General features: G+C 32.6%; 7 protein-coding genes and 1 long non-coding RNA gene across 13 annotated transcripts in view; 3 read left to right on the plus strand and 5 right to left on the minus strand.

The window, feature by feature from the left end:
- Positions 1–8,148: 8,148 nt before the first annotated feature.
- On the minus strand, positions 8,149–9,329 carry LOC129284510 (uncharacterized). The gene is made up of 3 exons (XM_054920014.1): positions 9,190–9,329; positions 8,905–9,042; positions 8,149–8,645 (listed from the first exon to the last, which is right to left on the minus strand). Exons 1-3 carry the CDS (start codon positions 9,213–9,215, stop codon positions 8,492–8,494), a joined length of 318 nt encoding a protein of 105 aa, XP_054775989.1. The 5' UTR covers positions 9,216–9,329; the 3' UTR covers positions 8,149–8,491.
- A 7,771-nt stretch (positions 9,330–17,100) lies between these two features.
- LOC129284493 (uncharacterized) lies at positions 17,101–18,107 on the minus strand. 3 transcript variants are annotated; one of them, XM_054919996.1, is made up of 3 exons: positions 17,861–18,107; positions 17,542–17,712; positions 17,101–17,401 (listed from the first exon to the last, which is right to left on the minus strand). In XM_054919996.1, exons 1-3 carry the CDS (start codon positions 17,884–17,886, stop codon positions 17,302–17,304), a joined length of 297 nt encoding a protein of 98 aa, XP_054775971.1. In that variant the 5' UTR covers positions 17,887–18,107; the 3' UTR covers positions 17,101–17,301. The 3 variants fall into 3 exon arrangements, with proteins under 3 accessions (XP_054775971.1, XP_054775972.1, XP_054775973.1); XM_054919997.1 differs by having other exon boundaries at positions 17,542–17,676; positions 17,794–18,106; XM_054919998.1 differs by having other exon boundaries at positions 17,542–17,676; positions 17,861–18,097.
- Positions 18,108–20,886: 2,779 nt separating this feature from the next.
- On the minus strand, positions 20,887–21,748 carry LOC129323078 (uncharacterized). Of its 2 annotated transcripts, none has more exons than XM_054969629.1 (3): positions 21,593–21,748; positions 21,366–21,506; positions 20,887–21,264 (listed from the first exon to the last, which is right to left on the minus strand). In XM_054969629.1, exons 1-3 carry the CDS (start codon positions 21,616–21,618, stop codon positions 21,096–21,098), a joined length of 336 nt encoding a protein of 111 aa, XP_054825604.1. In that variant the 5' UTR covers positions 21,619–21,748; the 3' UTR covers positions 20,887–21,095. The 2 variants fall into 2 exon arrangements, with proteins under 2 accessions (XP_054825604.1, XP_054825605.1); XM_054969630.1 differs by having other exon boundaries at positions 21,366–21,503; positions 21,593–21,744.
- Positions 21,749–28,055: 6,307 nt separating this feature from the next.
- Positions 28,056–28,559, plus strand: LOC129322080 (glycine-rich cell wall structural protein 1.0-like). Its single transcript, XM_054968117.1, has one exon. It carries the CDS (start codon positions 28,056–28,058, stop codon positions 28,557–28,559), a length of 504 nt encoding a protein of 167 aa, XP_054824092.1.
- Positions 28,560–32,845: 4,286 nt separating this feature from the next.
- On the plus strand, positions 32,846–34,026 carry LOC129322082 (glycine-rich cell wall structural protein 1.8-like; the record flags this gene model as incomplete). Its single annotated transcript, XM_054968118.1, has 1 exon — positions 32,846–34,026. A coding segment is annotated over one exon (945 nt), but the record flags the coding sequence as incomplete, so codon positions are not given.
- Positions 34,027–39,173: 5,147 nt separating this feature from the next.
- LOC129284619 (uncharacterized) lies at positions 39,174–44,973 on the plus strand. 3 transcript variants are annotated; one of them, XR_008586893.1, is made up of 8 exons: positions 39,174–39,639; positions 39,943–40,071; positions 40,206–40,267; positions 40,384–40,612; positions 40,723–40,907; positions 41,320–41,511; positions 41,877–43,403; positions 44,199–44,973. It is a non-coding gene; the product is annotated as an uncharacterized LOC129284619 (long non-coding RNA). The 3 variants fall into 3 exon arrangements; XR_008586894.1 differs by lacking the exon at positions 44,199–44,973 and having other exon boundaries at positions 40,384–40,453; positions 40,565–40,612; positions 41,877–42,200; XR_008586895.1 differs by lacking the exon at positions 44,199–44,973 and having other exon boundaries at positions 41,320–41,396; positions 41,877–42,200.
- A 13,523-nt stretch (positions 44,974–58,496) lies between these two features.
- Positions 58,497–62,613, minus strand: LOC129321801 (ubiquitin carboxyl-terminal hydrolase 21-like). The gene is made up of 8 exons (XM_054967710.1): positions 61,632–62,613; positions 61,428–61,548; positions 61,221–61,331; positions 60,692–60,861; positions 60,231–60,560; positions 60,011–60,133; positions 59,098–59,620; positions 58,497–59,008 (listed from the first exon to the last, which is right to left on the minus strand). Exons 1-8 carry the CDS (start codon positions 62,259–62,261, stop codon positions 58,713–58,715), a joined length of 2,304 nt encoding a protein of 767 aa, XP_054823685.1. The 5' UTR covers positions 62,262–62,613; the 3' UTR covers positions 58,497–58,712.
- A 4,742-nt stretch (positions 62,614–67,355) lies between these two features.
- LOC129321802 (probable ADP-ribosylation factor GTPase-activating protein AGD8) overlaps positions 67,356–71,940 on the minus strand; it is a 6,345-nt gene continuing 1,760 nt past the window's right edge. The window contains exons 3-7 of the mRNA XM_054967711.1: positions 71,491–71,923; positions 71,098–71,358; positions 68,923–69,048; positions 67,860–67,958; positions 67,356–67,767 (exon numbers count right to left, since the gene is read on the minus strand). Of these exons, the coding sequence (XP_054823686.1) occupies positions 67,660–67,767; positions 67,860–67,958; positions 68,923–69,048; positions 71,098–71,358; positions 71,491–71,923 (1,027 nt within the window). The 3' untranslated portion in view covers positions 67,356–67,659. The remainder of the gene's footprint in view (positions 67,768–67,859; positions 67,959–68,922; positions 69,049–71,097; positions 71,359–71,490; positions 71,924–71,940) is intronic.

The raw sequence follows: 71,940 nt of genomic DNA on the forward strand, positions 1-71,940 counted from the left end.
GGTTTAAGCAGAATGTGGGAGAGGCAACAAAGTGATTGAGTATATAAAAGGTTAGTATGAGTTAAGCATGCGTCCGCAAAATTAATTTTGTTAATACCAACTCATAGTTCTTATATGTGTTTTACTATTTTTAAAATGACAAGGGACTATAAACAATGAATTGAAACTATAGAAACTACAAATGAAACACAATCAAAGTTCAGGACCTACTATTGTATTTTTCCTTTTTATTGTTGCTGTTAACCCATCAATTGTGGCTTGGCCAAAAAAAAAAAAAAATCAATTGTGGCGTACAAAAATTAAACTCATGTAAACCGCAAACTAGGACAGAAACAAACGTATTTTATTGTGATTCCCATGTTCCACAGGCATCTTTTTCGGTCCCGCCCCTGGTTATATATTTGGCCTTTTTTCCGTGTATGTTCTTGCTGTTGCATGCCTTGTACCGGACCTGTCTAGAGAGTTCAGCTGCTGGATACACATGGTGACGCTATTGTAAAATTGATTAAATTGAGAAAGGATTTATAAAGAATAGGAGCCACCGACACAAATTGAAGATAAAAAAATTTATTATCCCTGAAATTAAAACTTTAATATTTATTAGGTGAAAATATATATATAATATTTAGCCATTAGCGTCTCATGCATGACCTGAGTTGTGATACCAATATAATATTATAAATCTTAATTAAATTCCTAATTTTTTATTGTAAGTGTAGGTGGACTTTGTAAATTTTTAATTATAAAATTACACATTTGTTTCAAGATTTTTTTTAGCATTGAATATTGATAGTATCAATAATAATCGCTATCAGTCGAATAAGTTTTAAATTTTAAAATTGTCTAAATTCTATCAAAGATAAACTATAGTACATTATAAATTGAATGACTTTAAGTCTATTTCTTATTAAAAATAAAGGCTAAATTATATATAACTTCTCTAAACTTTAAATCATGTATAAATAATCTCTTTAACCTTTAAAATTTAATAGTAAATCTCATTGAGCTTCTAAGTTTATATAAATAACCCCTAGCCATTAATTATATATTCCTTTAAACTTTATTTTTATATGCACTTAAGTTCCTAAACTTTGATTGATATATGGATAACTCTGCTAAATTTTAAATTATGTGTAAATAATTAATGTATAAAATTAATTATGTAGAATTATCTACATAAATATAAGAATTGAGGAGGGTTCATTGTAAAGTTTTAAATGTTAAGAAAGTTATATATGTGTATATGATTCAAAGTACAGGATAGTAATTTATAATCTAGTCAAAAGTAAAATATTGGAATTGTTTTATCATAAAACATTGATAAATATTATTTGCTATATAATAGGGCCCAGAGTTGTAAATCTTTCTAACATACAGCTTAGTTTACATGTTTTCCGTCAATGGCATGAGGTGACTGTCAAATAACGTCAAAATTAATAAAAATTAAATTTTATAGTAAAGTGTAATTTAAATTATTTTTTAAGAGTTAATAGATTAATTACTCGAATTAAGATTATGAAAAGTTGAATAATGGAAAGATTTTTTGGCAAAATTAATTAAAAACTAAATTACAATTAAATAATTAAAATAATTTTAATTGAAAAAATCATCAAGCACAGACAACCCAATCAATCATAATTCAATCACCTAAATTTAATTTTTCTCATTCACAAAATAAGTTAAATTTGTTTAAATTTATTATTCTAGCTTTATTATATGGTTTTCCAAATTATCATTTAAGGATTAAATACAAAATTAAGTTATGGAATAATTAAAATCTCTCTTAAACCACAACCTGATAATTATTTTTATATTACCCACATAAAAAATAAAGCATAAATAATCACCTGAGTTAGGCTAAATTACTTTTATGATACTATATTAATTAATTATAGCAAGAAAAACATCATATAAAATATGTAACTCAAAAATTATACAACAAAGCTATTTTAATTAGCAATAGCAATTAAAGCATAAAATTTAAAGATAGAAAGAAAAAATAAATTAAAATAATTTTTTTTTTAAATTTTAAAGACTCTGATTACAAATTGAAAGGGGCGGAAAAAAAAAAAAAACGAAGCTTGATCGCCTCTGCTCCTCTCCAACTCAATTCTCAGCGTTGCGTGCGTTTCTCTCAATTCAATTCAAAGTGATTTCTGCCGCTCAACACGTGCGTCCAGCGCTATAAAAAAATAAATAAAAAAATTAATAATTTAATAAAAAGATAAAACTATTCTTAACAACCCTAATTAAAATTTATAATAAAAACAACCAGAATAAACATATATAAAGTTTATAAAATTTGATTCTTGAATTGATCTTTAAGTATGCACACATTTTTCTATTCAAAATAATTTTTATCAATATCTTTCAAGTTAAATTCAAAAATTTTGTATAAATAAAATAAAATCAAATTACAAGTATACAAAAATATCAAAGAGATTATTTATACTTTAAAATTCAAGATTAAATAGTTAAAATTCAAAAGTTAAAGATTGTCTAGTAAAATCAAATAACATTTAATTAAACTCAATTAATCTCAAATAAATATTAAAAGGACTAAATTAAAAGAATAAAATTATAATCTAATTTATCACACCCAATGACTCTTATATGACAATGGTACCTCCAACTCCTTACGTTCTTCGATGCGGGACTTGGTTGAGCGTAGTGACGGGCATGTAAGGCAAAACATAAGCTGCTTTTTTTTACTCTTAATTCTCATTAATATTTATTAATTCATTTTTCTTAATCCTTAAAATATTTTTATAATCTAAGCACAAATATTTAATTTTTAATACTTCTAATTATTTATCTATACTTTTATATGAATTTTTAAATTTAATTTTAATAAGTCTCATGAAAATACTTTATAGTTTGTTATGTTTTATGCAATTGATATTTATTAATGAACATTGAATCAGTTTTCCCTCTAAGCTTTCAATTTCATTTATCTTACAATAATTTTTTAATCATTATCAATAGATAATAATTATTTTTAAATATTTATTATCAATAATATACACTAATAAAATGGTATTTCATTAAAAAAGAGTAAACATTCATAAAATCTCATTTTATAAATTTAATCTTATAAAATAATATTTTCAAGATATTACTTAAAATATAATATTTAATATATAAAAATTTTAATATAATAATTTAATCATAAATGATCTGACCATGCTTGAACCCCACTTGAACTATGAACTGCTGCCTCAAACTGATCCAGAATGTGGCTGACCCGCTTTGTTTTGCACTGCTTTTGCTGCCTACCCACTTCATCCATACCATACATTCCGCAAATATCAACGAGTAGCGCGGATAATGATTTGTGTCCACTGTGATCTCGAAATGATTACCAGACAAGTGTGTGAAATAAATTTAACTATTTGTCCTCATCTAATTCCAATCCCACTACTACCAGTATTGCACACAGATGTTATTATTATGGTCTCCCTAATAACAAACCCTTTAGTAGCGGTTATATAGCTATAGTGCTGTAGGATCCAGGATTACTTATGGGCAAGTGATGGATTAGGCTCTGTTTAGTTTTATGTAGGAGGCCTTCAAACATTAATTGCAGAAAGCAACCAGACAAGAGCTTTTCCGTTATCTGCTTTAGAATATGAGCTAACTGAATCAAACACGGTCATTTGAGTCGTATGTCCAAAATTAATTACGATCATCTTTTCAGGAAATAGATCGGCAAATTTAGATGTGCACAAGAACCCATTTGTTAATCAAACCAAATGCTTCAAGATCATCACGCTCATAGACATTACACTAGCATCTTCAGGGAGTGGAGACCGGAGGGTAAGTACGAATGACACTAAGCTACTAGCATTCAGAGCAGATACCTCCAACTTTGTTGAATCGCGCCATCTTACTGTTTCATAATCAATCAAATATATTCACATATTTTACCATCACTTTAGCATTGAGGTTACTGAGTTTGAGTTTTTACCAGCGGATGGGGAACAGAGACAACACAGCAACAGCACAATCATGCATCAATTATCCTACGTCGATTTGTATTGCAAAACTCCCTTGGTGTATAAACTCAGGATATGAATATAAACTAGCACAAAGCCTCAAGCTATACATCTTCGCCTGTATTTAGTGACAAGATTTCACAAAAGGAAGGCAAATTTTAACCAGAACTTGGCAAGAGCTCTGCTTCCAAAAGACAGGAGTTACCCCCGCAAGAACCCACGGAGCGTTATCTTGAAGCACACATGACAGAACCATGATTTGACTTCTTACGGTCACCAGGAGGTATGGATTTCTTACATGGTTGAGAACCCAATTTCTTCCTCTTTTTGATAGAATAACTTTCCTGGGAGGGCCCAGCCATGGCACCCAGGAGTTTTCATCTCCTCGAACCATGCACGTTCTTGCTAAGATATCTCACAGCTTCTTTCCTCTCAGAATCGTCCAGTCTTATTAAATAGTCTTTTACATCTCTCATGATTCTCCATCTTCAAATGATCCCGCGGAATGTGGCAAGTAATAACTAAAAGTCCGACTCAAAGATAGCCACTGTTTAAGCATGAAAGTATTGATGATAGCCGCTGTTTAAGCATGAATGGTTGCATTAGAGGTGTCCCTTTCTTCAAAAATTCTCTCATTTCGCCTTCTCTAAATAAACTTGCAAGCAAATGACATAGAATGATAGATAATATATGCAAAAATATGAAGGCAGATAGAGGTAGATAATATATATATATATATATATATATTTCGATGATAGTGATACCATGCACAACTAGACTCATGAGAACTAGACTAGAAATAACAGAGTGATGAATGGATCATCATATGGAGAGGATAGCACAAGAACAAGGCCTGAGCAGTGGAAGCTGCTTTGAGGATCAAGTGGCTGAATCCTAAAAATCACATTTGCTGTATGCTTTGCCTCCGAATCTAATGTCTCCCACCTCTTTCTACTATATAGAAATCGTCGACTCAATTGAATGGTTGCCGGAGATGTTGACACAAGATATGGAGAGAAGACTAGATCAAAACTCTACTTTTTCTTATGCCCTATACTTTAATCCAATGATTGTGTAGAGAAATGATTGAAATGCATTCTGATCACATAGATCATTCTACACCTTAACTCACTATTTCATTTATTTTTGGTCAAGAGCATAAATTTTTAAGCTTTGATAAAATCCTATAACTATAATGTGAACACTCACTTGATAACAAAATTTGGGACACTTGTGGAATTCAAGTATGATTTGTCCATTCTCATTTGGAAATTATCTTAGCTTCATCAATGTTATAGGTAATTTTGTCATTTCCATCAAACTTGTCCATGTATGGCCACCAACACAAATATTGATGACTGGGATTTAATTTCGATCTCTCCATTGTGCGTACTCAAATTAAAGTCATCTTATCAACAACTATTGCCCTCTCCTTCGGCCCCAAGTTTTTTTTTCGCCCATGGCTATACATTGCATGTTTTTCCCCTTTTTTTTTACATACACTATTATTATGATCAAATTAATCAAGTTAATCAGTTTACTTGGGTAAGCATACCATGTACCAGTGTTAAGTAACCTCATATTACATATTTATTGATGATTTAAATGAAATAAAATTCAAAAGTAATGAATTAGGGCTCGTTTGTTTTTTTTTCAAAATTATTTTTTTCTCTTTAAAAATAGAAAAATTTAAAATCTTGTTCGGATAAATGTTTTTCATTTAATTGTTTTCAATTTTTTTCATTTTTTGTTTTTAAAATTAAAAAAATAGAAACAATTTTAAGTTGTTTTTGATTTATTTTTCTTATTTTTAAAATATAATACATTTAATTATTAAAAATTATAGTTATTTTGACCAGTTTTTATTATTAATCACCATCATTAACTGTTCATAACCATCATTATCAATCCATTTTTTGATTGATATATCCAAATGGTATTTCATTTTATTTTGTTTTGAAAAAAAAATTTTAAAATTGCATTTCAAAACAATTTTTTTTAAAAAAATGAAAATAAAAACCAAACAACCTCTTATTCTATCTACCTCAATTTATATGACATTTTTATAGAAGATTCAACGTTTTAAAATATAGGACATTTCAATAAAAATAATGTTTCATTTATGATACTTTTTTTAATATTAACCTTTTTATGTATTATATCTCTTAAATATTTTTTCGTAAATGGAGTACTAAATGAAGGGTATTTTTAAAGGTTTATATTTTTTTTCAAAACGTAATGTTATAAAATGTATTTAATGATTTTTATTACTATACGTATTTTGTTTAAAAATGTCTTATATATTAATACAAATATAGTACTATTCAATAATTTTAAAGAGAATATTAATGAAGGACTCCTAAAAGAATTTAATATTTGACAAGGATTTTTATCAAGCTAAGTAAACATTAACAAATCAACAAGTGATATTATTGTTTTAATAGATATCAAATCTTTATATGATCCTTATCAGATATTAATTTTTTTAGGACACCATTAATATTCTTTCTAATTTTTTATTATCAATGAATACTTGATGATCTAAGACGTGAAGATCACACCCTCCATTTTTATATATAAAAAGTTTTCTAAAACTTTTTTTTATTTCTAAATATAAAAGATTGTTAGTATATTTTTTAATAAATGAACCATTATACCCTTATTAAATTGGAAAGAGAAAAAGATAAGTACTCTCATTAATTTATTTTAAAAAAAGATTCATTTTTTATGTATAATAACTACAGCAAAATTAAATTGTTACTGTGCTTTTAATTAAATAATGAATTTTTCTTGATTTCCATAATTTAATTAAAAACATTTTGTATTTAGGGATGGAGGAAGTAATTGTTGGCAGTTTTTTATTTTAAATTTAATTTATACTAAAAATATCTATGCTTGTCATGGAACACGTCACTTGCCAATGAATGCCGGGGCATTCATCCATATTTGTGCCCACTAAAAATGAACTAATCTTTAAGCTGATTATATGGTGAAACCATTAACGTTACCCGTTGGTCTTCATTTTCTGCCTCCATAGAAGTGTTTTTCTTTAGTTCTTGTTTTGTAGTGTTGTAAGTTTTTCTTTTTGGTTTTTCCCTATTTATCAAAATTTTTTTACCAATCTTTATCTTTGTTATAAATATTATATTGTGTGAGTATTCTTAATCTCTCCTAACTCTTGGCCTTTTATATCCCATATTCTATAATCTCTTTAATGAATGACTTTAGAAGTTTTTTTCATGTTTAATACCCATAATTTTAAAGATTATATATTGTATATTGATATAAATTAATTTTGTCATTTAATTTATTATAACTCTTAAATAAGGTTGGAATTTATAAATAGAGGTCATGCACCATGTACTTGTGATGCCCAAACTCTCATCTTGAATCTTTCTTTTGTTTTTTTCTAGTTTCTTATATAATAACAAATAACTGGGACGACAATAAAACACGCAGCAATTATTGGCATCGTTAATTCCCTTGGACCCCATGGTGCTTTTCCTCCCCCTGTTTGCCGTCTTCCAATTGAAGACATTTGTCATTCTTTTTTTAATAGAGCAAAATTTACGTACTTAAAGTTATGTCTTGAATATACTTTCCTTCAAAAAATTATTGCTATCTGGATGATTTTTTTAGCTCACCAATTAATTCTTCTTAAAAGAGTTTTCCATCGTTAGCTTTCCAAAATGAAAAGAAAATAAACAAACCTAATATAGAAAATGTTACATCAAGTCTATTTATTCATTAAAATGCTATCATCTCCAGTTTTTACACTGGTTCTTTCTTAAACGATGTGAAAAGTGTTTTTTATAGTATTGTGGTGAGTTGGAAAAATTAGCCAGGTGGTAATAATTTATTGAAAGAAAGTATATTACGAATATAATCTTAAGTACGTAAGTTTTGGCCATCTTAATTTGTCCCCCTCTTTTTTTTTTGAGCAGAGTGGCCACAGTCAGAACCATGCAAGGTAGATTGAAATAATTAATAAAATTAAGTCAAATCATAGTATGCTTGGTGTGATGCATTTACATGTATAACTGATGCGACGAGTTTTACTATACAATCATCCTTTATTTGCAACCATCCACAGATCACAGACGGGCGCAGATGATAATATAATTAATATATTAAATCCCCACACATCCACAAATTTCGTTGATGAAATAATTTATTTGATTAAGCATACATATACATATACATATACATATACACATACACATATACATATACATATAATATATATATATGTGTGTGTGTGTGCGCGCGCGCGCGCAAGTCCATACATGTATATAACCGAAGTAACAGGTTCTTACGTACATGCATACATAAAATTCTTGATTTGCTAGCAAAGGACATACATGGGGATATATACATATAAAACTGAAGTGACAGAGTTTTAACAGACTACACTTCTTTATTTTTGCAACCATTATTTAAACCAGAGACTCAGACATATATAATTAAGATCATATAATTAGTGATATGGAATATATTTAGGCCACCACATCACAGGTGCATGGGCCAGAGCACTCGAAGCCCTTCTGGGCATCAAACGGATCAACCCTGGAAACCACGCAGCTCCATCCTTCTCCACACTCGCACTTCGCTCTGCTTCCACCCTCACCTACTATCTCCTTTACCCCCTCGCTGCACGCATGCAACATATAACCTCAGGAATATTAAAACTAAATGATATTTAAAATCTTATTAGGATGTCTAACTTTGAATAGACTTGAGTCGACGTGAAAAGTTTTACATCAAATAAAACTTGTCTTAATAATTAATATATAAAATAAAGGGATAATGACTCATAAATTTGAGTATCCAAAGTGTTAGTTCATTTATTCTCTCCCTAATTTCTTGGCAGTCGCTCCCAATTTCTAAAAGATCTATTGAAGTGACGTACATAGAGCAGTTGCAATTTTCACCACATTTAAAGTTCGGTTTGCCGGCATCGGGGGCTGAGGTCTTAGTGATCTCGCATGTCCAACCCTCTCCGCATTTACACGAGACGTTGCCCAACTTGCCTTCCATCGGCACTTCCCTGAAAGTTCATGAATCAGATGAGCATGTAGTGCTTCATATAAAAGAAGCTCAAGTTTTCAAGTTTGACAAAAACAACAAAATTTCATAAGGCAAACGTTAGAATACGAGTCAGAAGAAGCGATCCCACTTAGAACTAGAAAATCACCTGATCTGGCTTTGAGACGACGCCATGTTCCTTTAATTTTCTTTGATATTCGGTTGGGTTCAAGGACTCCGACTCCCCCTATTTATAGGCTCATTATACTTGTCCATTCCCACTTGATTGCAAACACAATGAGATTTGAGTCATCATGAAGTATTTTGGGCAATTAATTTGCTCAGGATAATATTATTATTGGCATATCAATTAACCCATCCACTTGTTGCGTACTAGAATTAAACTAGGATGATAAAAACAAAACAATAACCAGCTGACTTTTGTCTTTGCGGTTCTTTATTGGAAAAATAACAATTAAGGACCATCTAAAGACATTAATCTCAATTAAGGATCATAACATTTTGAAATCTCAATTAAGGACTATAGCATAAAAAACATATCTAACTTTATAAAATTGTCTCTTCCCTAAACAATAAAAGGTAATAGTAAAACAACTTATATTGTGTTATCTGTTCTTATTTTGGGCACGAAAAATTTTCTCTCATGTGCTCTCATGTGTGAAAAATCTGAGCGAAAAATTAGTGGAGTTGATCATCATCTGGGTCATCATCTTCTCCTCTCTTTATAATAAGTAATTACATACATTGTTTCTTTTACATCTTCTCTTTTGCCATACACATAAGAAAAGTCTACAATTTTCTCTTCTCTATATATCTTTTACATCTTCTCTGTCACACATCGAAGAAATTTTTTTTATATCTTTGTAAATGCTGTCTTACACCATTTCTCTTTTATAGCTAAGAAAAAAAGTAATCTTCTTGATGATTAATAGATTATATATATAGTCACACATAATAAATAAATTTTGAGAACAATAGTGTTAAAAAAATTGAGTGAAAAATAAAAAAGATATAATATGGATGCTAGATTTTTTTTGTTCTATGATTAAAAGTGCATTAATGTTGAAAAATGCAACATGGATGTTGAATTGTTGTAATCATAGTTGGGGTTACAGGAAGGATAGTTATAAAGTAATAAATTTGTGTGTTGCTTCTAGTTGTTGCATGTTTCTTTCTCATATGGCAAGTACTTCAACAAAAGAAGTATTTTGTTATTTTCATGTTAAAGGACATTTTGTAAAAGATTCACAAGGAAAATGACGTATGAAGGTGGGAGATTAATTTTTAAATTGATTAGAGAAGGCATAAATCATGAAGAGCTGGATCCTAATTCAGGTTAGTGAATTCTTAAATAATGTTACTGGATCCCAATTTGGACAAGTTACTTTGTCTTAAATAATCTATTTTCAAGTAGTGTTTCATACTTTCATAATATACGTTAGCTGTAAGGTCTACCTTATTAAATCTTGTTAACTCTAATATTAAAGTAATCAAGGGACTAAACTATTAAAAGATTATCAAGTTTATAAAATTTACATAAATAAAGAATTCTTAAATCATTTATAACAGGATCCCAAAATTCAACATTTTGAATTTCTAACAAACACTTAATATGCATAAATCAAAGTTTTAAAATAATGCGGAAGCTTTCAAAACTCAAAGCTATGTTTAGAAAATGTGACATATACTATGGCTAAGAACATATGCGCTGTGACTCATCATTCTCTATGCCATGCGTCGTGGCATGAGGCGCCATGTGCTATGGCACATTGCACAAATATGACAACAATAGCTGTTGGCATTTGACAATAGTGTAAGCAAATTTCTAACACATCCTAAATCACCGTTTGACGTTCGATTGAGGTGGTTTTGGTGTCTATATAGAGTTTTCTCCTAGCTTTAGCTAATGGCATAAGTTTCACACTCAAATTCATTTTCTATAAAAAAAAATTAGACACCAGAAACCATTTTACTACTTTTTTTCTAAAAATTCACACAACAATGATGTTCTAACTTAATCACAAGTGTTAAAAGCCTACACCAACCTTTCGACCACACTTAATAGACTCTACCGGACCTGTGTAATGCACCATATGTAATTAAAAACACATAAACCTCAATTTAATCACTCAAACCTAAATTTCTCAAAACACAAGGGGGAGGAAATTCATGCACAAAACTATCATTTTCATTTTAAATCATTCAAAATATACATGTTCCTATTTGCACAAGTATTTTGGCCTTATTCAAGAGTTACAACCAAAACTCACTAACCCAAAGCACAAAATATACAAGTTATATGCTATAATAATGTAAGTAGTATAAAAAATATCATAAGATTCATAGTTGGTAATCAAATCAACATTTTTACACATTAAACCACATAAAGGCATACAACAGAACTACTCTGGAACCCTATGCCTCAACACGTTTCCCCCGATCTATATCTGATGAGCTAGGCCTTAAAAATATTAAAAATTAAGTAGTGAGTACAATCACTTAATAACTAAGTTTTACTTAATCTATAAAATTGCATATCAATTAAAAGCATATGCAAATAGGCCAAAACACATAAGCACAACACATGTGATGAACTTAGTTACGGTTCACAATACTAACAACTGTGTGACTGAGCCCAAAGGCAGATATATCCATATTAAATGACTAAGCACAACATGGGGTCGCAATAATACCAACCATGTACCTCTAACACATGTCGGACCATAATAATAACAATCATGTAGCTGGATTCTAAATGCATGATCAAATACCAACTTTATACTCTCCTGTTACCTCTGACATAAAATCAATGGCTATCACGTGGCTATGTCCTTTACGGACTAATCTAATCTTTCACTTGTAAGGAATTATTAGTTTAAAATTAACTCACTCACCTATGTAATCCAGTTTTTTCAAATACTAATAACCATGGGGTGTCATGCCCTTAATCTAGCCTTCTCATGAACCGATGGAGACTAGTTAGGTTTAAGTTCCTCATAAAACAAGTGGAATAGTTCTAAATCAACAATAGGATAAGGGCCACCTCCCGATTTTATAGTTGATACCAAGGCAAATTCTCGATTCTAATGATTACTACCAATACCACGTAAATGTAACCATCTACTCCTCTCCTTAGGTGATCTCCTACCAATAGTTTGCCATGCACATTTCACATATACTATACAAATGTGACCCAATTCACAATCCCATCACAAATTCACATCAATATCTTACTCCTAATAAACCAAAACCAACATACCACATATAGTGCATTTTCAAAATATCACTTTTTATCAATTACACCACAACATGCCATCAATTAAAATCACGAATCACAAACACATAGCATGCAAGAAGTTACCACTTCTAAAGCCATTTCACAAGTTCATCACATTGTCGAATTGCATTAATAGTTCAAAATATTAACCATGACTCAAATCAACCCATTTTTAACAAATAGTCAATTAATATTCAATTATATAAATTAGGTTTTCCTTGATTATCTTAAACCTTTAACAAGTCAAAAGTTTACCCTCACACTAATCACTTCTAAAGCTTCTTTCAAGCTTGAATGGTGCCAAAAATGAATTTTCTACAATTATATAACAATGATATCATCATTGTCCCATTTGTAGCAAATTCCAACACCATAACTCCACATTCCCTACTTAGTCAATCTTAAAATTTACTACCCATTCATACTTAATGGGTTTACTAGATTCCATTGATGTTTATTGACCTCAAAGAATTAATAAACTACCATCAATAAGCTATCAACACTCACAACAACCATATTAATTGCAAAATTCACATGAAAATGACCCTTTCCAACTACCTCAAACAACTCTCATTATATCCATTTCAACTAATGAGTTCATATCCATAGCTCTTATAGAAAAAAAAATCAATCTCCTAACTCAAATCTTTATAAATGTGGGAGAGAAAGGAAGATGAGGGTATAATCTACTTACCTTGGGCGTTGGAAAGTTTCAAACTATCCTCAAAGGTCCTAATGTACGTGCCTTAGCAGAGCCCAATTGTGCCTCACATTTTCCTTCTCTTTTATCTTTTGATTTTTCCAACAAACACGAATCAGATTTATCTAATTTTTAGCCATGCGTCATAATGTACGCTACTCTCTACCATAATGTGTGGCACAAAGAAGCCCAAAACATGCCTGATTGCCTTTGTGTATCACGATGGATTGTCCACACATCGCATTATGGACACAGAGGGCTTTCTTTCACTTTTATTCCTCTTTCCATGCCCATATAGTGTAACTTCAATTCGGACCCATATCTTGGGCCGAAATCAAAACCAAATTCACTAATTAGGCCCCTTTGACAAAACACCTCGTCAATTCATTAATCATACTAATTAAGCTACTTAATCTTGATTAAATTTCTCGGCTATTACATTAGCCATTTTTTAAAGTTATGTTAGTGAATTCCTAAGTGATGTTAGTGGATCCCATTTTGACAAGCTAGGTTAGTGAAATTTGACAAGTCACGTTAGTATTAATATTCTTTACTAAAGTTAGTGTCTTCTTTAGTGAAGTTTGTATTTTCATAAGCAGCCTTGGAATATTTCAAAAGTGAGTTTTATGTTATAACAGCATTTAAACTTCAAAGTTTGAATTACTGTGAAAAAATTTATTCTCAAATAAGGTTTTATGTTTTCATTGGTTATAGTAGCAATATTCTCATGCTACATTAGTGATTTCAGCAGCCTTATGTGATGATAACATTTACACTTTCACATATTTAAACCTGAAATGGATATCATCATTAAATTACATTGATTTCAAAACATGTATACCATATTTACATCCCTTTTTACACATAAAATATTTCATCTACCTAAATGGTACTTCTACAGTCTTCTTCCTAAAAAACAATGTAAACTGAAAATTTATTTACATAACTTATCATCTTTACAAGTTCAAAAAATATGGTGTGGGTGTCTATACAAAAAGTCATTTAATAGCAAAATTTTACTATAAATTTCAAGTCGGCTGCAATACTTTCAACTCCTTTCATTAATGACACCATCTTCAATAACTCTTTATGATTTATGCCTTCTTTAATCAATTTAGAAATTAATCTACCACCTTCATAGGTTATCTTTCCTTGTAAATCTTTTACAAAATATTCTTCAACGTGAAAATAACAAAATACTTTTTTTGCCAAAGTACTTGCCATATGAAAAATAAACATGCAACAACTAGAAGTAACACACAAATTTATTATTTCATAACTATCCTTCTTGTAATCCCAACCATGATTATAACAATTCAGCATTCATATTATATTTTTCAATATTAATGCACTTTTCATCACAGAACAGAAAATTTCAGCATTCATATTATATCTTTCTTGTTTTTCACTCAATTTTTTAACACTATCGTTCTCAGAATTCATTTATTATGTGTGACTATATATATAATCTATTAATCATCAAAAAGATTATTTTTTTTCTTAGCTATAAAAGAGAAATGATATAAGACAGCATTTACAAAGATATAAAAAATTTTGTTGCATGCATGACTGAGAAGATGTAAAAGATATATAGAGAAGATAAAATTGCAGATTTTTCTTGTGTGCAAGACAGAGGAAAAAATATAAAAGAAGCAATGCATGTAATTATTTATTACTAAGAAAGGAGAAGATGATGACCCAGATGATGATCCACTCTACTAATTTTTTGCCCATATTTTCATACATGGGAGAAGATTTTTTGTGCCCAAAAACAAGAATAAAAAACACGACATAAGCTGTTTTGTTGTTACCTTTTAGTGCTTAGAGAAAATTTTTTTTTATAAAGTTGGATATATTTTTTACCTCATAATTCTTAATTAAAATTTTAAAATATTATAATCTTTAATTAAAATTTATATCCTTAGAGTAATTGTCATTTTTTCTTCTTTATTTGCCTGACAGTAAGCCACTAGACTAAGGCACAGACAAATTATTCTAGCTGTCCTATCCCATGTGCCCTTGCTTCTTTTTTGGAGAATTATTCATAGGCCTTAGGCAAAAAAAATTAAATACCCATAAGGCCCCCAAACTTCATTTATTACCAATGCATCTCAAGAGAAGTGCGTGCGTGTGATTTTGCTTGATCATGAAAATACCATGTCGTCCCTGCCAAATAAAATACAAATGGTGGCCAAAAATTCAAGTTTAAATCAATTGCCTCCTAATCCTCACTTGCTCGATTATGCTAAGTAGTTTTATTAGTGGCGAAAGTGCCTTTTCATTTAAGACCCTAATCACATTTACTTCTTCTGAGACCTGTTAATAATAAATAAAATTCGAGAGCCTTCTTGAGAATTAATTTTATTACACACATCTGAGAGTAATTTTCGCTTTTTTTGGGGGCCCGGGGGGGGGGTGTTGGGGAGGGGCGGCGGCGCGCTCAGTAGTCAGATTTGTTTGGCCTCTTTCAATGAAAACATACAAAAATCTATTATTTAGCTATCTGCGTCATGCATGACGATTGACGGGAATTCAGATATCGACGCTATAAATATTAAATCGTATTCCTTCTTTTTTTGTTTTTTTATTGTAAGGGTAGGCGACTTCGTAAATTTTTATATTTTATTCTTTCTTTAATTCTAATATCTTTTTTAATTAAAAAAAATATAAAATTTCGTCTGTATATATAAAATATTTTTTAAAATATTTTTTATTTTTAAATATAAAAAGTTATTAACATATTTTTTAATGAATGAATCATTATATCTTATTAAATTGAAAAAAAATATAAGTATTCTTATTAATTTACTTTAAAAAAAATATTTATTTTTTATATGTATAATAATTAAAGATAAAATTAAAATATTACTGTGCTTTTAATTAATTAATTAAGTTTTATTAATTTACATGATTTGATTAAAATTAAAAATATTTTATATATAAAAATATAGGGAGTAGACAATAGCACACGCATTATAAACCATGCCAACTAAACTTAAAGGAATCCGATCAATAAATTGATAATCACAACTAAAAGATTTTTCTTGTGAAATATCGTCGTCTTTTCTCGTAAATATCTGCTCAACTGTGTCCTATCGATCTTCAATTATATTAATGTTTTATAAGTTACTTTGGGCTGTTTAGAAATCTATTTTAAAAATAGTTTTCTGTTCTTTAAAATAAAAAAATAAAAAAATATGTTTATAACATATTTTTAAAAAGTGTGTCAGAGAACAAAAAAAAATAAAATATTATTTTAGAGAATAAAAAAATAAAAATAACTTTTGAGTGTTCTGTGATTATTATTCTAGAGAATAAGGGAGAATAAAAAAATACCTATTTTTATTATGTTTTTATTCTCAAAATATATTTTATAAAATATCAGTTTTTAAAATAATAAAATAAAAACAGTTTCAGTCTTCTTATCTTTTGTTTGTTTCAGTGGACAGTGATAGTAGAAAACAATAATTATTTCAATTTTTTTGTTTAAATTCATCCTTCTCCCAAATTGTTCTAATTATTTTAAAAGTCACTTAAATTCCATTCATCAAAGCACTGTATTTAGAAGTAGTGTTCAGGAATCCTTTTTTTTTTTTTTGAGAAATTCTCGCTAACATTATATTTATGTCGATTGTGAGTAAAATTTGTGTTTTTTTAGCCACATGTGATTTGAGGTGGGTATGATTCTACATGATCAGAACGACGGTGGCTAGTCACAAGCAAACGACGGTGTCTTGGATAGAAGTGCATTACTTGGTAGCGAAATGTGGGTGTGCCCAATTTCTTATGTTTATTAAAATGCGGAACAAAAATAAAATGGAGAATGTCATTGAAGGCCCCCCTAGAAGAAACATAATTGTTGTTTTAGGTTTATATAATTCTGTAATTTTTCTACAGGTTCATGTATAGAACTGTAATGAAAATATGTTATGATGTAAGAAGTTTAAAATATCCCTAATATATATATATATATATATATAAAGGCAATTTGTTATTGTTATTTATAGACGCCTTCACAGAGACTTCTCATATATGTCCTGAACACACACACTCCATGTGGTTGTGTTCTCTCCCACACAATATACAACAAAATCCATTGAAATTATTGACTGAAAATTTTTATCAAGGAAGGACAAAAGAGAACAATCATGAGGAGAAAGCATATTACATAAACCACACCATGACAAGAGGTAATAATACAAATCGTTTATTATGTATATGAACGGAGTTTATTTGGCATCAACAGAGTAAAGTGGTGCATGGGGCAGAGCATTACATTGAGTTCAGTCTCTGGAAATGACACAGCTCCAACCTTCACCACATTTGCAGCACGCTGTATCACCAGCCTCCTTCAACTCCTCTTTGCACACCTTTTCCCCCTCGCTACATCCAGGGGAAAAAAGAAGAAGAAGAAGAATCAAATCCAACATTATTTGACACTAGAATCGTAAATTATATAATTCATGATGACAGACATCTTGTACGTAACTAGGTGGGGATCAATAAAGTATATATGGACGTACATCGTCGGGGAGCAATTTTCACCACATTCAATGGATTTGCCGGCATCAGGACCTGAGGTCTTGGTTACAACACACGTCCAACCCTCTCCACATTTGCAGGACACGTCTACTGAGTTGCCTTCAGGCGTGACTTCCCTGCACACACACATACTGGGACTTGTGATATTCAAGCTATATATGAATCAGATGTAAGATACGTAGTAGTTAATTATTGAAGCAGGTGAATCGAAGCTTTAAGGACTGAGATTAAACCATAAGTTTTCAGTGGGTAAGGTTTGAATTGATAGAAGAGGAGTAAGTAACATGGAGTTAGGGGAACCTGAGAGTCTGAGACTGAGACTCCATGTTCCTTCTTCTTCTTCGTTCGTCTTCAATATCTTTGGTTGCCTCGTGGGTGGTCTCTCCGGCTTATACAAGGATTTCTCAATTCTGTTTGCCGGCTGCGCGTGTCTCTCCTTGTTATCTGGACTTGTCTATCCTCATTTGGCAATTAGCTTCTATGCGGTTCTCACTTCCAAACACACGTCCTTTTGTTCTTCCCTGTTTGGTTAATTTGCGGGGGAAAAAAATTCTCTTCTGTCGCGTATAAAAAACGATGTATACATGGAGCCCGGTTTCGGTGCTTTGCAGCTTGCTGAGTACCATGGTGCTCATCATAAAAAAAGATCTGAACCATTCAGATTTTAATTTGGATGGTCCAGATTTTTTCAATTTTAATTTTAATTTTAATTTTATAAAAATAAAATTTATAAATTTTTTTGATAAATATATTTATCATCAATCTGGATGTATTCATCATCAATCTAGACAGTACTAATTAAATTTAGATGGTTCAATTTAATGTTATAATTTTTATAAATTAACTATCTGGATGTATTCTAAACAGTTCAGATTCAGCATTAAATTTTTACCTGCAAGGCCTAAATTTAAATTTTTCATTTTTATTTTATTAAAATAAAAAATTATTAAAAAATTTAATATTAAATCTGTCTTGTCTAGAGTACATCTAGATAATCAGTTTATAAAAATTATAATATTAAATTGAATTACTTAAAGTCTTACATTAAATTAGTACTATTCAAATTAATGATAAATATATTTATTAAAAAATTATTAATTTTATTTTTATAAAATTAAAATTAAAATTAAAATTAAAAAAATTTGAATATTTTTATAAAATTAAAATTTAAATTTAAATTTAAAAAATCTAGACCATTCAAATTAAAATCTGAATGGCCCAAATTTTTTTATGATGGGCACCATTTGCTGAGCACCGAAAGCGGACTCGGTAAAAAGATCACCGCAATTATTGGGACTCAGTAAGATGAGCACCGTGGTGCTCAGCACCAAAACATTGCCGTTTGGGAGTGTTTTTTTTCTTTTACTTTTTTAAACCACAAATTTATCATAATAATAAATAATTATTATAAAATTATTATTTTAATATTTAATAAACTAATAAATATTAAAATGTTAAAATTGAATCTGAATAGTTTGAATAAAAATTTTAGTCTGAGCATTGAGAACTATACTAAAAAAATAAAAATGATCTGAACAATTTAAAGTAGGAGTTGAATCTAGCAAAATGAGCCAGTTTCTTACACTATAATAAATCAATGTTTGAATTCTTATTAAGAGAATTACCTATATTTAATATTTGACTATGCTTTAAATGATATTATCTCTCATAGATAAACAACTGTGCAAAATTAATAAAATAAAAAAAATTATTTACAATTTTAATATTTTCAATACAATTTTGAATTATTCAGATCAAAATTTATATATAAACTAGTTAATCTATTTATATTTAATTTTAATATTTATTTGTTTATTAAATATTAAAATAATAATTTTATAATATTTATTTATTGTTATAATAAATTTATAATTTAAAAAAGTAAAAAAAAAATGCTGAGCACCATGTCGCTCATCTTACCGATTCCCAATTATTGCCCCTTTCCTAGTTCCATACGGCTCTTTTTAGTCCACTTGTTTGGCATATATATCTACCTGTGAAGAGACATTTATTATTTTTAAATAAAACTACAGTGGACACCATGCATGGATTGATTATTGACCCTGCTATAATCCATTAACGTTTTTTTCAGTTTTTTTTTGGAAGCATATGATCTCAAGACAATCACCTCGTCATTCATCTAAATTGCATGATTTTAATATTCAAAAAATATTTCTCCATCTTATATTTGAGATGGGAATATACAGAATGCATTATCTTGTTTGGTAAAAGTAAATAATATGATGGATTATTGAGTAGTGACAATCAATGGCTGCAGTAGTGATGGGCGAGTAACTTTCGTTGGTGTATTGATCTTTGGGGAAGACGCAAGTGACAAATATTAAAAAAAATATCATTCAAGGATCATTGAAGATATATTAATCAACAAATGGCTAAATGTTAATTAAAAAAAATCAAGAATATTATAATCTTTTTCTATCTAAAATTATTTTCCAATCAATCTTCTAATCCTATAGTAATATTATAGAATTTTTTAAGTCCTTGTTTAATATTATCTTCGATGATATTTTTCCTAAAATATTTTTGTTTCTTGCTCCAAATTAAAAATGATTTTAAAAATTAAAGATGTGTTTAATGCAATGATGAAATTTATTATAATATTTTTAAACAATAAAGCATTTAGTAGGAATAACATTTATGCTTTTTTTTTTCAATCGGAATGACAACTTCTCCATCATCATATTAAACCAGTTTGATTGCTCATCCTCATCGCCTCTAAACTGTTCGAATATAATTTTCACAGTATAAATCAATAGCTTTTTCAAGAGATATTTTTTAAATAAAAAATTATTTTTAACCGTTTATATATTAGATATGAAGGGCGATGAGTTCTCGATATCAGTAAAACTTGTTCCTCGTCACATGCAACTGCTAATGTTACACAGAATTTTTCCCATGATATCATCAGTCACTTCACCTCATTTATGCATATATATGTTCTTTTCTCAAATACTATGACAAGGATCATTATTAAATAATATAATTGGGGGATAAAAGGAAATCACATAGGATCTTGTGCTCTTGACTGGGTCCATGTGCATATCAGATCGTGGGATCTAATTTGCGTCTCCTCATGTACTTTACTGCGATGAAGTATTTTAAAAGGGTCGATCCGGATTCCATTTGATCAGTTTCCTCTCTATATTTATTTTCAATCCACCCTCCGTTGATCCCAATATTGGATCCTTTAAGAATTATTTTATTTTTGGTTTTCCCTTTCCCTTGCTTTTCTCTTAAATTACTTGAATCTTCTTTTTCTACTTCCAATCTTTCATTTCATATTTTCATTTCAATCTTTTTCCACGTTCGTTGATGCAAACATTTATTTGATCAAGTATAATATCCAAGTCGATACATATATAACAGAAGTGACGCACACACGATCAGATTCATGGGGATACATAACCCAAGCGACGAGTTTCAACACACAGTATAATATTGCGATGCTTTATTTTGAAACCAACCACACAGACTGAGATATAACTAATATTATATACTGGAACATTGATTTGGCCTAGGCAGCACAGGTGCAGGGGCCAGAGCATTCGAAGCCCTTCTGGGAGTCAGAAGGCTGAACCCTGGAAATCACACAGCTCCATCCTTCTCCACATTTGCAGTATGATCCGCTACTTGCAGCATCACCCACATCCTTCACCTCCTCTCCGGGAACTCCTACCCCATCTCTGCATCATCACACAAACCAAATTCATTTTGTTATATGAATTTAGAAAACAAGTTGTCATCTGACTTGTGGGCAGATCTCAGTGGTGTTGATGTAACGTACATAGAGCAGTCGCAACTTTCAGCACATTTAAAGTAGGGTTTGCCGGCATCGGGGCCTGAGGTCCTGCTGATCTCGCATGTCCAGCCTTCCGCGCATTTACAGTACACGCTCCCCAACTTGCCTTCCACCGGCACTTCCCTGCTGCACATATGTGAAGCTTTTCACCAAACAAAATCTCAACATGTAAACGTTAGATCATAGAAGCGATCCGAGTCAGAAAAGAGAACCTGATCTGGCCTTGTGACTCAGCCATCTTCCTTCTTCGATATTGGGTGACCGGGACTCTCGCTCTCCCACTCCCGCATTTATATATGCATTATTCGTCTGTTCCGTTTGCCAATTCGCTTCCCACTTGAAAGCTCAAAGAGTCCAAATTACCCTCTTGTTCCTGAGGCCCCTGTCATGAAGTACGGTGGGTAAGCTTGTCAATTCGTTCAAACTTCGTCTGCCCTCTTGCTCATTATTTTATTTTATTCTTTTTAGTCCCTTCAGTTTCATCTTTATGCAAATAGTCCCTATAATTTTAAAAATATAAATAATGACCATAAACTGTTAGGCCAGAGCTAATCTCATTGTCTTGTTAACCCCTTTAATTTATTAAAATGGAAATAAATTAATCAGGTATAATTAAAAATAAAAGGTCAAGGAAAATTAAAATATAGCTTTTACATTGGGTTTAAACAGAATGTGGGAGAGGCCAAAAAGTGATTTGAGTATATATATCAGCAAAAAGGTTAGTAGAGTTAAGCATGCGTCGGCAAAATTAATTTTGTTAATACCAACTCATAGTTTTTATATGTATTTTACTTTTTTAAAATGAGAAGGGACTATAAACAATGAATTGAAGCTATAGAAACTATAAATAAAACACAATCAAAGTTCAGGACCTACAATTGTACTTTTCCTTTTTGTTGTTGTTAACCCATCAATTGTGGCGCAATAAAATTAAACTAATGTAAACCGCAAACTAGGACAGAAACAAACGTATTTTATTGGTGCTGTTAACCCATCAATTGTCATTCCCATGTTCCACAGGCATCTTTTTCGGTCCCGCCACTGGTTATGCATTTGGCCTTTTTGCCATACATTGCTGTTGCATGCCTTGTACTGGACCTGTCTAGAGAGTTCAGCTGCTGGATCCACATGGTGACGCCATTGTACAATTGATTAAATTGAGAAAGGATTCATAAAGATTAGGAGCCACCGACACAAATTGAAGATTAAAAAAATCTATTATCCCTAAAATTAAAATTGCAATATTTGTTAAGTGAAAATATACATATAATATTTAGCCATTAGCGTCATGCATGACCTGAGTTGAGATACCAATATAATATTATAAATCTTAATTAAATGCCCAATTTTTTATTGTAAGTGTTGGAGGACTTTGTAAATTTTTATATTTTGTTCTTTTATAGTTTATAGATTATAATGATATCATATAATTCACATAGCCATTCTCATCTCATGGAATAAGACTTCTTGTTATTGATTTTTCATAAACCTTTTGATTCAAAAATATTTTCAAAGCCTATATGTACAGCCTCCGGGCTTATTCTTTCTTCTATACATCTTATCTGGGATGCTCAAATGCCAATTCACTACGAGTGAACCATGCCATCTGAACATAAGGGAATCTCGTCAATAATTGATAAATCAACAAAACCTTGTATGATATAAAAATCCAAATTAGTTGAATTATTGATAGGTTGTTAATAATTGATCATATTTTTTAAATTTTGTATCACATTATTCTCCTATTAATTATTAATAAATTAAATAGGAGAAAAACAAAAACATAACTACCACTCCTTTATCTTGAAACAAAATAGATTGATGAAACTAATAAATAGCTTTAATTTTGTCAGAATTCAATATCTTTTTTTTTCAACCAACATGCCTTCTTATTTACTCTACTTGATGCCCTCTCTTTAATTTCTTCATTACACACTTTTCGTTCATTGAAGGGTAAATTTGATCAAATATATATATTAATAAATACTTTCTTGAAAGTGTACGATGTCAGTTGTTAGGAAACAAAGCAAAACTCCCAAAACGTTATTTTGGCTCAAAATGGCTGGACTACTATTCATCTCTTGCGCCCAATTTTCTTCCCTCTTTGGTATCTTCAGCCGGAGACAACATCATCATCATCATCCTTATTATTGCTAAAATGTGTAAAATCTCTCTAAATTTTGAGATAGTTACATATGATCTCTCTCACTTTTAAACATTTAAAATTAATTCTTCTAATCTTTAATTTTATTTTTCAAAGCCGCTACCATTAATTAATTATGTTATGTTATTAATAAAGTTTTGTCAAATTACAATCAAAGACACATGGCACATGACATGGTGAAAAATATTTTTATTAATTTTTAACACAATTTAAGGGGGCAAAAATGTAATTTTCACTTTTAATGCATATGACTATATCCTTTCTTTATCTTTAGTTGAGCAACATTGTTTTTATTGTTCACACAATTTAAAAGCTTTTTTGTATTAAATAAATGAAAAGACAAAAATATCTAAAAGTTGTCACTAATAAAATTTATACAAATAAAAATTTATCTTTTAATACAAAAAAAATTCTCTATTGGTAACAAAAAAACATGGATAAAACTAATACAAAAGTATACATTTAAAAAATAATATAATTTTTATACATTTATTATTTTCCTTACATAAGATGTTATGTAAGCTTAAAGCTTTTATATGTGGCTTTTCTTAATCTGACATGGCAAATAATATTAATTATATAACAAAGTAATTAATAGCAAGGGGCTTTTGAGGTTAATTTTAAAGGAAAAATATAATCTTTGATCCCTATAATTTTATCAGGCTTTGCTTTTAATCATTGTAGTTTATTTTTAGTGCTTTTAGTCTCTGTAGGGACTAAAACCATTGAAAAAATGAAAATTATAGGAACTTAAAATGTAAAGGTCGTCCAATCTTTTTAAAACTATAGGGATTGAAAATATTGAAAAAATTACAAAGACTAAAAATAAAACTCAATAAAACTATAAGAACAAAGATTGTGTTTTTTCAATTTTAAATGTTTAAATGTGAAAGAGGTCATATGCAATTATCTCAAAGTTCAGGATTTTATGAATTTTAGCCCTTTTTTTAATTAAAACTAAATCATCATCCCTTCCTAGAATACACAAATTTCAGAAGAAGGAAAAAAAAACAGAATACTTGTATTTACAGTAACAAAATGTTATAGCAAATCAGAACTTAAAACCGAGAATATGGATTGGATTTATCAAACTACTTGTCTAAGTCCTTTTTCCATGTTCGGACTTAATTTGAAAATTGGAATGATTCAGAATCACAGCGAAAGTGTAATGTTGAGAAAATGTATTGGACAGAAATCAAGTTGTATTTTTCTCAGTGAAAAGTAGGGACTTCTTGAAGTATAGGAACATTGCTCAAAAATCGGATGTTACACTGAAAATATCTGCATATAACATAACAAACTCATAAAAGATTAGTCTAATTAAGAAAATTATCTCAGATACTAATCAAGCAAAGATAATGTGTTTTGAAATTAAAATATATGAAAATATAACAATTCACTTTAGATTCATCTGCCATCTATTTAGAAAATTATCTCAAATACTAATCAAGCAAAGATAATGTGTTTTGAAATAAAAATATATGAAAATATAACAAATTCACTTTAGATTCATCTGCCATCTATTTATTTATAGGATTTTAGTAGTTCAAATTGTCCTATCAGTTATCATAGAGTTAAAAACAAAAAAAAAAAAACAAAATTGATTTACATGATACTTTATGTTGATATACTCACGGATTCTCCCACCCGGTCATCCGCCAGGGGCAAAATTGGGATTTCAATCTTTACCCCACTGTCAGCGGTGTCTTGGCGTGGTCAGTTTTGGGCTGCGCCTTTGCATTAGATGTGAACAATACTCTTGAAGCTGGATTGGACCACTTATGGACTACATATGACCCAAATTATGAATATGGGCTCCAGCAAGACTGCTTTCACCAATAAAAACTCTACAATTTCAAATTTTCTTTTCATAAACCAACGGGGGTTGGCTTTGGTGGAGTGGCGAAGTAATGTTCGAATCTTCATCAGGAAAGATACCTATATTTAATATTTAATAGTATTTTGAATATGATGAATTCCAATAAGAGGATATCTATAAGGAAAAAATTTTCTTTCTATAAAAATAACAATTATATGGGTTGCCTGTGTGTGGGTGCGTTATATTTTGACTTTGATTAATTACCCAATTTCTTTAAGTAAGGTTCATTGACGATTTAAATTCATGAGCCAAAAAAAATTGAAAATGCTATTCCTTATTAAACTTGATAATACTTAAATTTACTTTAATAGGATAGAGCTTGTTATGAGTCTTACATTAGAAACCTTACACGTAAAGTGGAATTTATAAATTCAAAAAATTTTCTTATCCTATAACATAGTCTTTTTGAGATGAGCTTTCGCTTTTTCTTGAAACTTATCTTCATAAAAGTAGGATTTATAAAAATTTACTGAAACTAATATCAAAGTGCTAAATTCCTATACCCTTACGAATAAGAAGCTAAGGCTGGTTCGTCTCTGCTGAATATAATATCTGAAACGTCAGTTAAAAATATATATGGTGGGAATAGGAATGGCGTTATCAAGATCAAGTACAGGCGTGGAGAAAGCAGAATGAGATGGATGGGTCCCACTCTTCAATCTATTTGCATGTGATCGTCCCACTACGACGAAGCTCGTGGAATCCGTTTCTAGTGCCTCAGTTCTCATAACATATCCCCACACAAGCTTCCCGTCGCACTCAAGCAACACTTATACTTCAACGTTCAACACTCCAGAATAAAGACTTTGAAGGGCCCAAAGTCTCGTGCTTTTACTAATGCTCTTATAAGTTTGAGTTTCACCAAATGGCTCGAGCTATTTTGGTATAAGAGACAAGTATTCATAGTTAATACGTATGGTAAAGTCTAACATAAAGACCTCCTTATTTATTGCTGTGTATTAGTTGATTAAGTTCGATTAAAACTGTCCTTAAAGGGAATTCTAATGCAAGCCAGCTAAACTGTCCTTATTTATTGCAGAACGTAAATGCTCAGTTTGATCTGGACAATAAGTCAATGGATATTGATGAATAGAGAGTTGATGTATGCTTGGCTGGAAGCCACTCATTGCAAAATCAAATGATAAAAAGTATTTGAATCTGGAAGGGATATAATATAATGGCCACATGAAAAAAAGGAAAAGAAGGGACGAAAGAGAGACAAAAGTATTTGGGGAGAATAAAATATTACATAAACCATGACAAGAAAGCAAGCGAAGTAATGAAGAGAGGGTGCATGGTGACTTGAAGAGCTCATGAGCACGTCTTCCTTTAACTTACTACTTATTCAAATTATTCTGTAATTATCAGTTCATGGTAACTCAGGAAATTTTGATCATGCAAACAAACAAGGCTCTTTGGTCTTCATCTAGTACTCCAATTTATCATGATGGTAACGTTTAACAAAGTGTAGTGGATGATCTTATAAGTCAAAACCATATATACAGTGTAACACTGTCTTGCTGTCTGCAAGAAAGTTGTTCTGTCAATGTCTAGGAAAACTAAAAAGTCTCCCATAGTAAATACAGCGAATTGACATTGACCAAAACAAAGGCGTATTCTAAATGGAAATTAACTTGAATATGTTAGTGTGAAATAGCCAATAAAAAACTAGATATGGCATTCCAACTTTATTGATATGAGTAACTAAAGCTATACTGAGTTTATATATATAAGGAAGGAATATGTGCAGAATGTAAGAGATCTTAAGTTGAAACCTATTAGTCCTTGGCTTATTAAAAAGAAGTTTACTAAGCTCAGTAAAGTTTATCTTTTTAGTGTTAAGAGTGATTAATTAAATAACTTATCTTTTCCATAAAATTTAATGATCAACTTATATATTATTAGATCGTTCAAATATAAGTGAACCTGAGACAATGTAAAAAATCTCACATCAAATAAAGTTGAACTTAATAACTAATATATAATAAAGTGAAAGAGTCTTTAAATTTGAGTTTTAAAATTTTGAATCAAGATATCTTCTTTTCATTACTTTTACTCGCTTCTCCTCCATCCCCGTAGCTACACTACGATGTGGTCATTCAAATGCGCATATATATATGATTGGTGTACTGGTTCATTTGTCGGCAGATTTGAACCATCCGCTCAAGGAAATGAGCACCAAGTGAAATTCTTAACCGAAATGTTACAGAAGATAGAGTTTGTTTCCAACTACTCTGGTCCATGATTCGAAGTTTCAAAAATGTGCATTTCAGTTTCTGGAATTACATACATCTTGGTCAAGTGGCACGAAAGTATTATGTTGCTTGTAACCTGAAATTTCCTTTATTTGTTGAGGATTAGGTAATAGGCGCAGGCCATTAATAAATAGAAAATCCATCAATAGTCCAAGCGGGAAATCAGTTGGAAGAAGCTATCACTAGCTTGATTTTTAGAAAGTATACGTGTATCTCGTAGGGACGTGCGACCTAACTTCACATTCAGCGGATTACAAATAATACAATTCGAGTTTTTGAGCTCCGATCGACCTTTCCCTGTGTCTACACATACACCTACATTTGCAAACCTACAACCAACAGTGTTTTTGGATTTCAACGCCTGAATTAATATTCCCATGGCTACTGCTAAACTTATTGCCAGTTTTGTTTTCTTTGCGTTGTTGGGTTTAGCTGCATGCTCAGCCGCTCGACCACTCCTTACCACTCTAGAGGGCGATGTCAACTTTGGTCCAGGTCACGGCATTGACGGTGTCGTTGCTGGAGATTATGGTGGTGGTGGATACGGAGGAGGTGCCGGAAGAGGGGAAGGTGGTGGTGCTGGACACGGAGCTGCTGATGGTGGGGATTGTGGTGTAAGTGGAAGTGGCAGTGGAGAAGGCCGTGGCGGTATTGTAGGTGGTGGCAGTGGTGGAGCCGGAGGGAGTGATGCAAAGGGATATGGCAGTGGAAATGGAGGTGGAGTTGGTGGAGGATATGGAGGTGGCGGTGGAAGTGGCGGTGGCAGCGGAGGGGATGCCGGAGGACGCGGTGAAGGAGTCGGAGCCGGATATGGTATTGGAGGTGGAGGTGGAGGTGCGGGTGGCGGTAGCGGCAGCGGTGGATATTACCCTTGGGATTAATTAAGCGCCATAATTAATGTGTCCTCTCATCCTCATATATATAGTGACAACAATAAGAAGGATATTATCGAGGGCGTTTAGGTTAAACCATTAATGTATATACGTTCTTTACGGGCTACACTAATGTCCAATGCAGACGGTCTCAGCATATGTATCAAATTCCACAATTATTTCACAATATGCATGGAATATAATTATCATATATATGTGGGTGCGCGTGCGCTCGCATTATATTTTATTTCATTTTACAATCTTTTATTATATTTTGTATGCAACCTTAGACAAACGAAAAAAAGGTCTAATCTCAATTCTCACCGAATGAAACAGATGATTAGTTAAGTGTTATCATAGAACGAATAAACAGAGCATGAAGGATTATTCTAAATACTTGTATGATTCCCGTAAACTGATCTTGAGCTCCTATACTCTGCTCTTTAAGTCTCTTTCTAGGAAAAAAATTGTTAGCCCTGAATATTTATCATTTTGCAAGTCGGGCAGAGCCAGAAATTTTTATTAGGAGGCCAAGATGACAAAATATAAATGATAATTCAAAAATTAAATATATAAATTATCAACATAATATAAATATTTTAACATATATATTTATATTTAATTTTACACATGTATAATAATATATACATATATTAAATTTTGCTTATTAATTTTTCATGGTATAAAAATTATTAGTTATTATGTCTACGATAAATATTTTAATAATTTCCTTTTTAATATGAATTATTATTAAATTAGTAAAAAATTTATCATTCCTATAAGTATTAAATGATTTAAATATATTATTGGAATTTAAAATTTTGTTCAATATAATAAGCTTATTAAATTTACTATTTCATTTTTCTCAATTGATAATTGTAGTAAAAAAATATATTAAAACATTAATAATGCTCAATTGTAATCTTTATGTCAATGAGATCAAATTATATTAGAATAAAAACCATTCATATCATAAATTTTAATAGCTTAATTATTTTTAAAAAAGTCATTTTTTTATAAGAACATCATCATCAAACATCTTAACTTTTGGATAAGTACTTTTATAATAGATATCAAATACATAACATTTAATATATTTTGAAATTTTTATTACAATACTTAACAAAGTTTGTTAATAATAATTCTCACAATTTCTTTCATTAAATATAAAATAAAAATAAAATAAAATGGCATCAATACTTTAAGAGCATGTATAACATTATCTTATTATAATTACTTTATACATATGTAAAAGATTATATATAAAATTAAAATGAGAATTTCAACTAGTATTTTATAACTTCTATAATGTGTCAATTTAGGAGAGTCAAAAATATATAACCTCTACATTTTACTAGAAAAAAAATTAAAAGTTCAGGAGATTGTGGCCCTTGTCAGTCACCCCCACCCCGCCCTTGCTTTATTGTGCCATTTCTTGAGAGATATATATTATTGGGAAATATTTCCCCTTCCCTATATATTGAGCATATTCTAGCCAGCTAGAACAAAGTCCTGGTTCATGATATAATAAATTTTCATTTTTCTGTGCAGCATTTATTGAGCTATTCCAAAAATGCCCTCCTGAAAAAGTGTAAAGTGATTTAATTTTAAGATAATTTTATATTGCCTAAACTAACTTATCTTGATTCCGTGAATTAGTTGAAATTTGAAAGAAACTTATACTCCTGCATCACAAATTATAAAATATTTTTAAATAAAATCAAACATTTTAATAAAAATTATTAAATATACTTTACAATTTTATTTTTTTCAGAATAAAAAATATAAAATTTTAAAAATACGTGCCTTTAATTTAATATTTCATTTATGCAAGAATATTAAAGAGAAAAAATATAATGAAAAGGATAATATTGAAAAAAGCATCATTAATAAAATCTCCTATTGTTAAAGCATCTTATATTTTGAAATGCCAAATCTCTCCTAAATGTATCTTATTTGATCAAAGAGAATATACATCAATGTGTTTTAAGAACCAAACTAGCTGATTCGGTCGGTTAAACTAGGAAGAATTGGTCTAATGTCTAGTCCGGACATCACAACAAGATGAAGGTGCAAAGAATTGGTTTAAGATGGTGCAAAGAATTGGTTTAGGTTGAATCATCAATCTTATTTTTTTAACTTAATTAATCCACTTTTTCTAAGCTATACAATTATACAACCTTGTTAATAAATACCTAATGGAAATTAAAACTTTGCTGCTTGTTGTGATCCTCAAAGAGGCAGGTTTAGGATATTGAGTGGTCGAATAAAAAATCTTATTTTATATATTAACATGTGAGAAATAGTTAAAAGTGATGCATATTAAGCCAAGTAGTGTGTATGTATATATATATATATATATGGTTTGCTTGGTTATATAACTAATAAGGGAATCTGCAATAGCCCAAGGATTAGCCGAGGTTGTTTGATTCTTTCCTAATGTTTGGCCCAACTAAATAGAAGGCATGCATGTTTAAAGGAATAGCTTCTACTGTTAACTGTAGCCATTTCATGGTGCAGTACAGAAAGATAGCTTTTGATATAACATGCACATATATCAACATCATGAAGTGCGGTTTCTTTAGTACAAAGAATATTTGCCTAAGCCAACCAATCAAAACAAGAAAGAAAAAGATGAGGAGGTGGGGATATATGGGAGTGCATCAATGTTCGTAAAGGTTGTTGCTGACGCCGACAATGACCTCATAAATGTTTTAGACAAACATTATACTAAATGTTGAAATCTTGAAAAAAATAAAAACTCCAGTTCACTTTTCAAATAGTAGTTTTTTTTTTTAAGTGTAAGCATCATACTCACAGCATGAAATTTAATATTAATTAATAACTAATGGTGTCTTTAGGACTCTTGCAGTTCAATGCTAAACACAATTTTAATGGGAAATCAAATTTTGAAGCGACGCCAGTGGTTTTTGACTACGTATTTAACAATATTGCAAAACATGCAATTCAAGAACGACTAGTATAACATACAAAACATACAGAGAGTCCTGAAGAAGGAACCTGCATTTTTCCGGCTTTATACTCTTCTCGATTTGAGCACAATTAATACGAAAACTAAGTTTCAGATCGGAAGTGATTAATATCTCTCATCACATTCTCGATCTGTGCTTGCATGGAAATACTTGTATAATAAGCTAAAGGGACGTATACATTCGTTTATGGCATTAGCGATTCCACACGTAAATTTTTTTGGAGGAATACTTAATATGATCTAAAGCCATATAAGTAAAGCATGCATGCTCGTGTGCCTCATGACCTTTAACTTTTCTTCTCTCAAAGTCGGTCGATATTTGTATTAATTCCTATCTACCTTGAACGGTACAGCTTGGTCTTAGAATCACTTTCCAATCCACGCATTTAACGAATAATCTCTTGAATAGTAGACATGTATATTTGGTTTGAAGAGTAACCTATGATATATATCATACTGCCAGCAATTTGCAGCAAAAAGTAGCGAGTCGGCAGTGGCTAGGTGTGGTAGCTAGATATTTAGGCAGAGGAGGAGGATTAGTGGAGGAAGCAAGATTTTTATATACCTCGAGCCTTATCAAAAACTCCCACTTCATTAACTAAGGTATTAAAAATTGAATCGGACTTACCGTTATTGAACCAGTTAAAATATTAATTTAAAGATTAATGGTAAAAATCATAATTAAACCATAGCAAGACTCATAATGAACAAAGCATTTCACTAAATCAGTGCACTAATTGAATGATATATCAGTTCAACTAGTAGGATTGATCTAGTTTTTAACACTACACCATGAACTTTTATGTTTTTCTGTTACTTTGGATGTCTTTATTTTATTCTTTTGTCAATAATTTTGTAAGATGTAATATATACACACACATATATGTTTACAGGAATTAAATGATAGGCGGCATGCGAGAAGGTAAGATTGAGTTAAATAAATAATAAATTTGACAACGTGGGGTGAAAATCATGAAACGGAGTTGTGGAAGACAGCAGAAGCACACAAAGGGAGTGAGTAGTGGTGAGTGGGTTAGCTTACATACCTTTGTATGTTTGTAAATTGGGCCACACTGTGGGGACACCCAACTTCGCATCCCCATGTGCCGTTCAACCACCGTGCCTTTATACGCGCCTTCCTTCCCTATATAACTACGTCTCACTCCCTCCTTCGCTCAACCAAGCTTGTGGATTCATTCTTCTCTAGCAATTCCATGGCTCGGCACAGAACTCCCACTCTTGCCTTGTTTCTTTTATTGGCTCTCGGCTTATGTTCCGCGAGAAGGGCTCTCCTCACTTTTGATGGCCTCGGTGGCTTTGGTGCAGGACATGGAGGTGGCGGCGGCGCCGGTTATGGTGGTGCCATTGCTGGTGGTTATGGCGGTGGAGGCGGCTCTGGTGGTGGTGGAGGCTATGGACTGCGGGAGACCATGGTGTTGTTGGCTATGGAGGTGGTAGTGGTGGTGGAGAAGGTGGGGGCCTAGGATATGGTGGTGCAGGTGGTGGTGGTGGTGGGCATGGTGGAGGAGGAGGGGCTGGATATGGAGGTGGTGGGGAGCATGGTGCTGGATATGGAGGTGGGGGCGGAAGTGGCGGTGGCGGTGGTGCTGGTTATGGAGCAGGAGGAGAACACGGTGGTGGTTATGGAGGTGGTCAAGGAGGTGGAGCAGGGGGAGGCTATGGTGGTGGTGGAGAACATGGCAGTGGCTATGGAGGTGGTGCTGGTGCTGGTGGCGGATATGGCGGAGGAGAAGGAGCTGGTGGAATAGGCGGAGGCCACGGTGGTGGTGCTGGAGGCGGGTCAGGTTACGGAGGTGGAGGAGAGCATGGTGGTGGTTATGGAGGTGGAGGTGGAGCAGGAAGTGGTGGAGGCTATGGTGCTGGGGGAGAACATGGCGCTGGTTATGGAGGCGGAGGAGGAGCAGGAAGTGGTGGAGGCTATGGAGCTGGTGGAGAACACGGTGGGGGTTATGGTGGTGGAGCTGGAGGAGAGCACGGTGGTGGCTACGGCGGCGGTCAAGGTGGTGGAGGTGGTGCTGGCTATGGTGCAGGAGGAGCTCATGGAGGAGGATATGGAAGTGGGGGAGGAGCTGGGGGTGGTGGGGGCAATACAGGATATGGTGGAGGCAGCGGAGGGGGCTCTGGTGGTGGAGGAGGATACGGGGCAGGTGGTGAACATGGTGGTGGTTACGGAGGAGGAGGTGGATATGGTGGAGGCCATGGTGGTTATGTTCACTATCATCCTTGACGTCAATGGATTCCCCTGGGGCGTATCAAGAATTCAAGATTCAATAATAAGTAAAATGTGTTGATCCTATAATCATATTAATTAATAAGAATATATGCTTTTCGCTCTTCGGGCATTACTATTCATATGTAATGAAAATATGTCTGCCATATATAATTGCAATATCATGATAATATTCTGAGCTGTTTCAATATTAATAATATTAATATTTAAACAAAATAAATTATCTCATTTTATTCTTGGTTGCCTGATCATATTAATTATCATTACTACTATTATTACTGTTACTGCTACTATTATTATTATTATTTAACCTTATTCACACTCTGTTCTATATCTTTCCAATTCCAACGTTCCTCCTTTTGCACGATCCATCATAATATGTCGCTCTGGCTGATGCTTCACAAGTCGAAGATCATTTCTTTCAAACTTAAATACCAATTAATGGATAAAGGGCCGTAATTCTCAATTCTCACTGTTGATGAAAGGCCATAATTTGCTTAAAAGCTCAAGTCCGAAGATCGCTAATTTGAGAGGAACTCTGAAAGTAATATCACTCCAACCAGACTACAATATAAAATTTTTTTACTATAAGTATTGCTTGGTTTAAAATATATGAGAATCACATTCAATAATTCCTTAAAAAAATTATTCACAGATAAGAATGAATATGAAATTGATTATTATTAAAATAAAAATATAATTTACTTTTTTTTAATGAGACTTATTGTTAACCTTGTTTGTGAATAATTTCCTTCAAAAGCCCTTGAATGTAATTCTCCCTAAAATATAGGATATTAGGTAGTTTTATATTTTTTTCAATTATATTCTTAATTCATTTATCAGTACTCTTTTTAATAAAATGAAACATTGTAATTTCAATTATAATTATTAAGATTAAGTTATTTAATGAGAATATGATTGAAAAGATGTATAACTTCTTAAAAAATTAAGATTTCAGGCAATTTTTGTTCAAAATAATGAAATAGTTACTAATACTATTTATTATGATCAGATATAGTGCAGTGCTCGTTTGTGTGTGCATCTCTCTCTCTCTCTCTCTCTCTCTCTCTCTCTCATGGACGCACGCATGATAGGTTTATATTTAAAGCATTACTATATATTTTTATTTTATAAAATAATTTTTACAAAAATTTTTATCTGGACTGTACAGACTATATATGAATAATAAATATATATTAATTATAAAAATTGTAATATTAAATTGAATCCTTCAAATCAAATTTAAACCAAATTGAAAAAAAAATATAATAAATTTTTACTTTAGTAAATATAAAATAAAATAATCTCTTAAATCTAGACCATCCAACCTAGATCTTATTACAATGAGGAGCACTAAAGACCAACCTCACACATCACACGAGAGAAAGAGAACAACTACCAACTCGGAAAAGGAAGAGCGAGAGCGGAGGGGGATTATTGAGAAAGGTTACATTGGCTGGTGAGTGCTTTGGAAAAGCGTGTGACGGTGGTTGGAAAGGATGCGAATGTGAAGGAGGGGGTAGAAGAGAGAGGGATAAAGGTTTGTCTCCTTATCTTATTGGAAGCACGTTTGTGTTTAGGTCATCGGACATAGGGAAAGCTAGGGTGCATGAGAAGACTAATGGGCTTGTGAAAGATATTGCTAATGATTCAGAAGTTGCTAGAAAAAGGGCTATCCCTCTATCATACAAAGATAATCTTATTTCTACAAATGGTGATGGATTTCTCATGAAACATGATGAAGAGGATGATATAGTTAATTGATGGATATCGTACTTTAGAATGATGAATGCGAAGGAAGGTGCAGCTAATAAAAATCTGAATCGGATGATGAAGAGGAGGGAATCATTAGAGAATAAACTAGATACCCAACTCTAAAATTCACCGAGGATGAATAAGCTTCATGGTGTTAACCTTGGATGAATTCCTTGATTATTAAGCTCCGAGGGGCTTACCAACCAAAGAGGGTGATTGAAGACAGAGTGACTAGGATGTGGAAGCCTTAAGGTCACATGAAGGTTATCCCTTTGAGTAATGGATATTTCATTATCTCATTTGTAAATAAGGAAGATAAAGATTTTGCATTTCAAGAAGGGCCTTGGATGATAGATTATCACTATCTAGTTTAAAGGTGGAGAGCAAATTTTAATCCTTGAGAAGTAGATCTTCAATGTCATATTGCTGCCTGGGTTAGAATTTCAAATATCCCTGTTGAGTTTTACAAAGCAGAATCTCTAAGGAGGGTCGAAAATATGATCGATAAGACAATAAAGGTGGATTGGTCAACATATATACACAATAAAGGAGGTTTTGTTAGGATTTGTGTGGAAATTGACCTATAAAAACCTCTACTGCTTTTTTAATGTATTTAGTGAAGATCACAGCATTATATATGAAGGATTGCCCTTAGTCTGTTTTTGGTGTGGACTTTATGGGCATACGAGGGACTAGTGTTCATTGGAACAGGATAATTCTAATGAAGCCAACATAAAGACATTAGAGAACAAGAATGAGCAAGATAAAGGAAAGACCTTGATGAGTTCAGCTGTAGATATCATGACGGATGTAGAGGTATAGGAGTGTTCTGGTGATCGGAGTAAGGCAAATGACTGTTTGGGTTTGTGGAATCTCACACAGTGAGATTTTGCGAGAGGAATTAAAAGGGAGGATATATCGGGATATGCAAGAAGATTTGGATCGAAGGATCAGCTAACGGAGAGCAATATGACTCAAAATAGGCTCAATATCGATAGAAGATAAGTAACAGGAAATTATATTGCCACACATAGGGGAAATAGTCAGGGGAAATAGTCAAAGGTTGAACGATAGAGTGGTCTCCAGCCCAATTAAGCAGCCCAAAAGAGCGTTTGGGAAAGAGATAAAAACAATAAGTCCGAATGGGTCCCTGTTGGATCTAAGAGGAAAGTTGAAGTCAAACCAAAAGCATGGGGGAAATAAAACACATTTATATTTGGGCCCAGACATAAGAAAGTTTTGATTTGATAGCCCATGCAGACTTCGTTCATTAGTAACAAGTTCTCGGCTCTTCAAGAAGATATAATGAAATCGACATGCTTAAGAAGAACTACAAAGGTTTGCATTATGTTGAAAGAAAGTCAAGATGACTCGTTGTCAGATAGGAACACGTCTATGGAGAACTTGAAAGTTCAAGAAAATGAGATGACCGTTGGGGGTGATAAAATGAAGCAATTTAAGGATATGGCCATGATCAAGGACAATAAACTCCACTAACACTTACAAGTTTCTTTATGAATTTCCTGATATGGAACTTGAGAGGTACTGGAGTTGAGAGCTTTCCCTTATTAGTTAGAGAGTTAAAGAAACACTGCAAGCTGGATTTTCTACCACTTTTAGAAATGAGACGTGATAAGACAAAAACAGCTAAGAGGATTAAGAAGGTGGGTTTTCAGAATTCGTTAGTAATTGACGCTGTTGGATATAGTGGTGGAATTTGGTGTATGTTGGATGGATCTACACAAAGAGTAAGAATTCTTGAACAAAGTGCCCAATCCATGCATCTTAAGTGGAACCAAGTAGAAATGTTCACTTGGTACTTTCCGTTGTTTATGCTAGCCCAAACATGGCACTTCAACGAACACTTTGGACGAAGCACACTCATATTAGAAATGCTATCTCTGAAGCATGGGCTTTGGGAGGAGGCTTTAACACTACTTTATTTAGGTGTGAACGACGATCTGTAGCTAAGCATGGAACTTCGGTTACTAGAGAGTTTGTATCTTGGTTTGAGAATAATAACATGCATGATCTGAGGTATAAGGGACTATATTTTACTTGAAGGAGAGGTACGTCACAAGCACGACTCGATCATGTGGTTTGCAATGAACATTGGCTCTCAGCTTTTCCTGATGCATGTTTAAAACACTTGCCATGCTTTAAATTGGATCATAAACCTCTTTTGCTCAACTTGGGAAATGACACTCAGTGGAGTAAGAATCAACCATTTCATTTTATCACGTCTTGTGTTTTACATGAGAATTTTTTTGAGCTTGTACAACAAGAATGGTTGGCTCATCTTGCATGTAATGAGAAAGTTATAGCTTTTATGGCTACTTGTTCAGAGTGGAATAAAATAACATTTAGCCATACGAAAGTTCATGAGAATCATATTATGAGATGCCTTGAAGGGATGACTCGAGCAATTGGAAAGGGTGCTAATCCTAACAAATTTAAGGAGCTACAAGTCCAAATTGGAAGGAACTCGAAGATGTGTTGATTCAGGACTCATTGCTTTGGGCTTAGAAGGCAAAGACGGAGTAGTCTCTATATAGAGATTGTAGCACTAAATATTTCCGTTCTTGTGCTAATGGTAGGAGAAAAGTTAATAGAATTGATTCTATTTGTGATGAGAAAGGGGCCTGGGTGGAAGATATAGAGGCTATAAAGCAATTGGCTACTAACTTCTTCTTAAATCTCTTTACGAAGGAAAAGATGTATCATGAAGATTTATATATATCTGTTTTCCTCATCCTGATGAGGATTTCATTTGGAGATGTGGACTAGTGTTCTTAAAGAGAGAGATTAAAGATGCAATATTTAGTACGGGAGCACTCAAGTCACTAGGACTAAATGGTTTGAACACACTCTTTTACCAGAATCAATGCAATATTATGGGTAAGTATGTGGTTCAATTTATTCATTACATTTTTTATAACCTACAGTTAATTTAGACTATAAATAAGACTTTGATCGATTTCATCTCTAAGAGAGACCCACTGAAGACAATAAAGGATCTTAGATTTATTAGTCTTTATAATGTGATCTATAAAGCAGTGACTAAGGTTATTGCTAACCATGTCACTACTAGAAAAATTTAGGTTAGTGAGAAAATTTAACGAGGATTTAATTATTCCTCTCTAAATTATCACATTAACAAGGAATTTTGTGAGAAAATTTTATTTCATCTCTAAAAAAAATTAGTGAGGAATTAGAGAGGAATGATCATTCCTCTCTAAAAAGCTAGTAGTAAAATAAAAAATAATAATGAAAATTAGAAGAGTTTTAATTTGTATTTTTTTTATAAATACCTATTTTACCAAAAAAAAAATCTATTATGTTATATTGTCTTATATATAAAAAATATTTTCTGAAAATTTATATTATCTTATATATAATTTTCTTAAAAATATTAAATATCTTATATGTAAATAATTGCTTTTACTTTATAAATTATATTCCCTCTATAATTTTATTGACTTATCCCAATCCTTTCAATTTATTTCTTCAAAGTTCAGACCCAATCTTATTCCCTTCAATTTTTTTTTTTCATATAAATCCTAACCCAATATCAAGTGTAAACTCAAGAAACCTTGCCCATCACTCACTATTTGGGCTATTCATTGTCAAGCTACTCTACATATTGGTAGGCTATGACCCTTTCTTGAAGATCCCCTCTTCTTCATCATCGTTGCCTTCTTGTTCTCTCTCGCCTCACGTTCGTGACCTTGCCAGCACCATCATTGTCCGTCGAGCTCTGATCTAGCCTAAAAGTCCGCCTCCACATCATTCTTATCTTCTCAAATTTTGCCTCATGTTTGTGTCCTTGCGAGCGCCATTTTCATCCATCGAGCTTCGTCTCCTCCTTCTCAGCTTCTTGAATCTTGCCTCGCATTCATGCCCTTACGAGTGTGAGTAAAGAGAGCACCTCTCATTAACCAGTCGAGCTCTATCCTCCCCCAGGTTCATCATCCCTGCCTCCCTGCTTCCTCGGCAGTCGGTAATATGAACTCTAAATCAGATTCAAATCTATATAGCTCACTCCCTCTGGTCTTTAAGATTTTGACTAATCTCTGCTCTGCTCCTCACAGGTATATCACTTCTCTCTATTTTTTTTTTGAATTTTTTCTTCAATATTTGAATGGCAAGACCATAGCAATTTATGATTTGTGGACTCATGGTAGCTTAATCTAGGCAACGAACTCAATTTCTATTTATTAGGATCTGAAATTCTGGATTATTTGAGAAATATTGTAGGACCATATTCCCACATTGCAATGAATCTATGATGCCTTTTGTATATAGAGTTGAGGTTTGGATGCATGCTGTGGACTCAAGTTTGTTTATTCTAGGGTTAATTTAACTATTTGTATTGATTTATTGCATTGGATTAGGAGTCATATGTGCAACTGTGCTAGACTTGGAATGTGGTCTTATGGTCTTGTGGAATCTAGATTGGATTAGGAGTCGCACATGCAACTGTACTGGCCTGCCATGGTAATTCACTTCCTTGTCTTGTGAAGGTAACTGGTTTTAAGATAAATGACTTTGCTACTAATTTAGTACAATCAGGCCTTGCTCTTATTTCAGTATGAATAAAGATCAAGTTGATAAGCACATTTATCTTCCTGATATTATCCCCTTGCTCTTGTTTCAGGATGTTCACTGCCTTTTGCAAGCGATTGAGGATAATAAATAGTTCTAAAGCAATTGGCATAGGTAACCTTGTTAATTAGCTTCATCATATCTAATTTTGCAATTAAAAATAATAAATATCATATTTCTTAATAGGACTTGCCTCATATCAGACTAAACATGTTTCTTATTTGTTGCAGCACCAAGAATAATGGAGAAGAGCAAAAGCCAAAACTAGGGCAATGCTATAATTGATGATACACACAAAAGGTATCTTTCTTCCCTGTTTATGTATAATTATCACAACCCTTCTAATGAGAAATCCGACTTGTTTAAGTATAATTATCACAATCCTTCTAATGAGAAATCCGAGCGTTGTAGATTTATGTAGATGATGAGGCTAAATTGACTCTTCATGGTCTAGTACAGGTGTAATTTCTTGATTCCTTTTTATATTTTATTTCTGTTGTATTTTCCTCTTGTTGATACTTAAGTTTTCTTTTGTCTAATTGCTCTACTTTTGTTGTGACCTTTTTCAGCACTACATCAAATTGAAGGAGCCAGAAAAAAACCATAAGTTGAATGACCTTCTTGATGTCCTGGACTTCAACCAAGTGGTCATTTTTGTTAAAAGTGTCAGTAGAGCAGCAGAGTTGAACAAGTTGCTTGTAGAGTGCAACTTTCCACCAATCTGCATACATTCAAAAATGTCACAAGAAGAAAGGTATATATGATCTGAACACCATGCACTATTCTGGTTTAGCATCTCAATGGTACTGAGAAGCGTATTTTTTAGGTCCACTAACTTCATTTTGAGCTTGAGCTAGCTCGTTTATTTTCAAGCCTATTTAAGCCTGAGGTACAATTGAAGGGTATCAATTTCAAGTCTGGCCCTCATGTTAAATGTGCTCAACCTGTTTTCCCAACTATAATAAAACCTAGATCTAGCAAATGGCAATTCAATAAAGCTTATTTTTAATCATTATGAATATTTTTGAGTTAGCATCATTTTGATTCATTAGCATCCTCATCTGAAAAAAAAAATTGATATCTTAAAGATGACTCGGTTTTAATTGAGGTTGGCCAAGAAAGTATTTGTAGAGTCCATGCAATTTTTTAATGACCAATTACTGTAGGTGCCGCGGTGCAGTCATGTGTAGGCTTCAATTTTTCTGGCGGGTCCAATTTATGAGCCACAAACCAACACGTGCAGGTTAGCAAGGGACTTCTTTTCATCCTTGAACATGATCTGAAGAACAGAGAACAGAATAGTGCGAGGTGTTCAACTCTGAATGTGTTTTGCCAGCCTTATCTATTTTAAAATTTAGGTATTCTTTGAGTGTGTTCCCATTGTGACTTGTTATTTAATTTTGTGAGCACCCTGATTAGTGTCCCAAAGTTGTCTTCCCTTATTAAATAGGTGTGTGCAAATTGCTTTCCCTTCACATTTTTTCTTTATCCATTCTAGCCTCCTGATATTTTCCTCCCATCTCTTCTACATTGGTGTTTAAAATTGATTTTAATTTTGGGGCATGTTTTTCTCCCATCCTCCTCATGTTTTTCTCCCATCTCTTCTACTTTATGAGTAATTTTGCTTTAATTTTTTTTTCATTTATTTCCCTTATTCAAAGTAATTATGGCTAATTAGAATTCAATCTTGTCTTTATGGCTAATACTAATACATCTCTTTTAGGCTTTGATATCAGCCAAATGTTTAAAGTAAGAGGTGAAGAGGAGGCTTCCTAATGGACAGATTTAGGATGTGGCAAACTTGATAGATTTCACTTTTGAAGAACTAAAGGTAGCACTAGAAATTTCAGAGCTGAATCTGTATTAGGAGAGGGAGACTTTGGCTAGGCGTATAAAGGTTGGCTTAAAGGGATTATATTATGTGCTTTAAATTTGATAGGGATTTTAATGTGGCAAACTTATGTTATATTGTGTACTTTAAATTTCTTATATAGTTCTTGTTTATGGATTGAATTATTTTCTAATAAAAATTTCATTTGTGAGTCAATTGCTTGATTGAATTGGATTTATTTATAACTAAAATTTTGATTCTTACAAAACCAATGTGCAATTAAATGAAGAAATAATAAGGAAATTATTCTTCTCCAATTAAACCAATTTGTGAGGAAATAACGAGGAATTGGCTCCTCACTAAAATCATTCCTCGCAATAACCATGCTAAAAATATAATATTAGCAAGGAATTAGCAAGAAAATTATGGCCTTGCTACTATTAGCTAAGAAATTAAATTCTCACTAAATTAGCGAGGAAAGCACTATTCCTCACTAATTATTAGCGACTCATCATTTAGCTACGAATTTAGCAAGGAAATTATTTCCTCGCTAAATCATGATTAGCGAGTAATAAGTCAAATTTAGCAAGGAATATAGTCCTTGCTAAATCATAATTTTCTTGTATTGTGTTAAGACTGTTTTGCCTGGCATTGTTTCTCCTAATCAATATCGTTTTGTGTTTGGGAGGCATAGTTCAAATAATATTATTGCAGCCTTAGAAGTTATTCATTCTATGCAAACTATAAAGGGAAGAACGGTTTCATGGCTATTAAGATTGATTTGGAGAAAATTTATGGTAAAGTTAACTGGAGATTTCTTTTAAACTGCCTGAAAGAGCTCAGTTTGCCAACAACTATAGTAGAGGTTATTCATTATTGTGTTTCCACTGCGAATATGCAACTTCTTTGGAATAGGGACCACACTGAATATTTCATTTCGACTCATGGAATCTGTCAAGGGGATCCTATTTCTCCTTACTTATTTGTCATCTGTATGGAGAAACTTTCTCATTTATTCACTTGCGTATGAATTCTAGGGAATGAAGACCAATTAGACTCACTAAGATCAATTAGTCCCTTGATCTCTCACTTATTTTTTTACAAATGATATTATTATTTTTGCGAAAGCTTCTTTATAGCAAGCTGAAATAATTATGCAAACCATTAATTGTTTTTGTGCTAGTTCGGAACTGAAAGTGAATTCTAGCAAGATTAGAGTGTTTTATTCTCATTACATCAATCATAACAGAAGCAATGAGATTAACTCTATGTTGGGATTCATGGAAACTGCAAATCTTAGAAAGTATTTAGGGGTTTCCTTATTTCATATTCAGGTGAAAAATGATACTTTTGAGGAGGTTTTTGATAAAGTCAAACAGCATCTTACCTCTTGGAAGATCAACCCGCTATCTTTGGCAGGTAGGGCTACTCTTGTGTCTTTTGTGACTACTACTATTCTAAGACATGTAATGCAATCTTCTTCTCTTCCTATCAACACTTGTGAACGGCTAAATAGATGCAATCGTAGTTTCCTTTGGGTAGTGAAGAGAACCAGAGAAGAATTCCCCTTATGGCTTGGGATGTTGTTGGTAGGCCTAAAAGTAAAGGTGGCTTAGGATTGAAATAAGCTCACTCATAAAACCAATCATTCCTTATGAAAATGGGTTGGTATCTCATGAAGAGAAGAGATGATTTATGGGTTCGTGTGATTCGTAATAAGTATAAGTGCGGAGATGACTTACTATCCAAAATTAATCCAAAAATTAGGGGATCTAATTTATGGGCAAGAATTAAAGCGACATGGGATAAAGTGAAGGAGGGGTCAAAATTGGTAAATGAAGGTAGGGATGATCGATAGAGGTGGGAAAAGCATATCTCTATGAAGTCTGCTTATGAGCACATAACTCATGCTCACGTTTCGAAAGAGGCTATCTGGGAAAGACTTTGGAAACTGAAAGTCCCACATAGATGCCGTACGTTCTTGTGGATTGCTTCACGTGGTAGACTCCTTACTAATGCTTGTAGATGGAGTAATTTCTTTAGGCAAGATTTGCATTCATGGCTTAAATGGAACATCTACAGAACTATTGCAACTGAGGGAAATGAGTGGACTACCTTATTTGCTATCATTTGTTAGTAGATTTGGCGTAGAAGAAATGAATTCATCTTTGAACAGAAGTTCATCAGTAATGACTCTATTATTTTAAGTTCCAGAGCCATGATTAATAGCATGAAAGAGTTTGGTAAGCATCTCTCGGGTCAAAACGAAGCTATCAAAAATAGTTGGAGAACTCCTGTTCATGGTTGGGTAAAAGTGAACGTAGATGGAGCCTTTGCCCAAGCTTCAAACTTAGTTGCGCATGGAGGCCTGATCAGGGACTCTGATGTGACTTTTATTCAAGGATTCATATGCAAATTAAATACTAGGAATGCTCTCTCAGTTGAATTATGGGCTTGTATTCATGGACTAAAGCTTGCATGGAAATTGGGTTATTGCAAAATTGAGCTTGAATCTGACTCTAGGGAGGCTATTGACTGCATACAACGAGGATGTGACTCATTCCATTTGGAATATGGAGTTATTTCTGAAGCTCAAGTGCTTGCTCAACGTGACTGGGAGGTGCAGGTGCGGCATGTTCCGAGATGGATTAATGGACCTGCTAATTGGTTAGCAAAATATGAATTAGGAGCTTTGCTTGGATTCTACCAGGTGATTTAGATTCCTGAAGGTCTTGCACAAATTCTGATAAGGATTGTAATAATACCACTGGCTATATAGGCTAGTTGGTTTTGGACTTCGTCATTTTATCAAAAACCAAAAAACAAAAACAGAGAGAAAGAGAACAACTTCTACCATATGGGCAGCTAATTTCCTATATGAAGATCAGAAGATAAGCTGCGGAAGAGAAATGACTCTAATAGTAGTCATTATTTTTGTTTAGAGATCTGTAAATGTTTGAAATAATATTGATCCGAATAAATTGGGTAAGTATATGAGATCTAGTGACATACTAAATTTGACATAAACATCTCAGGTTGGCATATATAACTCATAAGCGTTAGAAACTTTTGTTTTAAAATAAATAATTGGAATTAGGTTTTCAATTTTAAGGTAATGAACAAATCTGGTTAAAAGAGATTTACTATTACTCTCAGTGTTTTCGGGAGAAGTTAAAATCTACTGTGTCGATAGAAAATACTACTTAATACGCAAAATAATAATAATAATAAAATTTGATATAATATATAGTCAAATCTAAAAAAACAACAAATTATTAAATTGATTAATTCTAAGCAAACCATCAATAATCAAAAGAATTAACTTAATGTTTGGATTGATGAAAATTTGGGTTTGAATTTAAGTCAAATGTCCCATTCAGATATATAAGAAGTTATATGGATTTGGATTTGATCCTAATTGAAGTCATTTTTTATTCTTTCATAATTTAATTTTTTCAATATCCTAATTATTTAAAATTTTAGCCACTTTAATATTTTATTCCTTTTGTATTTTTACTTTTGATACTTTTCTCATTCTCAGTCTCTCACTTATTTTCTCATCTCTCACCAATTAAAAATAAAAAAAAATCATCACTACTAATCATTTATTTTTATTTTGAGTCTCAGCTTGATTCTCTTTTAAAAAAACAATCTAAATATCAAAACAAAAATGTTAAAACATGAATTTTAAATATAAGATTTTAAATATGAGATCTTAAATTTAAAATTTAAATTCAAATCTATCCATCCAAGAATCACCTAAGAAAATTATGGAGTAAACTAGAAAAATAAAGCATATAAAAGAATTGATTTTATCAATGAGAACAATGCTGGTAAACTAGTGTCACTGTCCACTAATTGGGAAAACTACCTAGTCATTTATAGTGTTGTGTTTTGCAATTGAAGCGATATTCATTATTAAGAGATCCTAATTAATCGTGACTGTTCATCAGTGATAATCAAATCCATTAAACTAAACCATTGCAAGCGCCTAGTTGCATATTTAATCCTAGTTGATCATGCTTATTGCTCCAGTTCTAAATCTATATTTTAGTCATGGATACATGACTCAAATCCTAAGATCAACTTGTATTATACTGATCATATAAGTAACAGTGAACAGAAAGAAAAATATAATTGAGATATCACTCCAATTACACGATTCAAAACTAAAGAACCTGTATCTACCGAAAGCTAAATTACACCCTTATCCCTGTTTTGGATGAAATTGATAATGAAATTATAATACAATTACGTGCTTGGTTTTCCATTGAAAACCATAAGAACCGATGTCATGGAATCTTAGGGCTCATTTGGTACACAGCATTGAAATGTAGGGATTAGGATTGGGCTAGAGTAATCCCACTTTTTACATGTTTGGTATGAGTGATTCCCCAATACTTGAGATTGGTCAATTCCACTTAGGTGAAAATACTGAAACCCACCACCTCCCATTGTATTACTTAGTCCCACCAAAATTAATCCTAGGATTAATATTTTTTAGACAAAAATGCCCTTCCAATCTCTCCCCTCCTCCATCTTTGGCCGCCCTCCACTTTTTCATCTTCGTCACAAGTCGTTACCTAATGTCATACCCATCGCAAGTCATTCCAGTCACCATCTTTGTCGTAAGTCATTCCTATCACCGTCTCTATCACAAGTTATTCTCATCGCCATCTCTGTCACAAGACATCTCTCTCCCTCTACGTCTCACTTCCTTTCCCTTGGCACTATTTCTTCATCGTTAAAATTCTGTCATCGATAGAAACTTCTTCACCATCTGCTATGCTGCTCGAGATTTTTATTTTGGCAAAGGTAATGGTCAAAGAGCATAGGCAATGGATTAAATCACACGACGAGTAAGAGAATGGATAGCTTACCATGGATTAAAGCTGTGGATTGAATGAGACAGTTAAAGCCATCGTGCATGGAGTCTGGTCAGAGAGCAAAGGTAGTGGCCTCTCTGTGCCATCGTGCTCACAGATTGGGAGAAGGTGAAGGAGGGTTGATCAGTTTAAGGTTTCAATTTTTTTTAATTTTAAGAGGTATTATAGTCATTTCATAATTTATGTTTAATTGTAAAATAGAATAAGGATAAGTATTTCCTATAAGTATTACCTCATACCAAACATAATTTTAAAATCTCATTCCCATTATTATTCCTAATCTCAATCTCAATCCTAATCTTTCTCAATTAAGACCTACATACCAAACAAGGCCTTAAAGTGTGTTTGGTTTAGCTTTGCATCTAATCAATGTAGGGTCTCCCTTACTTAACTACATTCAACTCTATAATCAAGGTAATCAAGGGATTAACCCTAAAAAGATTACCAAAATTGTAAAATTATTAAAGTCAATAATTCTTAAATTATCTACTATGAGGTCTTAAAACTTAACATTTAAAATCTTTTTCCAACCCTTATTAGGCTCAAATTCAAGTTTTAAAACAATGCGAAAGTTTAAAAATCACATAGGACTCAAAACAATAAGTTTCAAAACTCAAAATTGTGTTTTATGCAGAAAATGACCCATACACTGTGGCTTGAGACATATGCATCACGGCTCACTCGCCTTTGTGCCATGCGTAGAGGTGCATTGCACGAATATGACAGCAACAGCTACTATCATTTGACAACAGTAGGAGCGAACTTCTAACGCATCCTAAAACTTCGTATGACGTCTGATTGAGGTAGTTTCTGTACCTACACGGAGCTTTCTCCTAACTCTGGCTAATAACACAATTTCACACTCAAATTTATTTTTTACAGAAAGTTTGACACCAAAATCTATTTTATCACTTTTTCACCAAAATTTCACAACAGTGTCCCAACTCAACTTCAAGTACCAAAAGCCTACACTAACCATCCAACAACACTCAATGGACTCTAGCAGACCTGTACAATGTACCATACACAATCAAAAACACATATATCTCAAATTCACTACTCAACCTCAATTTTCACAAAACACAAGGGGAGGAAATTCATGCACAAAACTATCAATTTCATCTCAAATCATTCAAAATATACATGTTCCTACTTGCATAAATATTTTGGCCCTATCTACGGGTTTACACCAAAACTAATGAACTCAAGGCACAAAATATGCAAGTTGTATGCTCTGATAATTCAAGTAGTACAAAAATGAATCATGGGAACCTAGTTGGCAATTGTATCAACTAAAACAACAAAGAGAGGCATACAAAAGGATTACTCTACAAATCTTAAGCCTTAGTTGTTTCCCCCAACTCTGATCTGATGAATTAGGCTTTAAAAATATTGAGAATTAAGGGGTGAATATATAACCAACCTGATGAACTCAATAACCAAGTTTCATCTAATATATACCATTGCATATCAATTGTAAACAAATGAAAATAGGCAAACATAAATACAACACATGTAAGAAACTTGGCCACGATTCACAATACTAACAACTATGTGATCGAATCCAAAAACACATATATTTATATTAATTTTAATGCAAATCACAAGGCCATAATAATACCAACCATACACCCCTAACACACAGCGGACCACAATACTAACAACCATATGGCTGAATTTATGTGCATGATTATATGCCAACGTTATATCCTCATGTTACCTCTAACATAAAACCAGTAGCTATCACAAGACTATGTCCTTCACGGATTAACCCAGCCTTCTACTTGTGAGGAGCTATCAGACCAGAGTTAACTTATTCACTTATGTAATCTGGTTTTTTCCAATACTAACAACCATAAGGTATCGTACCCCTAATCTAGCCTCCTCATAAACTAGCGAAGACTAGCTAGATTCGAGTCTCTCATAAAACTAGTAGAATAGTCCCGAATCAACTATAGAACAAAGACTACCTCTTAATTCCAACAATCAACACCAAGACCATCAACCAAGTTACAGAAACACAAGTTAAACATATTGCCTTAGTTATCAAATTATATCATTAATTTAAACTATCAACCATATTACACAAACATAATTAATATTCAACTATAAAGATTAAGTTTTCCTTAGTTATCTCAAACCTTTAAGAGGTCAAAGATTTAGCCCTCTAAATACTAACTTCCAAAGCTTCTTGCAAGCTTGAATAGTGCCAATGACAATAATTTACAATCACATTATAAAGATATCATCATAATCTCACCCTTAAGGATTGTCTTAACATAAATTCCACATTTATTCTTTCTACTAATCCCATAAATCTTTATCCGTCCATACCTAATAGGTTCACTAGGTTTTATTAATGCACATTATCATTAATAAATCTTCAAACCACTATAAATAGATATCAAACTCTCCCAATTGCCTCATTTATGTTGATTTTTGATTATTTATTACTCCTATGCACCAACCACTTCAATAATCATTAATATTGTGTTTCAATACCTTAAACAATCCCCATTATATCTATTTTAATCAATGGGTTTAGATCCATAGCTTCTATGGTAGAGAAAGGAAGATGAAAGCATAACATACTTACCTTAGGTGTTTGGGAGATTCAAACTATCATCAACAGTCTCCAAGGTCGTGCCCTAGTAAAGCTTAAACGTGTTCTTCATTTTCTTCCTTTCCTCTCTTCTAAATTTTTGAATAGACATAAACTAAATTTATTATATTTTTGGCCATGCGCCGCGGCGCACACAGCCCTCCATCATAGTGTATGGTACAAAGAGGCTCGTTGCATTTAAATCTACCTCTGTGCGTCGCAGCGGATTGACCACATGCCACAGCATATAGCATAGAGGGCTTTACCTTTTCTTCCTCTGTCTTTGCCCGGGTGACCGTCATTGATCTAGACCCATTTCTAGGGCTGAAATCATAATTAATTATATAAATTAGGCTCCTCTGATCACACACCTCATTAATTCACTAATCACACTTATTAAGCTAAATAATTATGCTTAATTTTTCTAGATATTACAATCAAAGCCATGAGATTATGGCCACTTTTAGGCCATTAAGCCATCACCTAGGGCCCCATGAATTAGAGGCTTCATTTAAGTTATAGTATTGAATTTTATTTTGTGAAACATATAATAGTATAAAATTTATTCACAAAATGACTATTAAAATATATAGAGTGTAAACTTAATGAAAGGTGAATGATAAATATTCAATGCAAAATTTAATTATAAAATTGCACATTTGTTTCAAGATTTTTTTTAGTATTGGATATTAATAGTATCAATAGTAATCGATATCATTCAAATGCATTTTAAATTTTAAAATTGTCTAAATTCCATCAAAGATAAAGTATAGCACATTATAAATTGAATAACTTAAGTCTATTTCTTATAAAAAATAAAGACTAAATTACACATAACTTTTCTAAACTTTGAACCATGTTCAAATAACCTCCTTAAGACCTTAATCTTTAAAACTCAATGATAAACCTCCTTGAGCTTTTAAGTTTATGTAAATAATCCCTAACCATGAATTATATATCCCTTCAAACTTTATTTTTGTGTACATTTAGGCTCTCAAACTTTGATTGATATACAGATAATCCCCTAAACTTTAGGTTATGTGTAAATAATTCATGTATAAAATTAATCATATAGAATTATCCATATAAATAGAAGAATTGAGGAGGGTTCATTATAAATTTCAAATGTTAAGAAGGTTATATATGTATACATGGTTTAAAGTTCAGGAGAGTAATTTATAATTTAGCCAAAAATAAAATATTAGAATTATTGTATCATAAAACATTGATAAATATAATTTACTACATAATAGGGTCCAAAGTTGAAAATTTTGCCAACATACAACTTAGTTTACATGTTTTCCTAAGTACTTTAACACCACTATTGAATGACGTTAAAATTAATAAAAACTAAATTTTATAATAAAGCACAACCTATGTCATCTTTTTTTTAGAGTTAATAAATTAACTACTTGAATTAGGATTATAAAAAGCAAAATAATGGGAGGACTCTTTGGGAAAAGTTAATTAGAAAACAAATTGAAATTAAATAATTAAAACAAGCTCAATTGAGAAAAAGCACCAAACATAAGCAACACAATCAATCACAACTCAATTACTTAAACTTAATTTTTCTCATCCACAAAATAAATTAAATTTATTTAACTTTATTATTCTAGCTTTATTGTATGTTTTTCCAAATTATTATTCAAGAATTAAACAAGTAATTAAGTTATAGAGTAATTAAAATCTCTCTTAAACCACAACTTAATAATTATTTTTATATTATTCATACTAGAAACAAAGTATGAATAATCACATAAGTCAGGCCAAACTACTTTTATGATATTATATATCAATCAATTATAACAAGCAAAACCTCATATAAAACATGTAACCCAAAAACTATACAATAAAGCTACTCTAATTAGCAACATCAATTAAAACATAAAATTCAAAGGTAAAGAAAAAAGAACAAATTAGAATAAACTTAAAATAAAATTTTTCTTGAATTTTAAAGACTCTTATTACAGTTTATGATCATGGTTTGTAATCAATCATACCAAAAAAATTAGTTCTTTATAACTCTAAAAATCAAATAGCACCGCATGAAAGCATAAGAAGCCATCACTCAAAGAAATTGAAAGGAAAAAAAAAAAGCTATGAGAAATAATTGTATGAGTAAAGTTATTGGGTTTTATTATTAATATTTTATATTTGTTAGGTCTTCTTATAGGCTATATAAGATGACCCAAAGTGTCTTGTAAAGTTGGCTCATTTTAATAAAATAAGTTTTGATTCTTTCAATAGTTGAGGATCTCCAAGATTACATAGTACCAGAGCTTCAGTCCAATTTCCTTCAACCCAAAGAATCAGACTAAGTCTAAGGCATCCTTTCAAGAAAACGTGTCATGTCTTCTTAAAGAAAGCAAAGAATGACAACGTCTAATACAGCAAACATAAGAACCTTTTGTCATTCTTGTTGAAATGGCATCATCTCCTTCTGTAAAACATTTGACAAGATTTTTCTAGTCAGTTCATTCTTGCAGCCTTCTTAAGAGAAAACCCTAACCTTTTCATCATCTTCATTCCATTAGCTCTTACACTCCTTCTGCATCTTCAATGGCCGAAGACCTAAAACTAGCTTTCACCCTCGATTTTAACCACCCTCTTTATCTCTATCCCTCTGACACACAAATATCGACCCTTGTTCCTTAAGTTCTCTCTAGCTCCGACAACTACACAGTATGGAGCTGAGCTATCCATCTGGCAATTCTTAAGAAAAATAAATTGGGTTTCATCATTGGTTCTTGCATTCGTGACGATCAAGATTCAAAGCTACATGGTTAATGGATCGGTGCAACATTGTTGTCATTTCTTGGCTCCTAAACTCCATAGATAAGCAAATAGCAAATGGAATTGTCTTCTTAGATAATGCACATTTCATCTAGAAAGATTTAAAAGAATGAATTTCATAATACCAATGGGACAAGAATCTATTCTCTCCATCAAGCTCTATCCTCTTGTTCGCAAGGATCGATTGGTGTTTCAACATATTATACTCGTCTGAAAGAACTACGGGATGAATATTCCATACTCATGCTGCTTTCGTCCTGCTAATATGCCACGTCAAAGGAATACACCTAGATAGGTGACAAGCAATGATTGTTCTAGTTCCTTATGGGGCTTAATGATGATTATCAGATGACTTGGTCCCAAATTCTTTTGATTACTCCTTTGTCGATTGTGAATCATGCCTATTCCATGATATCACAAGAAGAAGATCTAAGGGGAATTTCCTATTCCTCACAAGGACACGCAACCCTTCTAGAGTCCACCACCATGGCTATGAGAGGTGTTCGACAAGGCAAAGAAAGTAGAGGAAGAGGACATTCTCAAGATGAATGTAGCCATTGCAAAAGGAAAGGTCACAAATGAGAGAATTGTTATCATCTCATTGGGCTCCCAGCTAATTTCAGAGGCCATAATAAGCAAAAAAATTAAGGTAACCAGATAAAAGGAGATGAATCAAGTCATCCTTCTTTAACTAAGGAATAGTATGATGGCATACTCCAACTGTTGCAGAAAGAAACTAATGAAATTGCAGTAAGCACAGTTGACTACATAGAAGAGCACGTGTATGCTATTCCCTCCTCTATTTGCAAATCTAATTGGATTTTAGACTCTGGGCAACCTGTCATGCTAGTAGTAGCCTTAATATGCTTGATTCTGCTAGACCTTGTACTGGTCCTTTAAAAAGGATTAAAATGCCAAATAGAGATAGAATTGATGTCACCTATACTGGATTTGTAAGACTGTTTAATAATGTTATATGTTATATTACATGATGTTTACTATGCCCCACAGTGTTGTTTTAATTTAATCTTAGTTTTTAAGTTGACTAAAATACTAAGTGCACAATCTCCTTTTATCATGAGTTCTATACTTTACAAGAGACCTTAACTGGGAGCTCCCGAAAGATTGGTAAAATCAAAAATGGACTATATTTGATTGGCAAAGACATAAACCTTGATAGTCTTATGGTTATGAAGGGTGCTTCTTCACATAATGAACAGAGATCCATGTTATGGCATAATAGGATGGGCCATGCCCTTTTAGAAATTCTGAAGTAGTTAGATTCTTTGAAACAAGAAATTAGACATCTTGATCATAATAAGTGTGAGGTTTGCATTAGTGCTAAGTAAACTAGACTTCCTTTTCCTTCCAATACTTTAAAAACTAATTGAATCTTTCAATTGATTCATATAAATGTTTAAGGCCTATATAAGCAACCAACATATAATGGTCATAGATATTTTCTTATGGTGGTTGATGATTTTTCTCAATGCACTTAGTTATACTTACTTAAACATAAGAATGATGCTGTACATTGCATGCAAATTTTATTGCTTATGTTCATACTTAATTCTCTGCTTGCATTAGGAGAGTTAGAAGTAATAATGGCCTTGAATTTGTTAACTCTAAAATGAAAAATATGTTTAATAGTGAAGGCATTCTACATGAAACCTCTTCTCCCTACACCCCTCAACAAAATGGAATTGATGAGAGGAAACATAGGCATTTGCTTGAAGTAGCCAAAAGTTTAATTTTTCATTCTAATATGCCTTTAAAATTTTGGGGAGAGAGTATTAAAACTACTACCTTTCTAATTAATAGAACCCCCTCAAAGAGCTTAGGTTATAAAACTCCTTATGAGCTTATATATAACAAACCACCAAATGTATCATTTTTAAAAACTTTTGGTTGTTTAGCATTTGCTATTGTTCTGAATTCCTCTGATAAATTCATGCCTAGATCTAAATCATGCATTTTTATGGGTTATCCACCTAATCAGAAGGGCTTTATTTTATTTCATCTTAAAACAAAGAATTTATTTGTTAGTCGATATGTTACTTTCTTAGAAAGTAAATTTCCTTTTTGTGACAAGTATCTCTCTTCTTATAACACTTTTACGCCTTTATCTGTGAATGACCCTTTCTTGTATAAGCACGATTCACCTATAATTATTGGAGATCAAAATTCTCCTCAAAATCCCACCAATTCAAAATAACATTTCAATCATCTAGACAATTTTGTTCCACTACATAACTCTGACTTACCTCTGCATGAAGAGGAGGAAGGAAATCCTACTCCAATTGATACTAAAAATACACTCTGACCACCTCCAAAAAGCATTAGAAAGCCTCCATCTTGGTTGAGTGACTACATTTGTCATGCAGATTTTAGTCATAAAGGTAAAAAGGTAAGATCTAAGTATCCTTTACATTATTACATGTCATATGCTAATGTTTCATCTACATATAAGGACTATTTATTGCATCTTGGTGATTATTTGTCAGAACCCTCTAGTTTTAAAGAGGCAATAAAAAGTCAAAAATGGATGGATACTATGAGAGATGAAATAAAGGCTTTAGAAGATTATAAGACTTGGATAATTATGGATTTACCTAAAGGAAAGAGGCCTATAAGATGTAGGTGGGTTTTCAAAATACAAGGCTGATGGGATTTTAGAAAGGTGTAAGGCAAGACTTGTAGCTAAAAGGTATAGTCAACAAGAAGGAATTGACTATTTTGAAACCTTTTCTCCAGTAGTTAAAATGGTTATGGTTAGGACTGTTCTTACACTTGCAGCTATGCGTGCTTGACCTTTATTTCAAATAGACGTGCATAATTCCTTTTTACAAGGGGATTTGCATGAGGAAGTTTATATGTAAATTTCATAAGGATTTGATCAAGTTGGGCCTAATAAGGTAGCCAAATTGACCAAATATCTATATGGCCTTAAGCAAGATTTAAGGCAGTGGAATGCCAAGCTTGCAGATGTGTTAATTCAAGGGGGTTTAGGCAAAGTAAGTATGATTATTCTTTGTTTATTAAACAAAAAAAGTCTAAAATCACTCTTATTCTTACTTATGTTGATGATTTAGTTGTGACTGGTAATAATGTTCAAAGTATAAATACTATTGAACAGCATCTACATGAAAAGTTTAAAATTAAAGATTTGGGTAATTTGAATTACTTTCTGGGAATAAAGTTGGCTAGATCTGAAAAGGGTATTGTTTTGACTCAGTGAAAATATGCTTTAGATTTAATTTTTGATATGGGTTTGAGTGGTGCAAGGCCTTTTAGTATTCTAATGGAATAGAACTTTCGTTCATCAGCTGAAGGGAGAATTATAGATCAAAGGAAGAAACAAAAAATTGATCACAGTACAAAGCAAAACAGGAAAGAAGATCCTTTCTTAAAAAAGCTAGCTTCATATAGAAGACTGGTAGGTAGGTTATCTTATCTTACAACTACTCATCCTATTTAAGTTTTGTTATGCAGAATTTGAGTAAGTTTATGAGTACACTAAGGAAATCTCACATAGAGGTTGTTGTGAGAGTTGTAAGATACCTCAAACAATGTCCTAGACTGGGTATCTTGCTATCTGTATCAAAAGGAAATACAATAGAGTGCTTTGTTGATTCTGATTGGGGAACTTGTGGAGATACAAGAAGATCTATGACTAGCTATGTTGTGAAGTTTGCGGGATCTCTGATTTGCTAAAAAACCAAGAAACAGAACACAATTTCAAGATCCTCTATAGAAGCAGAGTATCGTGCTCTTAAATCTATTGTTGCAAAGGTGGTTTGGATCACCAGGATGCTGAAAGACCTAAACTTACGTAATATTGAGCCTGTGCAAGTGTTTTGTGATAGTAAAGCTGCGATTCACATTACTAATAATCTAGTTTTTTATGAAAGGACTAAACATATAGAAATTAATTGTTATCTTGTTAGAGAAAAGTTACAACATGGTATTGTTAGTTTACAACATGTTAGAACCAAGGAGCAGTTAGCTGATGTATTTATCAAAGCCCTTGGTTGTGAAGATTATGAGAGAATGTTGTACAAGTTAAGAACCATTAATTTGTTTGGATCCGAACTTGAAGGGGGTATGAGAAATAATTGTCTAAGTAAAGTTAGTGGGTTTCATTATTAATATTTTATATCTGTTGGGTCTTCTTATGGGCTATATAAGATGACCCAAGGTGTCTTGTAAAGTTGGCTCAATTTTAATAAAATAAGTTTTGATTCTTTCAATAATTAAGGATCTCCAAGATTACAGAAGCTTGATCGCCTCTACGCCTCTCCAACTCAATTCAAAAGTGTTGCGTGTGTCTCTCTCAATTCAATTCAAGGTGATTTCTGCATCCAACACTGTATATATATATATATATATAAAACCTAATAATTTAATAAAAAAAACTACCCTTAATAACTCTAATTAAAAACTTTAATAAAAAAAACCAAAATGAACATAAATGAAGTTTCTAAGATTTGATTCTTGAATTGATCTTCAAGTATGCATACATTTTTCTATTCAAAATAATTTCCATCAATATTTTTCAAATTAAATTCAAAAATTTGTACAAATAAAATAAAATAAAATTACAAGTATGTAAAAACATCAAAGAGATCATTTATATTTTAAAATTCAAGACTTAGGTAGTTAAAATCTAAAATTTAAAGATTGTCTAATAAAATTAAATAATATTCAATTAAACTCAATCAGCCTCAAATAAATATTAAAAAAATAAATTAAAAGAATAAAGGTATATAAAATTGTAATTTATCACACCTCATGACTCTTATATAACAATGCTACCTCCAACTCCTTCTTAATGTGGGACTTAGTTGAGAGTAGTGATGAGTATGTAATGCATAAACATAAGCTGCTTTTTTTCCTCTTTATTCCCATTAATATTTATTAATTCATTTTTCTTAATCCTCAAACTATTTTTATAATCTAAGCACAAATATTTAATTTTATACTTCTAATTATTTATCTATACTTTTATATGAAGTTTTTAAATTTAATTTTAATAAGTCTCCTAAAAATACCTCATAGTTTGTCATTTTTACGTAATTGATATTGATTAATGAACATTGAATAAGTTTTCCCTCTTAGCTTTCAATTTCATTTATCTTACAATAATTTTTTAATCATTATCAATAGTTAATAATTATCTTTGAATATTTATTATCAATAGTAAACACTAATAAAATTGTATTTCATTAAAAAAAAGAGTAAACATTCGTAAAATCTCATTTTATAAATCTTATAAAATAATATTTTCAAGATATTACTTATAATATAATATGTAATATATAAGATTTTTAATATAATAATTTAATCATAAACGATCTGATCATGGTTGAACCCTAATTCAATTATTGAACTATGAATTGCTACTTCAAACTAGTTTGATTTTTAAAACTTTGCTCTAAAGCCTGGTCCAGAATGTGGCTGACCCGCTTTGTTTTGCATTGCTTTTGCTGCCTACCCACTTCATCCATGCCATACATTCCGCAAATATCAACGAGTAGCGCGGATCATGATTTGTGTCCACTGTGATCTCGAAATGATTACCAGACAAGTCTGTGAAATAAATTTAACTATTTGTCCTCATCTAATTCCAATCCCACTACAAGTATTGCACACAGATGTTATTATTATGGTCTCCCTAATAACAAACCCTTTAGTAGCGGTTATATAGCTATAGTGCTGTACGATCCAGGATTACTTACGGGCAAGTGATGGATTAGGCTCTGTTTAGTTTTATGTAGGAGGCCTTCAAACATTCATTGCAGAAAGCAACCAGACAAGAGCTTTTCCGTTATCTGCTTTAGAATGTGAGCTAACTGAATCAAACACGGTCATTTGAGTCATATGTCCAAAATTAAATTGAATTACGATCCTCTTTTCAGGAAACAGATCGGCAAATTTAGATATGCACAAGAACCCATTTGTTAATCAAACCAAATGCTTCAAGATCATCACGCTCATAGACATTATTAGCACTAGCATCTTCAGGGAGTGGAGACCGGAGGGTAAATTCGAATGACACTAAGCTACTAGCATTCAGAGCAGATACCTAACTTTGTTGAATCGCGCCATCTTACTGTATTACAATCAATCAAATGTATTCACATATTTTACCATCACGTTAGCACTGAGGTTACTAAGTTGTAGTTTTACTAGCGGAAGGGGAACAGAGACAACACAGCAACAGCACAATCAAGCATCAATTATCCTACGTCGATTTGTATTGCAAAACTCCCTTGGTGTATAAACTCAGGAATATGAATTAAACTAGCACAAAGCCTCAAGCTATACATTTTTACCTGTATTTATTGACAAGATTGCACCAAATGAAGGCAAATTTTAACCAGAACTTGGCAAAAGCTCTGCTTCCAAAAGACGCGAGTTACCCTGACAAGTGCCTAAGGAGTGTTATCTTGAAGCACACATGACAGAACCATGATTTGATTTCTTACGGTCACCAGGAGGTATGGATTTCTTACACGGTTGAGAACCCAATTTCTTCCTCTTTTTGATAGAATAACTTTCCTGGGAAGGCCCAGCCATGGCACCAAGGAGTTTTGATCTCCTCGAACCATGCACGTTCTTGCTAAGATATCTCACAGCTTCTTTCCTCTCAGAATCGTCCACAGTCTTATTAAATGGTCTTTTACACCTCTCATGATTCTCCATCTTCAAATGATCCCGCGGAATGTGGCAAGTAATATCTAAAAGCTCCGACTCAAAGATGTCAGATACGGTTCCAAAACAGGGACAGAAAGACAAGGCATTGGGGAAAAAAAGTTCATTAAGTTACCTGGAGAATTAGAATCTGGACCTGGGGAGCTGGGTGGAGTCAAAGGATGAAAAACGTTCTCTTTAATATCAACAGTAGCCTGATGACCTTTTTCGTCAAGTGAGGGCAGGGTACCATTTCTCTCATTGCATGGCACTTGTACATGAGCGGTTTCTTCTTTAGAGCCATTAGAACTAATAGTAGCTGGATTTGACTCAAAGTGAACTTGTCCATCTTCAAGATAAGAATCCATATAACCATTGAGGATTTCATTAAATCCTCCACTAGAATAAACAGGCATCTGCTGGGAATCTCCTTTGGATTCATTTGCACCACCACTAGCAAAATCTGCTTCATTAGGATCAGGGCGATACAAGCCATCAACATTGTCTAAAACTGACTTTGGAGAAGTATTCAGAACACTTGGGGCCCAGCAGGGGCTTGAAGCATCCATTATAGTAGATAACCATGGTGTACCCCGTCGTGCATAGAGTAATATGTATGCTTCCTGAGACAGCACAAAACCTTCTGCAACTCTGTTAACCTACAGAAGATTAATCAGGAAACAAAAATTAGTCAACACAACGAATAAATAAGCACAAACCAGTTGTAGGAGAGACAACTTAAAAGGTGAATTTCAACCATTGCATAAAACAATAAGTTGACAATTAAATGTGCACATCAGGAAGGAAAAAAAGATACCATTACCAAATTGGCAAAAGCCTTTTGCAAATCAATAACACATTCAGATATACCCAAAGGAAACAATTGAATCTCAACAATATATAAAGCCTTTACTATGAAGGGTTCCAAAAGGCCCTAAATATAAGTAATAAAGAGAAAGAATATCCTAAAAGTCATCTCATCTCATCAGAAATACATCCTGGCAAGGTAATCAGGGGAAAGTGTAATTTTTAAAAGTTCTAAATATTACCTTAGAGTCATCCAACCTATACCACATGCCAGGTGCAGTGCGGACAAAGCAAAAGTAATGACCAGACGTAGATGAAAACCCAACATGCACAACAATGGCATATAGGTCATATTTCAGTGCTTCCTGTCATCACAATAATGTCAGAAAATGCTCTCCAAAAACTACAATTTACAAATATCGGATGAACTCCAGAAGGGGGAGTAATTGTAGAACAACTCACATTATTGCTCTGGTTACAATTAGTATAAGGCTGCAAGTCCAATTCTAGAGGGAAATCCACATGATTATCAATCTTTTCAACATGTATCCCATCTGTCTTAAATCTCTTTAAATGAAATGTTGCAACTGAAGGTGTCTGATCCAAAATAAGCCTCTTCTCCATGGATACTTCTTCCTTGCAGCTATCACATATAAACTTAGCATCTATCTTTTCTACCTTAGTGAAAGACGCTAAAGCACTTGGAAGGCTGTCCACATTTTCTATCTCCAAGCTGAAGTCGATGAGAGGCTCATAAGTGTCTGAACAGTGACCACAGTTACAACATTGGAGCTGAAATGCAGAAGTCAAGACTAGAAAGAATCAACAACTTGAAGACTCTGAACCATAAAGAAAACATCAATTCACATATCACTAATTTGATTAGAAATAAATAATTAAAAAAGGGGAGATTTCTGTCATACTTTGCTCATGAGGCGACCTCCAAATATTTTCTCCACTAGATTGTCAACTTGTTCACAACTCTTGCTATTTCTCTTTAAATCTAGAAAGCATATTTCCAGTTTATCTAAGAAGCACTGCAGGAATTCATGGGCATCCTCCTGCTGGTATCTTGTAAAAAAAGAAGAAAAGTCTAATAGTGGGTCACGGATAACAATATCAGAAGTATAAAGTACTCATCCATTGGAGCCAGGCTTGCAAATGATGAGGTTCTATTTCATTAGCCATTGATGTAACCTGGAATTAACACTAAACTAGACACAGTATACGCTCCAATATAAACATACCAAGTAAAAAAAAAATCAAAAGAAAAAAGAATCAAACTACTGTTTGAAGTGCATGCTATTCATATGGATGCGTATGCCCAATACATGCAAGACTCTTAGAAGCATTGATTGATAGTTCACAACAATCATTGGTAGCATAACTGATAGCAAAATACAGATGCAGGAAAAGTTCATAAAATCTCAAATTGTAGGGGAAAAAGGATACAATTCAAATTGTCAACAAGTTTCAAAGGTGAGAGAATTCTTCCAGAAGACTTCAACGAAAGTCCGATGTGATCACGAAGAACGCAGACAACACAGAATCCACCATTAGCACCTGAAACTCCCAAATCCAGAAATGAAAACCTCGCAATAAAGATACTAGGTGCACTAAATCAAGAGAATGGCATTCCAAATAAGAAATAAGCCTTACTTTCACAAGGTGCAGCATGACTGCAAGTCCAAAGACCCCAAATTAGTGGCACAGTATGTGTGAGGCATTGCAAGATAACATTGAAAAAGCAAGTGTTGCCAAGATTTTCAAGCCCAGAACCCTGTGATACAAATAATTAATCAAAATCCAAAAACCGCAGGACTAGTATTTAAACATTTTCTACATAGACATAAAGAAACATACCACCGTGAAGGGTACAATTCCCGAAGCAGTAAACCCATTGTTCAAAGGCGTGCCAGTATCTCCAGATGGAACCAAGATTTCATCGGAAGAAAGCTCGGAATTCCAAGCTTCTTTAGGGGGCAACTGTGAAGATGAGGGCCACGAAGGCCACTGCTTGGGAGATGATACAGCCGGATAATATGATAAATCGTTTACCGATCGAATTGGCTCTGGACCATCATCTCGATCTTCTCTACTGGAATCACGGAGTGCGAGGTAATAATTGTTGTCGGCAGCCGTTGCCATGGCCAGTGACGACTCGTCAGGAGTTGATGACTGAGGCACCAAAGGCGCTGAGATTTCTATCGACGCAGAAGGTGAACATTCATCTAGGGTTTTGGAACCTAAATAGGGATGAGACATACTTATATTGGACGGTAAAGACGTATTAATCCGCTCCCCTGGGGCTTCATTGGATAAAGACGCTGAAAATCCCATTTGATTTGATACATATGGAACCAAAGAACGGTCATCAAGACTTGAAGAATGCGAAGACGGTGAAGACCCAGTAATAGCTCCCTCCGAAATCGTTGCAGGGCCGCCGGGGGGTATTCCGCCAAGAACAGAATCTGAATACCTAGCTTGTAACATCTCAGCTAGGGGGATCTCCAAAACGAAATCAGGACTTGTGATGGAGGCGGGATCGGTGGGCAATGGCGAAAAGAGGCGGGAATTAGGGCTAAAAGGTTTAAGTTAGGAATTTGGAAGGGTTTGGGATTTTAGAAATTGGGGGAAACTGAAGTAAACAGGGGGGGAAGGAGAAGAGGGAAAGATAAAAAGTATTCAAACGAAAGAATTTTGAAGAGGAGAGAGATTTTGAAAAGAGAGGGAAAACTGAAAAGGATCCCCAATTTCGCATTTGCCGCTTCGCACCAAAAATTTCAGGAAAAGGACGTTGCGCTCTCTCTCCCTCTCACGTTCTGCCAGCGACATGCGAACATGGAGATCGAGGGCCTCCTCAGCATACATACAAGTATTTATAAAATCCCTTGAACGTTCATGTCAGTATAGATAATAAAGATAAAGAAAATCATGTACTATAGATAATTAGATACTCGATGTGATCCCGTATAAATAATAAAAGAGTATAAGATTTTAAATTTATTCGAATTAATCAAATCTATCTCCGAGTCTCTTGTTTTATATTTATCAAGGGGTACTTACGTCAAACTCTTCCCTTTTATTGCTTCCAACCCCAATTGAAGTTAAATAAAAGGTTTTTAAAATTAAAAAATAAGTAATTTTTAAATAATTTAAAGATTTTATAAAAAATAGGTTTATTTTGTAATAATTTTTCAATAAGCAGATATTATTTTGTGTTTGGCTACAATAACAAAAAAGTGATTATTAATTAGTTATTTTTAAATTTATGATATCTTTCTTATCTTTTGTTTTATAAAAATAATCTATTATTATATCATTTTAAAATTCTATGATATTTTTGCATATCTCCCTTTTTAAAATGTTCTCTCTCATCTACCATATTAAATTATTTTTAAAAGTTACTTAAAATAGTCCCTTAAAATAATTAAAAATTTATTTTTTTGAATTATAATTATTTTCAAAAGCTAATCAAAATTATTTTTGTTTTTTTATTTTTTTAACAATAAATATTTTAATATATATATAGAACAATTTCATATTTATTAGATATATATATATATATTATACATATATAATATTTTTTAATTTAAATATTAAATTATCGATTTGACCATTGGTCCATCCTAATTGAATCATACAAACTATGAACTGTTGGCTTTTTTTGTTCAATATTCGGTCCAATTTTAAAAATATTTATTATAATGAAACGAGTTATTTATTTTCTTACATCAAGTTATTCACTGACCTACAGATATTGTTTGTACTATTATTAAATATTAATTCTATTTCAAGTGTTATAATCATGATAAAACAAGTTGTTTGTATCATTATTGAATCTTATTTTATTTCATGTTGTAGTTACGATAAAATGAGTTATTCATTTCCTTACATGAGTTGTTTGTACCATTACTAAATTTAGATTTTACTGTATGTTGTTATCATAATAAATCAAGTTGTTTATTTACCTACATCAAGTTATTCATTGACTTATAAGAATTGTTTATATCATTATTAAATATTAATTTTATTCTCAGTGTTATAATCATGATAAAACGAGTTGTCTATTACCTATGCTGAAGTTGTTCATTTACTTGCTTGAAGTTGTTGGTTGATCTACAAAAGTTGTTCATGCTATTATTAAATATTGATTTTATTTTAAGTATTGTAATCATGATAAAATAAATTGTTCATTACTCATGTTAAAATTGTTTATTTTCCCGCATGAAATTGTTGACAATTACAACAGGTCGCCATCAAAGAGATTTCTCTCTAAACCTCCTAAGATTTTTTTTTTTTCAAACTTTAGTTCTCAAGCAAAATGCAACATAGTGACAGAAATAAATATTCAAAAGCATAATCTTATTACTAGATGAGTCAAGAAATTAAACGCAAACAGAATGATATAACAACCACAACGGCAAAATTCACATCAAGGGAGTCATAACGCTTGAAAAGAGAAGGAATCAGGCTTCATGGCTAGAAGTGAGAAAAACGAACTTCTCTGTCGGTGCAATGAAATGCATAAGTTGAATCCAATACTGGCATAAGCTCGTGTTGTTGGATAAGTAATCAAGAATGCTAACTTCAAGCTACTAGTGTACTCCCATCACGAGAGACATCTCGAAACCTTTTTGCGTGTATGTTTGTCAAAATCAACTCCTTTTGATGGATTGATTCCACACAAAATAAAATCTGCAGAACATAGGCTCTGCATCTCCCATCTGACTAGCAATAAATTGAGTTCCTAAATTCCTATCAGCTTACTAGTTATATATAACAGCAAAAGCAAAATAGAAAAAAGACAGTATTAAATATAATTAAACATAAATTATATATCCAGGGAAAAATGAAAACTTCTCCACCCAAAAAACTCACTCAACTACTAGAGAGAGCATGTTGTAGCCAAATTATTGGAATGACAACATGCATAATCAATTTGAAGGCCCCAAATTTCCTCATGAAGTACATAATTTCTAAATCAATTCCACAAGACAAAAGTAAGGTCACTGAAGAAACAATTCACAACAAAGTCCTTCAATTGTAATTCTGGAGCGAAAAACTTGGTCATTCAAAATCTATATTTCTTCTCCAACAAAAATACAACCCCGTCAAGTTGAGATGTTCAAAATCATAATCGATTCCTTAATCAAAATCAGAGGTCCCCGTGAAGCCTGTTCTACTGATAGAAACTTAAGTAAACTAACTTTCGCATATGATCACATCCCCATGCTGAATAGCTTTGAATTCATTCTCCAAGATTTGGTAGTTCTATAGGCACAGGAAAACAAATGACAAAGATGAAACTCACTATCTTAAATATCAAAGCAAACTCTCTCCGATATCTCTCTCACTCTCTCTTACTATAGATCTCTCCAGTCCTTAGATTCCCCGTAAATCCCTACTTCTTCGGAGCCAAAAATGTCAAACAGTGATAAACACCCCTTCGCCTTTCGTCCCAGTTCGACGTTGACGAGATTGGTAACCAAGAATGCTAACTTGTTAGCTGCTTTAATGGAGTTGCATTCTCGTAAACGACTTTCCACTCCTAACATTGATACCTGCGTTGTGAAGAGGGCTTTGCCAAAGAGACTCTCATCTTTGATCACGCCTGCGTTGCTTCATAGCATCATCTTCAGAGTGCATAGAAGTGAAAAACAAAATGGTAATTTTACTCTGTATTTTAATTTTACTCTAATACTCCTAGTCTGAAGTGAATTTTCAAGGTTTAATGGGTATTGTTTTTCATTGTGTAGTCAGTGAATCCTAAATGAAATTTTCCTTTCATTAAATACAATTTGCTGTCTTCATTTTTATAAACTTTCAAAAATACCCTTCATTAGTAAGAGAGAGGTAAGACAATTTATTTTTCTATATCACTATTTGAGTTAGACAAATTCAAGTATTGTTGAATCTAATTTGAGGTAGCTCTCCCCAAAAATATTTCCCACAATCCCATAAGCTCTAACTTGACACCTTGTGCTTAAATGATTATAACCTGAAAAGAAAAATTATTTAAAGGGTGAAATGATAACGGACAATACAAGAATAATTATGATTAGTGAAACCTTATATTTTTGCCAAGACGTATTATATTTCGAAGCACTAAATCACATTAAAAAAACCTTATAAAATGGTAAAGGATTACAGGGGGAGTACTTTATAACAGATGACTTAGCTGCTCTGCTGATAACCGCCCCGGCTCATTCCGTGTTAAAAATTTCAATATTTATAATTAAAACATGCTTTTTCCCTATCTATAAATCTGAAAAACATTCCGCTGGGGGAAAAACAATCTAAAAACAATTCCATTATTATAATGTAAATACAATGGAATGGTATTCCGTCGATAGCTCCAAATTATCAATATTCTACGAGCATCATGAAATATTTGTATTCTCCTTTTGTTTTTCCTTTCTTGCAAGAAAATAATTACTTCTAAATCATCCCTTGCCATTCAAATGAATTAAAATTAACTAAACATCCAAATTTTATGTAAAAAGTAACAATTCCTCACCACGAGAGATCTATGGTTAATTCAATCTTCATTTTCCCTCCATTTTTTAATAAAAGAGTAATTTCAATGCTATAATTTTCTTTATTTTATTCTATATTTTGTATGAATGCCAGCCAGTATTATCATATTAAATGAGTACTAAATAAACAGTAGTTATAACTCATCACCTCATATGTCCATCGCTTTAATATACATTGGCCATGTTGGGTTATTCAACTATGAAATTTAAAAATACATCTGCAAAATCATTTCCATATTCAAGAAATGATCGATAGGATTCGAAAGAAGACCATAGCTCTCGAGCCGAACAAAAGACCATGACCTGATTCTATGTTAGCTAGCATTGCTTCGTCAAAACTTCAATATGTACCAACAATGATGTTTATTAAAAAAAAAAAATGTACCAACAATGATTTGATTTAACAGAAAATGCTGCTTCCTTATAACATGATTAACTAAGATTTAAGTTTTCATTAGGATAGGTGCTCACATAATATTCAACCAAATCTTGGAAAGCATTGTCCAGCACCTCCCACACCAGTGATTGGGAGCAATTAAAAAACATTTCGATATAGCATCGTCACTCCAAAGCGCCCTCATGTATTATAGCATTGAAGATTCCAAATGGACTCCCTTATTTTTGCTTTTCTATATAGACTCTCAAAATATATCCTAAGATATCCACACTTAAATTCTAATACTTGCAATTATGTTGGCAAACCAGGAATAAGTTCCAAAGCAAATAACTATTAATAACATAAATAACAAACATTGAAATTTCACTAAACCAAAAACAAATTGAGGCTTCACACAAAAAAAGGGCCAGGCACCAAGAAGGGTGATCATTATGACATCAGGTGAGAATGCATAGCTGAGAACAAGAAAATGTTTATCAGTAACTTGTTCCAACATTTGTTTTCTTTTCTTTTTTTTTTGGTTGAGTTCAACGTTCGAATTCTAGAGCTTTATTTTGTCTGACGATCACATCCACATCATCAAGTTTCAGGCTTGGCAAAGCCAGAAAAAATTGTTCACTCAAAAAAAGGCTCAGCAAAATCACAAATATCTACGAGAAAGTAAACTTCTAATTGATGACACCTGCGTTCGTTACAACTTGCAAATTTGCATGACACAGACTAATATAAAATACCTGAACATACTATGGAACTCAAAAGTCAAAACAATACCTGTGCTACAAACACATATATATAAGAAACACCAACCTGCGACAAGACTGAATGTTAATATCTTATTTTGATTTCTCATTAAAAAAAAATTGTATATCACTCTTCTATTGCATTGGAAACATAAATGTCTGGTATCTGGAATTAAACAGTCAAGGCTTTTCTGGCACAGACAGAACATACAGGATTAGAGGATTCTGTCCTGAAGATCTGTTATCAAAGTGGATGCCAAAGAACTCAGCTTCTTCCCAGTCTCTCCTGCAATGTTTTTGATAGAAGAGATATCCTGCTGTGCCTGTAAAACAAGAAATTCAATTACCACTTCGACAAAGGGCACCGTCAATGATAAAACACTCAATTTTTAATTCATAAGCCAGAAAAGCATGCCTGGAAAGACAGTCGATTGATGAGATCACTTGCAGTGATATCAATGGAGGGATCTGTTGAGTGACCAAAAAGATCTGCACTAGAGATGGCAGTTGAACCCTAGAGATAACAGGAAGATAAACACTGTCAAGACTCTACAGCTTTACCATCAAAGCTTCTTCTTGCTTTTCGGATGCTAATACCAATTACTTATCAAATAATTGATCATGTTTAGTGCCTAGTAAACTCATAAAAAGAACTTTTAAGAGAATTTTCTTCCATAAGTCATATATGGAATTTCACTCTTTTTAGTTACAACATAGATTGTTATCTTTTTTCTTCTTTTTCCCCCCTTTGGGTGGGTTGGGGGTATAAGATTGTTATCAATTCCACCATATAATCAACGGCTTCTCCACAGTCACAACGATGAAGTATCAAGTGAAATTGCACATGGAACCACGCAAAACAATCACATGATGTAATTTTTTTTTTAATCGTTCATTGCATTGTGGATCTTAAAAAGTTCAGTTATATTTGAGTTAAATTCTATATAACTAAATATGGGCCCATGCATTGTACCAAGTCTAAGAAATAAGCTGCACTGTTCATAATTCATGAATAATATAATTTCTTATAAATTTTATATTTTATATTGGTGACAATGATAATTTTATTCCTTATGCTCCACATTGGACAAGAGAGAAAACAAGCCAAGTTAATTCCTGAAAGCATAATTAAATAAATAAAAAAACCAATCACGATAAACAATGATCCCTACTACAACAAAAAATAATTTCCTAACCATTGCTCTTGTTTCAAGCGTGGAAAAAGGTTAGTTTGAGAATACAAATCCGTTTATTCCTGAATTCTTCCAACCCATTTTAAAGTGAACTGGCAAAATTTTGTCTCCAGGCCCTTCACCTTTTTTCTATCACTATATGAGTTTCAGGCTTAGAGGAACTACTACCGAGTAAATAAGAAAGAAACCATCAAATCTAAGCTCAATACCCAAAAAGTTCATGCTAATGTCCATAGTTAGACGAAATGAAAAAAATATATATATATTAACAGCATAAATAATCACCGAAAACTTTGCCAAAGTAACTTGACTGTCCACATCTGCAGCTTTGCTCTGATCTCCAAAAAATTGGGCTGAGGATATAGATTTAGCATTTGAGAACTTCTTCCTTGCTTCATCAGATTCCTCAATCTGAGAAGATATAGAAATTGAGAGTTTGACAACCAAATATGAAATAAAAATTAAAATACATTTAACGATAAAAGCACTTATGTACATATTTCATGGATGTCAGAATAACGTCAACCGCAGTAACCATGAATTATGTATGCTTAAGTTCTTACTCTGAAGAAACAAATATAAGAATGTTATTAGGCCTCGATGGCTACAACATTAACTGTCATTATTTGAGGAAATCAGCATATAGCACTATTGCAGTTTTATTTATTAAAATGAATCTTGGATTTTTTTGTTAATGTTCTTGATATCTATCAGTTGTCGCATGGTTTAGCATACAACAAGAAACAGCCTTATTCCAATAGCTGGGGTTCGCTACATGGACTGAACAATGCCGCTGTGCTCTATTAACAACCCATTCTTTGAATTTATTTTTAACCAAAAGATCTCTTTCAATAATTCAATTGAGTGTTCTCTTTGGTCTTCCATGACATAGCATGTTCCAATTTAAAAATTTTCCAAATATTCTCCAGCTACATTAAGTCATTAACCACTAAAATGCCATGCAAGATCAAGATATCATGCTCTCGTCTAATCAAGGACAACATCCCAACTGTCACTTCCAGGCCCTCGCTCCAAATTGATCATTCATTTATGCTGCTCCTCAACAGCTACAGACATGGATATGTGTTAAATCATTCACCACACGCTCATCACACATATTTGTTCATATGACTAAGCATGCAACTTTAGTATGAGTCTAGACGTGCATGCCACCCTCGTCAAACAAACCAAGTCAGTTTTATACTCATGGGTCTAGACTCTAATCTCATACCAATGGTGTTTAAGCACTTGGCACAGGATGCAACATCTAGAACTCCCCCCCCCCAAAAAAAAAAAATTCCCAAAAGCTTACCATCAAGATTACAGGTTGAGACAATCTTATCTGGCCAACAACAAACAAAGCATGCTCTTAGCATTCAAATCATACATAGCATGCGTATTTTTTTTCATATATTTAACATGATAAGCATTAATGCACAAGTCTAGATGCATATGCCATAGTTGTCCCTGAAAGCAACATTCAGAACATTTTGACTCGTGGACGTATGTGATTAAAATATCCACTGTTATGAAAACAGGACCGGACTGGCCGATCGAACCGGTTAAACCAGGAACCAGCATCTTGTCCGGTCCGGAACAAACAAATAACTGGACTAACCAAAAACCGGCTTTAAACCAGTGAACTAGATCGCAAATTTGAACCGGAACGGCAATTAAAAACTAAAAAATATTTTTTTAAAAAAAACTTAGACTAAAAAAATGCCAGAAAAAGAAATTTAAAAACTCTACTGCAGGCCCACAGCTAAAAAGCATTGTGTCAGCATCCCTCTCTCCTCAGCATCCACACGATGTGGGACTTTTTCAAATAACAACATCAATTGCCAATGTTTTCTACAAATCAGCTCATTTTTTTTAAATTTTCTTCTCATATTTATTCAATTTTTGTGTTAATTTCTTAGACTTAATTTTTTATGTATGAACATCTCTTTTATCTTTGTTCTTCTGGCTATTTATTTATATTTTTATTTCCTATGATATCATTTTAGTTTAGCTATAATTTGCTTATTAAAAGTGCTTAAGGACCAACCTAAAAAATAAGCATGCATCCCTTTTATCTCTTTTTTAATTAATTCTTTAAACTTATTTATTTATATATAAATACATCATTCATCTATATTCATCCAAATACTTATTTACATATCTTTTTAAACAAATTTTGTTCTTGCATCCTTTAAAAAATATGTAATCACCATGTCCAAAAAAAAAAAATCAACAATGATTTTGAAACTAAAAAAAAGTTAATATATATTTCTCTATAATATTTAAAACATTAATTTAATTATAAACGGTTCAGCCACGATCTAACCTCAGTCCGACCATTGAACCGTGAAGCAGTGCCTTAACCAGTTCAATAGTCAGTTTAGTTCTCATAACAGATATCCTTACTAGATGCAGTAGTTAAACTATACAGGGACAAATGTAATAGTCCATACAACTTACTTGTATTTTTGAGGAATTCGACCCCGACCGTTTTGGGAAGCCGCTGTCCATGCCAAAATCAGCAAAAAAGCTAGATGACTTTGGTGGAGCCACATGATTAAGTATGTGAGAACCTCCTGAGTTTGACTCAGATAACTGGACATTTTCAACATACTCAAACCGAGATGTCAAGGGTGGCCCAGCTGCCAAAGCATGGCTTGTTGATGAAGAAACGGGAGCAGGTGCTTCTTCTGGCTTCTGCTCGTATAGAGATTCACTTGGCTGTATCTCAACAAAATTATTTGTCATCAGAGCACATTTTAGATCAAGCAGACCAAAACTGTTAAACACTGAAAACTTCTATGATGCCTTTCTTAGTATAAAATCTGGAAACAAAGACAACCATATGCATACCTTTTTAGCAAGCTTCCGTGCACCAAGGCCCCCAGTCTTGCCACCTTTTTTGGCACCAATAGGTTTCTTGACAGTACTGGAAACTGTTGTATGAGAAGCTTTAGGGGAAGCAGTGCCCTCAGGAATTTCTGGCTTTTCCAAAATGTTCTCTTTTAGTGGTTCATTGGTCCTGACTTCAGGAAGTCCGTTAGCCACTTGTGTAGACTGAGAAGCAACAGGTGAGGATGGCAAACCTGCCTCCTCAGCCATACTTTTAGCTACTTCCTTGGAGAGAAGTTGTCTATACAACTCTGCAGCTCTAGAAGTATACTTGGCCTCAATTTTTCCACCATCAGTCCAGCCATGTTGCTTAAAGAAAACATTTGCACGATTGTTTCCTCCAAAGCACATTGTTCTCAGCTGCTCAGGAGTCCATGAGTCTAAATTCGTAGATCTACATAAAAGACCATA

This window comes from Prosopis cineraria, unplaced genomic scaffold, assembly GCF_029017545.1.
Source record: "Prosopis cineraria cultivar Desert tree isolate PC_DT_omini unplaced genomic scaffold, ASM2901754v1 PC10, whole genome shotgun sequence".
Classification (NCBI taxonomy): domain Eukaryota; kingdom Viridiplantae; phylum Streptophyta; class Magnoliopsida; order Fabales; family Fabaceae; genus Prosopis; species Prosopis cineraria.

What these genes read in the sequence shown, in the direction of transcription:
- LOC129284510 (XM_054920014.1), bottom strand. Translation starts at nt 9,215, where the DNA reads ATGGCGTCGTCTCAAAGCCAGATCAG. An exon ending in TCGTCTCAAAGCCAGATCAG is followed by an intron (nt 9,043 to 9,189) that starts GTGATTTTCTAG and finishes ATGAACTTTCAG; the next exon opens with GGAAGTGCCGATGGAAGGCA. An exon ending in GAAAATTGCAACTGCTCTAT is followed by an intron (nt 8,646 to 8,904) that starts GTACGTCACTTC and finishes GCATGCGTGCAG; the next exon opens with CGAGGGGGTAAAGGAGATAG.
- LOC129284493 (XM_054919996.1), bottom strand. Translation starts at nt 17,886, where the DNA reads ATGGAGTCTCAGTCTCAGACTCTCAG. An exon ending in TCTCAGTCTCAGACTCTCAG is followed by an intron (nt 17,713 to 17,860) that starts GTTCCCCTAACT and finishes ATTCATATATAG; the next exon opens with CTTGAATATCACAAGTCCCA. An exon ending in GAAAATTGCTCCCCGACGAT is followed by an intron (nt 17,402 to 17,541) that starts GTACGTCCATAT and finishes CCCTGGATGTAG; the next exon opens with CGAGGGGGAAAAGGTGTGCA.
- LOC129323078 (XM_054969629.1), bottom strand. Translation starts at nt 21,618, where the DNA reads ATGGCTGAGTCACAAGGCCAGATCAG. An exon ending in GAGTCACAAGGCCAGATCAG is followed by an intron (nt 21,507 to 21,592) that starts GTTCTCTTTTCT and finishes ACATATGTGCAG; the next exon opens with CAGGGAAGTGCCGGTGGAAG. An exon ending in GAAAGTTGCGACTGCTCTAT is followed by an intron (nt 21,265 to 21,365) that starts GTACGTTACATC and finishes GTGATGATGCAG; the next exon opens with AGATGGGGTAGGAGTTCCCG.
- LOC129322080 (XM_054968117.1), top strand. Translation starts at nt 28,056, where the DNA reads ATGGCTACTGCTAAACTTATTGCCAGTTTTGTTTTCTTTGCGTTGTTG.
- LOC129321801 (XM_054967710.1), bottom strand. Translation starts at nt 62,261, where the DNA reads ATGTTACAAGCTAGGTATTCAGATTCTGTTCTTGGCGGAATACCCCCC. An exon ending in GAATTGTACCCTTCACGGTG is followed by an intron (nt 61,549 to 61,631) that starts GTATGTTTCTTT and finishes TTTGTATCACAG; the next exon opens with GGTTCTGGGCTTGAAAATCT. An exon ending in ACTTGTTGACAATTTGAATT is followed by an intron (nt 60,862 to 61,220) that starts GTATCCTTTTTC and finishes ACCCACTATTAG; the next exon opens with ACTTTTCTTCTTTTTTTACA.